Here is a 71,720-nt window from a genome sequence, read left to right as displayed (position 1 = left end):
CGTATGACCCCAAACCTAAGCCGAGTTTGTGTTTTCAGACTTCTGACCCCACAGTCCTGGCCCACACACGCTCCAGGCTGGGGACCCTGGAGCCACACATCAGGACTGTGCCTTCCCACTTCATGCGAGTTATGCCCATTCCTTGTCCACAATCGTACAAAATCGGAGAAAGCCATCCCAATAGTGTAGTCCGCTCGGGTAAAACAATGGTGGTCTGACACCAGCTGAGCATCTACCTCCACTCATACCATAGATGGATGTCCCCAAGGAAGAAGATTGAACCGGACAGACCCGTAGGGCCTAATCAGATCCATTGCTTTGGTTTCCAGGTATATCTCCTCAGAGATCTGGCTTCCAATATCAGCCTATGGGGGTTTCCTGAGGCACCAATCAGAACAAATCTCGTCTCCACACGGGAAACTTGTCCTTTGGAGTTGTCTCAAAACCTCCGATAGGAGAATACTTTAGGGGCCATGTGCCACCACCCCATTCCACGATCTCCCTGGACACAAACCCACGTTAGGACCCATCCGCAAAAAATTCCTTTTCAACTCAGCTCCCTTGGTTGCTCCCCCAGAGACAGCAGTTTGAACCTGTCTTGTCGCTAAAAGACAATTGGATTGCGAGGCGGACAGCCCGAGCATCCACCCTTAGAACCGTACTCTGGTGTCATTCCATATGGGCCATCCTGGTACCATCCAACAGGTCTCATGTCCTGTAGAAGGAATCCTTGCCTGTTTGCGCATCTCACAACTCCCAACGTGGGAAAACCTTGATGGCTTTGCAATGCCCAACCCCTTTATGTAGGGGAAATCATGGACAGGAACTCCAACATGAGCCAACGTCTGATCCTTGCCCTGACTTCAGATGCCCGAGATCTAGATTCAGCTCTGCAGAATCTCCTTGCCCTCGCCCTCAAACCTATGTCTAGCTTGTGTTTTCAGATTCCGTACTCACACCCCTGGCCACCAAACCCTCAAGTTTGACAATTGGGACCCACAATGCAGCACTCGGCCTGCCCTCCAGAATAAAAATGTTGCCCTATGGAGCTTCCCAGACACCCCAAATGAGGATAGACCTACACGACACTCTACTGTACCCAAATTATATAGTCTAACCTGGGCACTAATACACTGACACTCCCTGAGCCCGGACCTCCTGACCAACACCCAGACAGCTGACCGCACACAGAGTACATTGGACACGCCATGACCTTAGCTCATTATCTCTTCCCAACCTGTTTTTCAGGCTTCAAAACTTAGATCTGAACTCCAAACCCTGCCAAGGGGTGAACGTGATACGGAAAGCAGAACTTTTCCTCACCCATGGCATGAAACCTTGTGGTTGGTGTAAGGGTGGGGCAGACTGAGTGGAGTCATCCAATCAGTAGGCCGTATGTATATCCACTGGGAAGGTTGAAATTCAATTGGCCACCTGTGTAGGGGCGGGGCTCAACCACCCCCATAAAGGTTGCTCTGCCAGGCTGCCAACGGGGGCTCCTGCAGGAGGGCCGGGGGGCTCCTGCAGGAGGGCCGGGGGGCTCCTGCAGGAGGGCCGGGGGCTCCTGCAGGAGGGCCGGGGGGCTCCTGCAGGAGGGCCGGGGGCTGCTGCAGGAGAGCAGCGGCTGCTACAGGAGGGATGGAGTCGGCGGAGAGCGGTGAAGTCCGCGGAGAGCGGTGAAGTCGGCGGAGAGCGGTGGAAGTCCGCGGAAGGCGGTGAAGTCGGCGGAGAGCGATGAAGTGGAGCGGAGAGCGGTGGAAGTCGCAGAAGAGCAGGGGAGTCAACGGTGTATAGAAGAGCTGTAACAGCTCTTGTAAGAGCTATAACCGCGTTTGGCGGTCCAGCCTCCAGCCTCCGGCGACCCCGAGCGGCCGCCGGCAGCCTCCAACCTCGGCGGCGGCGCCGAGCCACCGCCTGCAGCGTGCAGCCTCCGGCGGGGCCCCGAGCGCCGCCGCCTGCAGCGTGCAGCCTCCGGCGGCGGCCCCGAGCGCCGCCGCCTGCAGCGTGCAGCCTCCGGCGGCGGCCCCGAGCGCCGCCGCCTGCAGCTTCCATCCTCCGGCGGCGGCCCCGGGCGCCGCCGCCTGCAGCCTCCGGCGGCCCCGAGCGGCCCCCGACATCCTCCAGCCTCGGCGGCGGCGCCGGGCCGCCGCCTGCAGCGTGCAGCCTCCGGCGGCGGCCCCGAGCGCCGCCGCCTGCAGCTTCCAGCCTCCGGCGGCGGCCCCGAGCGCCGCCGCCTGCAGCTTCCAGCCTCCGGCGGCGGCCCCGAGCGCCGCCGCCTGCAGCTTCCAGCCTCCGGCGGCGGCCCCGAGCGCCGCCGCGGCGGCCCCGAGCACCGCCGCCTGCAGCTTCCAGCCTCCGGCGGCGGCCCCGAGCCATCGCCTGCAGCCTGCAGCCTCCGGCGGCCCAGCAGTCCAGTCGTCTGCGGTCCAGTTGTCAGCGTTCCCTCGACGCCTGCGGTCCTGAGACATCTGCGGTCCAGTTGTCAGCGGTCCCTCGACGCCTGCGGTCCTGAGACATCTGCGGTCCAGTTGTCAGCGGTCCCTCGATGCCTGCGGTCCTGAGACATCTGCGGTCCAGTTGTCAGCGGTCCCTTGACGCCTGCGGTGCCAGCGGCCCTGCCCCGCACTCCAGGACCCTCAGCAGTGACACAGTGAGAAACGACCTAGATGTCAGCAACCTCATTGGGAGTAGGCTCGCCGGGGTCAAAGTTGTCATCTTTTATAAAAGAAAGCCCTGACCGGTCAGTGCGATTCATGATGCTTGGCGCGAAATAAAGCTTTCCTTGACCTTCGCTTTGCATCAGTCTCGTTCCTTTGATCACGGACCCTAACATTTGGGGGCTCGTCTGGGATCAAACGACGAGAACTGAGCCAGCATCAGAATTTTTAAGAAAAGGGGAGGTATTGGGTTCGGAGGTATTGGGTTTCGAGGTATTGGGTTTGGAGGTATTGGGTTTCGAGGTATTGGGTTTCGAGGTATTGGGTTTCGATGTATTGGGTTTGGAGGTATTGGGTTTCGAGGCATTGGGTTTCGAAGTATTGGGTTCCGAGGTATTGGGATCCTATCCGTCTGTCTGGTTGGAGCTCCAGGGTATAGCCCACCGGGGAGAAGCTGGACGCAGCCATGCTCCCCAGGGCTGGAGTGGATGCGGGGACGCCCCATCCCTCTGCTGATAGATCGACAGGGGGTTCTAGTCCCCCTGGGCGGTCGGGGGGTTCGAGTCCCCCTGCGCGGTCGGGGGTTCGAGTCCCCCTGGGCGGTCGGGGGGTTCGAGTCCCCCTGCGCCGTCGGGGGGGTTTGAGTCCCCCTGCGCCGTCGGGGGGGTTCGAGTCCCCCTGGGTGGTCGGGGGGTTCGAGTCCCCTGCCTTCCCTTTGACAGTTGAGGGGTTCAAGTCCCCTTAGACGGTTGGGGATAAAGATAGCCCCCACCAGTGGCAAGCTCTGGGTAAATTAAAAAGTGCATAGAAATTAATGCACTCCATAAATTTGGTCAGGAGGACAAAGGGAAAAATCCGATTAGGAAATCCATTGAGCTATACAAAAACAAAAACAACACACCAAAGCTTATGGAATGCCATTAAAACAGTACTTAAAGGGAAATTATAGCAGTAAGCACCTGTTTTAAAGGATGAAGTTAAACTTCTACCTCATACAATATACAAAATTTTAAAAGGATCAGAAACCTATATTGTACTCTATAAGGCAACTGATATATGCTATAATATCGATGACCCTTGAAAACAGTAGGCCAAATTAAAGAAGCCAGTGATAAAAGACTACATGTATGATCCTGTTTATATGTGAAATGTCCAGAAAACTCAGATCTATAGGAAAAGAAAGTAAATTAATAGTTACTTAAGATAGGTTGCCAAGAGATGGGAGTGACCAATGTTTGAATGGGGTTTCATTTAGGATGGTGAAAATGTCCAGAACTTGATTGGACACAATTCATACTTTTAAAGTATACATTACAATAAACCATTTAAAGGTTATAGGAACTCTAAAGGAACAACAAATAGAAAGGTAAATAACAAGATAATAGGAGAATATGAAAAAGCTCATGGAGCTCAGGAAAGGAAGTCCCCCCCCTCCAGCAGCAGGCTCTGGACGAGGGCCACTGGGGTTGTGGTTATTTGTTTGTTTTTGTTTTTTTTTTTGTTGTTGTTGTTGTCTATTGTGTTTTGTTATGGTTGAAGGAATGTGGCAAGCAGAGAGTAAGGGGACGCTAGCTTTCATCTCTCTGTTCCTCATAATAGATGTGGGGCTTCTCCCTCACTCATTTTGTGTGTTAAGGGCTATAACGAGCTACCTGGAGTTAGTCAAATGCTGGGTTAAGGTGTCCAATGCTGATGCTCAGGAGAGCCGGGCATGGAAAATAAGTGCCTAGTGGGCCACTTTTGGTAAGCAGAACTGGTACTGTGGGATGAACCAACCTCGAGACAGAGACTTTAAGGAATATTCCCAAGCAGCTGCCAAAACTTCTTTTGTTTCGGGGAATTCCTTGCCTTCTCTGGCCCGACGTGGACTGCCTGGCCCCTCCCCCTTGCTGGAATGGAAATCATGGCATCTGAAGTGGAATGGGCCCAGGTGGAACATGAGGTCTGTTGGCGAAGGGATGGCTGGGCTGATGGTTAACTGTCTGTTTCAAGGGTTTAATGAGTAATTGTTAAAGTGGCTTCCGAAGTCTTTGATAACCTGAAACTGAAGGGTTGCTTGAATGACAAATGGAATTAAATTTGTTGGACATCTAGATCCTAACCAAATGGGATGAAATGCTAGGGCGCTGTTTGCTGGAACTGGGTTTGTACTTTTGAAATCTGCTGGTGAACACATTCTGTGTTTAACTGATTGATAAATTTGCCATCTAAAGAATTCTGTTGTAACCACTCACCGTTGGTTTATATTTAGTCTTAAGTAGAGGTTAAGGTATTTCTAAGAGTACAAAATTCTGTTAAGTGTAATTAAGACTGATGGAAATGAGAAAAGCAACTCTGTATGTAAAAAGTAGGAGATATGTAAAAGAGATATAAACAGCCCTAAGGCCACTGTCAGAGCTAAATCCATTCGTAAAAGAATGGAAGGGGAGACTGATCACCTCCCATTAGCCAGGGATACCAAAAGGGGAGGATGTCCAACCTGTTTGAATCTGGAAAATGCCTGACTGTGTCTCTATGGCTCCACCGCTTCCACTATGGAGTCTGAATGGACTGCACCCTAAATCTTGCAGGGCTTCATATGGCATAACGGTCATCTACTCCGTGGAGTAGCCCAGTCCAGGGTTTATACAGACAGACCTTAAATAAGACGCTCCTAAGTTCCCACGAGGGACACGAGCAGGACAGCATCCAGGGACAGCCCTGCTCCAATGGCAGAGCAGATCACAGCTGTTCTCTCTGGGCTCCTCCACCCAGAATCTGGGAGATGGAACAGGGGAAATTCTGTGCAATGAATTTGGACTCTGCTTAGCACCTCTGTGTTGGCTCTCAGCCCTAGAAAAACGAGAGCCTGAGGGTCCACTTTGAGTCTAGGAAGCCATCTTCCAAGAGGAAGAAAACTCTCTGAAACTCTGTGAGCTGCTCGTCCCTCTTCTCTGATGTCTGGACTCGATGGGTCACACAAGGGCCTATGGGAGGAGCTCGGGAGTCAAGACTTCAAATCTTGGCCATCGGAGGCTGCCAGGGACCTGACCCGATTGATACACGTGCAGCTGCTGGCACGTTTCTGAATATGCTGGCTCTCTGTAGCCTCTGCATCTTTGAACAACATGTCCATCTGTCTGAAACATCATTCTGTTTCAAGCACTTAGAAACACTCCACTACCTCCTCCTTTGTACAGAATGGGTATGACCACAAGGCATCAGTAGCCCAAGAAGGCCGGGGGCCAATGTAACTATGAACAAGAGAGATATGGTAGCTAACCAAGCCTGGACAAATTAAGGTAACAGTAGGGTATGAGAAAGTTCAGCTTCCTCCAGCAAGGGGAGGACGGTTCCATGTTATATAGGGTGTCACGTACACTCATCTGAGAATATCGGGTAAGAACCTTATGATTGTCTACGGCCATACCACCCTGAACGCGCCCGATCTCGTCTGATCTCGGAAGCTAAGCAGGGTCGGGCCTGGTTAGTACTTGGATGGAAGACTGCCAGGGAATACCGGTTGCTTTTGCTTTGATCTCCAAGAGGGAATTTCTTGGGACGGTGGGCTACTGCAGGCTGTGGATGCTACCTTCACGGAGATGGCACAACCTCTCTACGAACTGGCTAAGGGAGGACTCACTATGGTAGAGTGTGGACAGCTGAGGCAGAAGGAGCATTTCGGGAATTACAAAGAGCCTTACTGTGTGCCCCAGCATTGGTCATCCCAGATGTTACCAAGCCCTTCCACTTGTATGTGAAGGCAGGGCTGACTAAAGAAGTTTTGACTCAGACTCTAGGGTATGGTGAAGGCCAGTGGTCTATCTTAGCAAGAAACTAGATCCAGTAGCAGCTGGGTTCCCCCTTTGCTTCTGCATAATTGCTGCCATGGCCCTCCTAGTCAAGGATGCATGCAAATTGACTCTGGGTCAAAATCTCATATTGACCACCACCCACGTTATCAAGGGCCTTCTCCGGACTCCACCAGACCGATGGATGACGAACGCCCGGGTAACGGGGTATCAGGCCCTTCTCCTCAATGAACCAAAAGTGGCCTTCCGACCCCCAGCAGTGCTAAATCCAGCCACACTGCTGCCAGAAGAGCTAGCTGACCACACGACTGTGGGGAGGTCTTAACCCAAGTCACAGGAATAAGGCCGGATCTCAGAGACACTCCCCTCCCGGATGCGGAAATGACTCTGTTCACAGAAGGGAGTAGTTACATGGTCAGTGGAAAAGAGGTATGCGGGGGCTGCAATGGTTTCTCCTGGGCAGAGACTCTGGATGTCAGCCCTGCCACATAGGATCTCGGTGGAAAAGCAAAGCTGATTGCATTCACCAAGGCACTACAGTTGGCCGAGGCCACAGGCACTAACTGGAAACTACAGTGTGCCTACTGGCCCCAGAGCTCTGAGCAAGGAGAATGAACCAGACTCTCGAAAAGACCTTGACAAAGTTAATTCTGGAGGCTGGCGGTGGATAGAAAATCTCCTTCCTTTTACTCTCAGGGCACGATGTAATAAACAAGGTGACCCCATTTAAAATAATGTTTGGGAGCTCTGTCCTAGGTTACAGGAGGTTGCCCTAGCAGAAATGACTGATCAGTCTATACCCCAGTCACTGCAGGCATTACAGTCTGTCTTAAAAAGAAGGGATCCAAACTGCCTATACTGGAACAGAGACGGTGGAACCACATCCTTACCAACCCGGGGACTTGGTTTGGATACGTCGCTATCAAGTGGGGAATTTGGAGCCTCATTGGAAGGGACCATTTACTGTTATCCTAACCACCCCCACAGCAGTAAAAGTGGAAGGCATCAGGGCCTGGGTTCATGCGGGTCATGTCAAACGAGCTGAGAGTAAGGATGCCCTCCAGAAATGGGAAATGCAGCCAAAAGACCCTGCTGACCATAGACTGAAACTAAGACTAAAGAAACTGTGAGTGTATTGTTGCTATACTAAAGAAAATTGGGGCGATAAAATGTTAGTCTTATATGTTCAATATAAGGTAGAACCATCTGAAAAGTCAAGGATTTGACTAATCTCCAAAGAAAAGGGGGGAATGTAAGGGTGGGGCAGACTGAGTGGAGTCATCCAATCAGTAGGCCGTATGTATATCCACTGGGAAGGTTGAAATTCAATTGGCCACCTGTGTAGGGGCGGGGCTCAACCACCCCCATAAAGGTTGCTCTGCCAGGCTGCCAACGGGGGCTCCTGCAGGAGGGCCGGGGGGCTCCTGCAGGAGGGCCGGGGGCTGCTGCAGGAGAGCAGCGGCTGCTACAGGAGGGATGGAGTCGGCGGAGAGCGGTGAAGTCCGCGGAGAGCGGTGAAGTCGGTGGAGAGCGATGAAGTGGAGCGGAGAGCGGTGGAAGTCGCAGAAGAGCAGGGGAGTCAACGGTGTATAGAAGAGCTGTAACAGCTCTTGTAAGAGCTATAACCGCGTTTGGCGGTCCAGCCTCCAGCCTCCGGCGACCCCGAGCGGCCGCCGGCAGCCTCCAACCTCGGCGGCGGCGCCGAGTCGCCGCCTGCAGCGTGCAGCCTCCGGCGGCGGCCCCGAGCGCCGCCGCCTGCAGCGTGCAGCCTCCGGCGGCGGCCCCGAGCGCCGCCGCGGCGGCCCCGAGCACCGCCGCCTGCAGCTTCCAGCCTCCGGCGGCGGCCCCGAGCCATCGCCTGCAGCCTGCAGCCTCCGGCGGCCCAGCAGTCCAGTCGTCTGCGGTCCAGTTGTCAGCGGTCCCTCGACGCCTGCGGTCCTGAGACATCTGCGGTCCAGTTGTCAGCGGTCCCTCGACGCCTGCGGTCCTGAGACATCTGCGGTCCAGTTGTCAGCGGTCCCTCGATGCCTGCGGTCCTGAGACATCTGCGGTCCAGTTGTCAGCGGTCCCTTGACGCCTGCGGTGCCAGCGGCCCTGCCCCGCACTCCAGGACCCTCAGCAGTGACACAGTGAGAAACGACCTAGATGTCAGCAACCTCATTGGGAGTAGGCTCGCCGGGGTCAAAGTTGTCATCTTTTATAAAAGAAAGCCCTGACCGGTCAGTGCGATTCATGATGCTTGGCGCGAAATAAAGCTTTGCTTGACCTTCGCTTTGCATCAGTCTCGTTCCTTTGATCACGGACCCTAACAGTTTGCATGTCCAACGTTCAGTGTAGGAGAAACCAGCGTTCACCATGAGGCCCCGCCCAAGCTTGAGTACAGCCAGGGTATAAACACACATTGTGACCCTCAGCATGAGTCCTGTTCTCTAGGAAATCCTCTCTGTGGCTGGACCATTAGACGTCATAATGGACTTGCTATGCCCCTAGGCCCGAATTATTAACCAGATTTCTGGTTGTCCATTCGCCCCTCCCCAGGTATCTGCTTTGGAATCCCTCTTTTGGTGGGACACCTGAGGTAACAAAACTGAAAGGACTCCTCCCATTCCACAGATTGACCCAAAACAATTGGGATCGGGTAAAATCCACAGAGAAGAAGAATCGTCCATGGCCCATGAGACCTCCCTGACTTTCCACGGCCATTGTTGACACAAAATTCAGAGACAAAAGCCTGAGCAAGCTCCTCACACTCGCCTTTTGTTCATATCCTGATAAGTTCTCCTCACAGTCTGTGTATCAGTTCTGCTTTACCTAGGATCTGAAACCTAAGCCGAGTTTGTGTTTTCAGAAAACTGTCCCCAAACCCTGGCCCACACACCTTACAGGCTCAGGCCATTGGACCCAAACCTGAGGACTGTATCTGCCCTCTCCAAGGGAATTCTGTCCATTCCATTGGCCAAACCCTACAAATAGGATAAACCTCCACGTCCCCGAGGCCATCCCAATAGTGTTGGCTGCCCAGAACAAACAGGGGCAATCTGAGCCCATCTGAGCACATACCTGTATTCAGACACGTAGACAGATGTCCTCAGAGGTAAATTAGAATGAACAGGACCCTAGGCCCAAATCCGATCCATTGCTTTGGTTTCCAGGCATCTCTACTCAGAGGCCTCGATCTGAATACCAGAATATGGCTGTTTCTTGAGGCACACATCAGAACGAATCTCATCTCCACATGGGCAACTTGCATGTTGCAGTTGTGTCAAAGCCTCTGGTTAGGAGAACCCTTCAAGGACCTGGTGCCACCGTCTCATTCCAAGGTCTCCATGGACACAAACCCACATTAGGACACATCCACAGGAGAGTCCATTTCAACTCAACCCCCTCGTTTGCTCCCCCAGAACCAGCAGATCTGACCTTTCTTGTCACTAGGAGACAAATGGAATGCAAGGCGGGTTGCTCAGGCATCCATCCTGAGCAGATCCCTGCTCCGGTGTCGTTTTGTATGGGACGTCCTGGATAGATCCAACAGGTCTCAATTTTTGCAGAAGAAGGAATTTTTGCAGTTCGGAGTATCTCACAACTCCCATCGTGGGTAAACCTCGATTTCTTTGAGATGCTGTCTCCTTCATGAAGGGCCCATAATGGACCGAAACTCCAACCTGAGCCTAGGTCTGAACCTCGCCCTGACTTCAGATGCAGGAAATCCTGATTCAGTTCTGCAGAGGGTGCCTGTCGTGCCTTAGCCCCAAAACCTATGCCTAACATGTGTTCTTAGACTTCCGTCCTCACACTCCTCGCCCACAACGCATGCAGTTTGGGAATTCCGGAGCCACAATGCAGCACTCTGCCTGCTCTCCAGAAGCAAAACGTTGCCCTTGGGGCTACCCAGAAACGCCAAATGAGGATCAACCTGCACGGCACTCGAATGTACCCCATTTATACAATCTACCCTGGTCACTAAAGCGCTGTCTAAACAGCTGGAGCATGAACATCCTGACCAACACCCAGACAGCTGGCTCCACACTGAGCACAATGGACCCGACATGGCCTTATGTCGTCATCTTTTCCCAACCTCGTTTTTCGGTCTTCACAACCTAGACCTTATCTCCAATCACTGTCCAGGGGTGAATCACATGCAGAAATCAGAACTACTAATTCCCCATGGCAAGAATACATGTGCTTGGCATGTTGTCCAACGTTCTGTGTAGGAGAAACCAGCATGCACTATGAGTCCCTACCCATGCTTGAGTGCCACGAGGCATAAACACGCATTGTGGCCCTCAGCGTGAGTTTTATCCTCAGGGAAGGCTTCTCAGTGGCTGGACCATTAGAAGGCATATTGGGCTTGCCATGCCCCTAGGCCCCAATTATTAACCAGATTTCTGGTTGTCCAGTCGCCCCTCCCTAGGACTCTGTTCTGGAATCCCTCTTTTGGTGGGACACCTGAGGTAACAAAACTGAAAGGACTCCTCCCATCCCACAGATTGACCCAAAACAATTGGGATCAGGCCAAATCCACAGAGAAGAAGACTCGTCCATGGCTTATGAGGCCTCCCTGACATTCCACAGCCATCGTTGACCCAAAATCCAGAGACAAAAGCCTGAGCAAGCGCCTCACCCTTGCCCTTTCTTCATATTCTGAAGAGTTCTCAAGGTCTGTAGATCGGGCCTGCCATACCTATGTCCCCAACCTAAGCTGAGTTTGTGTTTCCAGACATCTGTCCCCATAGTGTTGACCAACACACCCTCCAGGCTGGGGCCCCTGGAGCCACACATCAGGTCTGTGCCTGCCCACTCCACGGCACTTCTGCCCCTTCCATTGTCCATAATCCTACAAATTAGGAGAAACCTCCAAATTACCCGAGGCCATCCCAATAGTGTAGGTCACCCAGAAAAACAGGGGCAGTCTGACACCAGCTGAGCAACTACCTCCAATCATACCATAGACAAATGTCACCAGAGAAGAAGATGGAACCGCACAGGCCCCTAGGCCCTAATCGGATCCATTGCTGTGGTTTCCAGGTATCTCTCCTCAGAGGCCTGGTTTCCAATAAAGGCGTATGGGGCTTTCCTGAGGCATCAATTAGAACAAATATTGTCTCCACATGGGAAACTTGCACTTTGGAGCTGTCTGAAAATCTCTGGTTAGGAGAATCTTTCACGGCTCCGGTGCCAAAGCGCCATTCCAAGGTCTCCAAGGATACAAATCCATATTAGGACCCATCCGCAGGAGATTCCATTTCAACTCAACCCCCTTGGTTGCTCCCCCAGAGACAGCAGATCAAACCTGTCTTGTCACTAGGAGACAATTGGAATGCGAGGCAGGCTGCCCAGGCAACCAGCCTTAGAACCCTTCTGGCATCATTCTGTATGGGACGTCCTAGAGCCATCCAACAGGTCTCAAATGTCCTGCAGAAGGAATCTTTGCATGTTGGCGCATCTCACAACACCCAACATGGGAAAACCTCAATGGCTTTGTGATGCTCACCCAACCCTTTGTGAAGGGGAAATCATGGACAGGAACTCAAACCTTAGCCAACGTCTGATCCTCGCTCTGACTTCAGATGCATGAGATTTCTATTCAGCTCTGCAGAGTTTGCCTGCCTTGCTCTCGCCCTGAAACCTAAATCTAGCTTGTGTTCTCAGACTTTCATCCTCACACTCCAGGCCCCCAAGCCCTCAAGTTTGGCAATACCGGACCTACAATGTAGCACTCTGCCTGTCCTCAAGAAGAAAGATGTTGCCCTATGGAGCTTCCCAGACCCTCCAAATGAGGATAGACCTACACAGCACTCTACTATAACCAAATTACATATAGTGTAGCCTAGGCACTAATACACTGTCTGATATAGCCTAAGCCCGCACCTCCTGACCAACACGCAGACAGCTGACTGCACACTGAGCAGATCGGACCCGCCATGTCCTTAGCTCGTCATCTCTTCCCAAACTAGTTTTTCAGGCTTCAGAACTTAGACCTTAACTCCAAACTCTGCCAAGGGGTGAACGTGATGCAGAAATCAGAACTCCTCCTTACCCATGGCAAGAAACCATGTGGTTGGCATGTTGTCCAACGTTCTGTGTAGGAGAAACCAGCATTCACCATGAGGGCCCGCCCATGCTTGAGTGCAACCAGGGCATAAACACGGATTGTGACCCTCAGCATGAGTCCTGTCCTCTAGTAAGTCCTCTCAGTGACTGAACCATTAGACATCATAATGGGCTTGCCATGACCCAGGACCCAATTTTTAACCAGATTTCTGGTTGTCCTGTCACCCCTCCAAGGGCTCTGCTCTGGAATCCCTCTCGTGGTGGGACACATGAGGTAAAAAAACAAAACTGACTTCTCCCATTCCACAGAATGACCCCAAACCCTTGGGATCCCACCAAATCCCCAGAGAGGAAGACTCGTCCATGGCCCATGAGGCCTCCCCGACATTCCATGGCCATGTTGTCAAAAAACCCAGAGACAAAAGCCTGAGCAAGCGTCTCACCCTTACCCTTTCTTCGTATCCCGAAGAGTTCTCCTCATGGTATGCAGATCGGGCCTGCCATACCTATGTCCTCAACCTAAGCTGAGTTTGTGTTTTCAGACATCTGTCCCCATAGTCCCGGCCCACACACACTCCAGACTGGGGCTTCTGGAGCCACACATCAGGTCTGTGCATGCCCACTACATGGGAATTCTGCCCATTCCATTGTCCAGAATCATACAAATTAGGAGAAACTTCCAGAGTCAACGAGGCTATCCCAATAGTGTAGGCCACCCGGAAAAACAGGAGTGGTCTGACACCAGCAGAGCAACTACCTCCACTCATACCATAGAAAGATGTTGCCAGAGAAGAAGATTGAACGGGACAGGCCCCTAGGCCCTAATCAGAACCATTGCTGTGGTTCCCAGGCATCTCTCCTCAGAGGCCTGGTTTCCAATACCAGCATATGGGGGTGTCCTGAGGCACCAATTAGAACAAATCTTGTCTCCTCATGGGAAACTTGCTCTTAGTTGCTGTCCTAAAAACCCCGATTAGGAGAATCATTCAGGGCCCCGGTGCCACCACCCCATTCCAAGTTCTCCATGGAAACAAACCCACATTAGGACTCATCTGGAGGAGATTCAATTTCAACTCAGCCCCCTTAGTTGCTCTCCCAGAGTCAGCAGATCGAACCTGTCTTGTGACGAGGAGAAAATTGGAATATGAGGCAGGCTGTCCAGGCATCCATCCTTAGAACCCTGCTCTGGCGTCGTTCTGTATGGGACATCCTGGAGCCATCCAACAGGTCTCAAGTGTCCTGAAGAATGAATCCTTGAGTTTTGGAGCATCTCACAACTCCCAACGTGGGTAAAACTCGATGGCTTTGTGATGCCCCCCCACTCTTTATGAAGGGAAAATCATGGACAGGAGCTTCAACCCGAGCGATCGTCTGATCCTTCCCCTGAATTCAGATGCATGAGATCTCAATTCAACTCTGCAGAGTGTGCCTGCTGTTCCCTCGCCAGAAACCTAAGCCTAGCTTATGTTCTCAGACTTCCGTCCTCACACTCCTGATCCACACGCCCTCCAGTTTGGCAATTCCAGAACTACAATGCAGTACTCTGCCTGCCCTCCAGAAGAAAAACATTGCCCTCTGGGACTACCCAGAAACCCCAAATGAGGACCAACCTGCACGCCACTTGATTGTACCCCAAATATACAGGCTGCCTTGGGCACTAATGCCCTTTCTGACACAGCCTGAGCCTGGACCTCCCGACCCACACCCAGCCAGCTGGCCGCACACTGAGCACATTGGACCCGCCATGGACTTAGGTTGTCATCTCTTCCCAACCTCGGTTTTCAGGTTCAGAACCTAGACCTTATCTCCAATCACTGCCCAGGGTTGAACATGATGCAGACATCGGAACTCCTTCCCCATGGCAAGAAACCTTTGTGGTTGGCATGTTGTCCAACGTTCAGTGTAACTGAAACCGGTGTGGCCCATGAGGCCCTGCCCATCCTTGAGGGCCGTGTTGGTCACAAACACGCATTGTGACCCTCCGCTTGAGCCCAGTCCTCAAGTAAAGCCTCTTAGTGGCTGGACCAAGAAATGGCATTTTGGGCTTGCCATCCCTGTAGGCCCCAATATTTAACCAGAGGTCAGGTGGTCCAGTTGCCCCTCACCAGGGCTCTGCTCTGGAATCTTTTGGTGGGACACCTGAGGTAACAACACAGAAAGGACTCCTCCCATCCCACAGATTGACACAAAACTCTTGGGAATGGGCCAAATTCACAGAGAAGTAGACTCGGTCATGGACCATGAGGCCTCCCTGATATTCCACGGCCATCGCTGACACAAAATCGAGAGACAAAAGGCTGAACCAGCCCCTCACACTCGCCATTTGTTCATATCCCGAAGAGTTCTACTCACAGCCTGTAGATCGGGCCTGCCATACCTACATCCCCAAACCTAAGCTGAGTTTGTGTTTTCAGACTTCTATAACCACAGCCATGGCCCACACACCCTCCACACTTGGGCCCTTGGAGCCACATCTCAAAACTGTGCCTTCCCTTTCCAAAGGAATTCTGCCCATTCCATTGGCCACAACCTTGCAAATTAAGAGAAACCTCCAAAGTCAACCAGGCGGTCCCAATAGTGTAGGTCTCCCCGGACAAACAGGGTGATCTGACAACAGCTGAGCAACTATCTCCACACAGATCTGTAGACAGATGTACACATGGAAGGAGATTGAACCAGATAGGCCCCTAGGGTCATCCCACTACTGTAAACCGCCCTGGACAAACAGGGACATTCTGACACAAGCTGAGCAACTACACCCATGCAGATACGCAGACAGATGTCAGCAGAGACAGAGGATTGAACCAGACATGACCCTTGCTTTGGTTTCCAGGTGTCACTCCTCAGAGGCCGGGGTTCGAAGAACAGCAAATGGGGCTTTCCTTTGGCACCAAACAAAACATCTCTCATCACCACATGGGGTGCATTCTTATTGAAGCTGTATCAAACCCTTCAGGTAGGCGAATTCTGTAGGGCCCCTGAAACACCAGCACATTCCAAGGTCTCCAAGGAAATAAACTCACATTATGACCCATCCTCAGGAGAGACCATTTCAACTCAGCCCCCTGTGCAGCTTGCCCCAGAGCCAGCAGATCAAAATGTCTTATCACAAATAGCCAATGGGAATTTGAGGTGTGCTGTACAGGCATCAATCCTTTGAACAATGCTCTCCAGTCTTTCCGTATGGGACGTCCTTTTAGCCATCCAAAAGGACTTGACTGTCCTGCAGAAGGAAACCTTGTGGTTTGGAGCAACTCACAAACTCAGTGTGGGAAAACCACCTTGGCCTCTTGAAGCCCCCACTTCATGAAGGGGCCATCACGGACAATCTCCAGCATCATCCAAAGTCTGATCATCACCCTGAATCCAGATGCAGGAGATCCCAATTCAGCCTCTGCATAATGGGCCTGCCGTGCTCTTGGCTCCAAACCTCACCCTAGCTTGTGTTTTCAGACTTCTGTCCTCATACTCCTGGCCCAAAAACCCTCCCTACTGGGAATTCTGGGGCCACAGAGAAGCACTAATGCTCTGTAATACATAGCCTGAGACCAGACCTTCCAACAGACACTGAGACAGCTGGCTGCACACCCAGCACACTGGACCCGCCATTGCCTTAGGCCACCATCCCTTCCCGACCTGGGTTTTCAGTCATCAGAACCTAGACCTTATCTCCAATCCCAATACAGGGGGAACCTGATGCACTAGTCAGAACTTCTTCTTCCCCATGGCAATAAACCTTGCTGTTGGCAGTGAGTCAAACCTTCAGTGTAGGAGAAAACTGCATGGCCCACAAGGCCACGCACATTCTTAAGGGCCACCTTGGGCACAAACACACATTGTGACCCTCAGCCTGAGTACCTTATTCAAGTAAAGCCTCTCAGTGACTGGACCAAGAGCCCGCATATGGGGCTTGCCATGCTCATAGGCACCCAGGCCTAACTAGATGGCGGGTATTCCAGTTGTCAGTACCCACTGCTCTGTTCTAGAATCCCTCTACTGGGGGGACATCTGTGGCAGAAAACAGTACTCTTCCCTTCCCACAGAATGACCCCAAACACTTGGGAGTTTGGCCAATCCCTAGAGAGAGAGACTCTTCCTCGTCCCATGAGGCAACGCCTACATTAAATGACCATTGTGGACACAACACCCAGAGACAAATGCCTGAGCGACCGCCTCTCACTCGCCCTCCTTTCATATCCAGAGGAGCTCCCCTCACGAACTGGAGATCAGGCCTGCCATAAACTTGGCCCCAAATCTGAGCCAAGTTTGTGTTTTCGGGCATCTGTCCCCACAGCCCTGGCAAACACAGCCTCTCCAGGCTGGGTCCTCTGGAGCCATAACACAGGACTGTGCCTGCTCTCTCCTAGGAAACTGTGCTCATTCCATTGGCCACAACCCTACAGAATAGGAGAAACCTCATGGCCCTCGAGGACATCCCACTACTGTCAGCCACCCTGGACACACAGTGGCATTCTGAATCAAGCTGAGCAACTACCTCCACGAAGGCATGCAGACAGATGTCCACAGAGACAGAAGGTTGATCCGGACAGGCCCCTAGGCCCTAATCTGAGCTCTTGCTTTGGTTTCCAGGTGTCACTTCTCAGAGGCTTTGGTTCTAAGAAAAGGATATGGGGCTTACCTGAGGCACCAAACAGAACACCTCTCGTCTCCACATGGGAAACTTCCTTGTTGGAGCTGTGTCAAACCCTTCAGGTTGGAGAATCCTGCAGAGTCCCTGAGCCACCGCCACATTCCAAGGTCTCCAAGGCCACCAACCCACATTATGACCCATCCTCAGGAGAGTCCGTTTCAACTCACTCCTCTGGGTAGCTCACCCAAGAGCCCACAGATTGAGCCTGCCTTGTCCTGACTAAACAGTGGGAATGTGAGGTTGTATTCCCAGGCATCCATGCTTAGACCCCTGCTCTCGAGTCTTTCCGTATGGGGTATCCTGGAACCATCCAATAGGATTAAACTCTCTTGCAGAAGGAAACCTTGAGGTTTGGAGTAGTTCACAAATCCCATCGTAGGGAAACATCCCTGGCCTCATGAAGTCACCACCCCCTTCAGGAAGAGGCCATCATGGACAAAAACTCTAGCCTGAGTCAACGTCTCATACTTGACATAACCTTAATGCAGGAGATCTCAATTCAGCCTCTGCAGAGTGGGCCTGCTGTGTCCTTGGTCCCAAACCTCATGCTAGCTTGTGTTTTCAGAATTCCTTCCACAAACTCCTGGCAAACAAGCCCTCCAGACTAGGAATTCTGGAACCACAACCCAGCCCAGAGCCTGCCCACCAGAGGAAAAACGTTGCCTTATGGGGCTCTCTAGAAACCCCAAATGAGGATCAACGTGCTTGGGCCTCGACCCCACACCAATTGGAGAGGCTGCTCTGGGCACTAATGCTCTGTCTGACACAGCCTGAAGCCAGACGTCCAGACAGACAAGAAGACAGCCGGCCACACACCCAGCACATCAGACACGTCATGGCCTTATGCCTTAATCTCTTCCAAACCTGGGTTTTCAGACATCTGAACCTAGACATTATATCAATTCCCCATACAGTTGCGTATCCAAAGCACAAATCAGAACTCTTCCTTCCCCATGGTTGTAAAGCTTGCTGTTGCCATGGAGTCACACCTTCAGGGTAGGAGAAACCTTCATTGCCCCTGATGCCATGTGCAAACTTGAGTGCCGCCTTGGGCACCAACTCACATTGTGATGATCAGCATGAGCCCCTGTCGAAGAAAGTCCTGTCAGGGCCTGGACCAAGAGCCCACATATGGGGCTTGCCAAGCCCATATGCACCCAATCCTCACTAGTGTTCGAGTTTTCCATTCGCCTGTACCTGGGGCTCTTTTCTGAAATCCCTTTCTTGGAGAGACACCTGAGCCAGACAACAGGTCTCCACCCTTCCCACAAAATGACCCAAACTCTTGGGAGCTGGGACAAAACCCCAGAGAGGGATACTCGTCCATAGTCCCTGAGGCCACCCCTACAATCCACGGCTATCCTGGACACAGCATCCAGAGACAAAATCCTGAAGGAACGCCTCCCACTCGCCCTTCTTTCATAAGCTGAGGAGCTCCCTCTCAGTCTGTAGATCCAGACTACCATGCCCTCAGCACCACTCCTAAGCCGAGTTTGTGTTTTCAGACTTCTGTGCCCACAGCCTGGACCTACACAACCTCCAGGATAGCGCCTCTGGAGCCACACCGAAAGATTGTGCCTGTCCTCCCCAAGGAAATTGTGTCCAATGCATTGACCACAAAGCTACAGGTTAGGGAAAACCTCCAAGGCCCCTGAGGATATCCCGATAGTATAGGCCACCCTGGACTAAGAGGGGCACTCTGACACCAGCTGAGCAACTATCTCCACTTAGACACTCAGACAGTGTCCCCAGAGACAGAATATTGAAATGGACAGGCCCCTAGGCTCTAGTGTGAAACGTAGCTTTGGTTTCCAGGTGTCCATCCTCAGAGGACTGGTTTCGAAGACAAGAATATAGGGCTTTTCTGAGGCACCAAACTGAATCTCTCTCGTCTCCACATGGGGAGCTTTTTTTTTTTTTTTCCAATTTATTTATTTTCAGAAAAACAGTATTCATTATTTTTTCACCACACCCAGTGCTCCATGCAAGCTGTGCCCTCTATAATACCCACCACCTGGTACCCCAACCTCCCACCCCCCGCCACTTCAAACCCCTCAGATTGTTTTTCAGAGTCTATAGTCTCTCATGGTTCATCTCCCCTTCCTATTTACCCAAAAGCACATACCCTCCCCAATGTCCATAAACCTACCCCCCTTCTCCCAACCCCCCTCCTCCCAGCAACCCACAGTTTGTTTCGTGAGATTAAGAGTCACTTATGGTTTGTCTCCCTCCCTATCCCATCTTGTTTCATGGATTCTTCTCCTACCCACTTAAGCCCCCATGTTGCATCACCACTCCCTCATATCAGGGAGATCATATGGTAGTTGTCTTTCTCCTCTTGATTTATTTCGCTAAGCATGATACGCTCTAGTTCCATCCATGTTGTCGCAAATGGCAAGATTTCGTTTCTTTTGATGGCTGCATAGTATTCCATTGTGTATATATACCACATCTTCTTGATCCATTCATCTATTGATGGACATCTAGGTTCTTTCCATAGTTTGGCTATTGTGGACATTGCTGCTATAAACATTCCGGTGCACGTGCCCCTTTGGATCACTACGTTTGTATCTTTAGGGTAAATTCCCAGTAGTGCAATTGCTGGGTCATAGGGCAGTTCTATTTTCAACATTTTGAGGAACCTCCATGCTGTTTTCCAGAGTGGTTGCACCAGCTTGCATTCCCACCAACAGTGTAGGAGGGTTCCCCTTTCTCCGCATCCTCGCCAGCATCTGTCATTTCCTGACTTGTTGATTTTAGCCATTCTGACTGGTGTGAGGTGATATCTCATTGTGGTTTTGATTTGTATTTCCCTGATGCCGAGTGATATGGAGCACTTTTTCATGTGTCTGTTGGCCATCTGGATGTCTTCTTTGCAGAAACGTCTGTTCATGTCCTCTGCCCATTTCTTGATTGGATTATTTGTTCTTTGGGTGTTGAGTTTGTTAAGTTCTTTATAGATTTTGGACACTAGTCCTTTATCTGATATGTCGTTTGCAAATATCTTCTCCCATTCTGTCAGTTATCTTTTGGTTTTGTTAACTGTTTCCTTTGCTGTGCAAAAGCTTTTGATTTTGATGAAATCCCAAAAGTTCATTTTTGCCCTTGCTTCCCTTGCCTTTGGCGATGTTCCTAGGAAGATGTTGCTGCGGCTGAGGTCGAAGAGGTTGCTGCCTGTGTTCTCCTCAAGAATTTTGATGGATTCCTTTCTCACATTGACGTCCTTAATCCATTTTGAATCTATTTTTGTGTGTGGTGTAAGGAAATGGTCCAATTTCATTTTTCTGCACGTGGCTGTCCAATTTTCCCAACACCATTTATTGAAGAGGCTGTCTTTTTTCCATTGGACATTCTTTGCTGCTTTGTCGAAGATTAGTTGACCATAGAGTTGAGGGTCTATTTCTGGGCTCTCTATTCTGTTCCATTGGTCTATGTGTCTGTTTTTGTGCCAGTACCATGCTGTCTTGATGATGACAGCTTTGTAATAAAGCTTGAAGTCCGGAATTGTGATGCCACCAACTTTGGCTTTGTTTTTCAATATCCCTTTGGCTATTCGAGGTCTTTTCTGGTTCCATATAAATTTTAAAATTATTTGTTCCATTTCTTTGAAAAAGATGGATGGTACTTTGATAGGAATTGCATTAAATGTGTAGATTGCTTTAGGTAGCATAGACATTTTCACAATATTTATTCTTCCAATTCAGGAGCATGGAACATTTTTCCATTTCTTTGTGTCTTCCTCAATTTCCTTCATGAGTAATTTATAGTTTTCTGAGTATAGATTACTAGCCTCTTTGGTTAGGTTTATTCCTAGGAATCTTATCGTTTGGGGTGCAATTGTAAATGGGATTGACTCCTTAATTTCTCTTTCTTCTGTCTTGTTGTTGGTGTAGAGAAATGCAACTGATTTCTGTGCATTGATCTTATATCCTGACACTTTACTGAATTCCTGTATAAGTTCTAGCAGTTTTGGAGTGGAGTCTTTTGGGTTTTCCACATAGAGTATCATATCATCTGCGAAGAGTGATAATTTGACTTCCTCTTTGCCGATTTGGATGCCTTTAATTTCCTTTTGTTGTCTGATTGCTGAGGCTAGGACTTCTAGTACTATGTTGAATAGCAGTGGTGATAATGGACATCCCTGCCGTGTTCCTGACCTTAGTGGAAAAGCTTTCAGTTTTTCTCCATTGAGAATGATATTTGCAGTGGGTTTTTCATAGATGGCTTTGATGATATTTAGGTATGTGCCCTCTATCCCTACACTTTGAAGAGTTTTGATCAGGAAGGGATGCTGTACTTTGTCAAATGCTTTTTCAGCATCTATTGAGAGTATCATATGGTTCTTGTTCTTTCTTTTATTGATGTGTTGTATCACATTGACTGATTTGCGGATGTTGAACCAACCTTGCAGCCCTGGGATAAATCCCACTTGGTCGTGGTGAATAATCCTTTTAATGTACTGTTGAATCCTATTGGCTAGTATTTTGGTGAGAATTTTTGCATCTGTGTTCATCAAGGATATTGGTCTATAGCTCTCTTTTTTGATGGGATCCTTGTCTGGTTTTGGGATCAAGGTGATGCTGGCCTCATAAAATGAGTTTGGGAGTTTTCCTTCTATTTCTATTTTTTGGAACAGTTTCAGGAGAATAGGAATTAGTTCTTCTTTAAATGTTTGGTAGAATTCCCCCGGGAAGCCATCTGGCCTTGGGCTTTTGTTTGTTTGGAGATTTTTAATGACTGTTTCAATCTCCTTACTGGTTATGGGTCTGTTCAGGCTTTCTATTTCTTTCTGGTTCAATTTTGGTAGTTTATATGTTTCTAGGAATGCATCCATTTCTTCCAGATTGTCAAATTTGTTGGCGTAGAGTTGCTCATAGTATGTTCTTATAATAGTTTGTATTTCTTTGGTGTTAGTTGTGATCTCTCCTCTTTCATTCATGATTTTATTTATTTGGGTCCTTTCTCTTTTCTTTTTGATAAGTCTGGCCAGGGGTTTATCAATTTTATTAATTCTTTCAAAGAACCAGCTCCTAGTTTCGTTGATTTGTTCTATTGTTTTTTTGGTTTCTATTTCATTGATTTCTGCTCTGATCTTTATGATTTCTCTTCTCCTGCTGGGCTTAGGGTTTCTTTCTTGTTCTTTCTCCAGCTCCTTTAGGTGTAGGGTTAGGTTGTGTACCTGAGACCTTTCTTGTTTCTTGAGAAAAGCTTGTACCGCTATATATTTTCCTCTCAGGACTGCCTTTGTTATGTCCCATAGATTTTGAACCATTGTATTTTCATTATCATTTGTTTCCATGATTTTTTTCAATTCTTCTTTAATTTCCCGGTTGACCCATTCATTCTTTAGAAGGATGCTGTTTAGTCTCCATGTATTTGTGTTCTTTCCAAACTTCCTCTTGTGGTTGAGTTCTAGCTTCAGAGCATTGTGGTCTGAAAATATGCAGGGAATGATCCCAATCTTTTGATACCGGTTGAGTCCTGATTTAGGACCGAGGATGTGATCTATTCTGCAGAATGTTCCATGTGCACTAGAGAAGAATGTGTATTCTGTTGCTTTGGGATGAAATGTTCTGAATATATCTGTGATGTCCATCTCATCCAGTGTATCATTTAAGGCCTTTATTTCCCTGTTGATCTTTTGCTTGGATGATCTGTCCATTTCAGTGAGGGCAGTGTTAAAGTCCCCTACTATTATTGTATTATTGTTGATGTGTTTCTTTGATTTTGTTATTAATTGGTTTATATAGTTTGCTGCGCCCACGTTGGGGGCATAGATATTTAAAATTGTTAGATCTTCTTGTTGGACAGACCCTTTGAGTATGATATAGTGTCCTTCCTCATCTCTTATTATAGTCTTTGGCTTAAAATCTAATTGATCTGATATAAGGATTGCCACTCCTGCTTTCTTCTGATGTCCATTAGCATGGTAAATTCTTTTCCACCCCCTCACTTTAAGTCTGGAGGTGTCTTCAGGTTTAAAATTAGTTTCTTGGAGGCAATATATAAATGGGTTTTGTTTTTTTATCCATTCTGATACCCTGTGTCTTTTGATTGGGGCATTTAGCCCATTAACATTCAGGGTAACTATTGAGAGATATGATTTTAGTGCCATTGTATTGCCTGTAAGGTGACTGTTGCTGTATATTGTCTCTGTTCCTTTCTGATCTACCACTTGTAGGCTCTCTCTTTGCTTAGAGGACCCCTTTCAGTATTTCCTGTAGAGCTGGTTTGGTGTTTGCAAATTCTTTCAGTTTTTGTTTGTCCTGGAAGCTTTTAATCTCTCCTTCTATTTTCAATGATAGCCTAGCTGGATATAGTATTCTTGGCTGCATGTTTTTCTCGTTTAGTCTCTAAAAATGTCATGCCAGCTCTTTCTGGCCTGCCAGGTCTCTGTGGATAAGTCAGCTGCCAATCTAATACTTTTACCATTGTATGTTACAGACTTCTTTTCCCGGGCTGCTTTCAGGATTTTTTCTTTGTCACTAAGGCTTGTAAATTTTACTATTAGGTGACGGGGTGTGGGCCTATTCTTATTGATTTTGAGGGGCGTTCTCTGAACCTCCTGAATTTTGATACTCGTTCCCTTTGCCATATTGGGGAAATTCTCCCCAATAATTCTCTCCAGTATACCTTCTGCTCCCCTCTCTCTTTCTTCTTCTTCTGAAATCCCAATTATTCTAATGTTGTTTCGTCTTATGGTGTCACTTATCTCTCGAATTCTCCCCTCATGGTCCAGTAGCTGTTTGTCCCTCTTTTGCTCAGCTTCTTTATTCTCTGTCATTTGGTCTTCTATATCGCTAATTCTTTCTTCTGCCTCATTTATCCTAGCAGTGAGAGCCTCCATTTTTGATTGAACTTCATTAATAGCTTTTTTGATTTCAACTTGGTTAGATTTTAGTTCTTTTATTTCTCCAGAAAGGGCTTTTATATCTCTGGAGACGGTTTCTCTAATATCTTCCATGCCTTTTTCAAGCCCGGCTATAACCTTGAGAATTGTCATTTTGAACTCTAGATCTGACATAATACCAATGTCTGTATTGATTAGGTCCCTAGCCTTCGGTACTGCCTCTTGTTCTTTTTTTTGTTGTGAATTTTTCCGCCTTGTTATTTTGTCCAGCTAAGAGTATATGAAGGAGCAAGTAAAATACTAAAAGGGTGGCTACAGTCCCAGGAAAATATGCTTTAACCAAATCAGAAGAGATCCCAAATCGTGAGGGGGGATTTCTCCCCGCTCACGATTGGGTGAGGGATCTCCTCTGATTGGGATCTCCTTTGATTGGGATCTCCCAATCTCTTCTGTTTGGGATCTCCCAATCTCTTCTGATTGGGATCTCTTCTGATTTGGGGATAAAAAGAGGTTCAAAAAGAAAGAAAGAAAAAAAGAATTAAAAAAAAAGATTGAATTAAAAATTCAATCAAGAATTTAAAAAAGAATTAAGAAAAATAAAGATTGAAGAGATTAGGATCTCTTCTGATTTGGGGATAAAAAGAGGTTCAAAAAGAAAGAAAGAAAAAAAAGAATTAAAAAAAAGAAAATGAATAAAGAAAAGTATAAAAAAGAAAAATATATATATATATTAGATAATCTGGTTAAAAAACGTTAAAAAAAGAAAAGGATAAAAGTTATAAAAAATTTTAGCAGGGAGACAAACCATAAGTGACTCTTAATCTCACGAAACAAACTGTGGGTTGCTGGGGGGAGGGGGGTTGGGAGAAGGGGGGTAGGGTTATGGACATTGGGGAGGGTATGTGCTTTTGGGTAAATTGGAAGGGGAGATGAACCATGAGAGACTATGGACTCTGAAAAACAGTCTGAGGGGTTTGAAGTGGCGGGGGGGTGGGAGGTTGGGGTACCAGGTGGTGGGTATTATAGAGGGCACAACTTGCATGGAGCACTGGGTGTGGTGAAAAAATAATGAATACTGTTTTTCTGAAAATAAATAAATTGGAAAAAAAATTTAGCAGAAGAAGAGAAAAAAATTGAAAAAGAAAAAAATTAAATTAACTGCAAGACTAAAAAGTCACAGGCAGAAAGCCATGAGTTCCGTGGTTTGTTTTCTCCTCTGGAATTCTGCTGCTCTCTCCTTGGTATTGATACTGCACTCCTTGGTAGGTGAACTTGGTCTTGCCTCGATTTCTTGTTGATCTTCTGGGGGAGGGGCCTGGTGTAGTGATTCTCAAGTGTCTTTGCCCCAGGCAGAATTATACCGCCCTTACCAGGGGCCGGGCTGAGTGATCTGCTCGGCTTTGCTTTCAGGAGCTTTTGTTTCCTGAGCACTTTCCGTAGAGTTCCAGAGGACGGGAATACAAATGGTGGCCTCCTGGTCTCTGGCCCGGAGGAGCCGAGAGCCCAGGGCCCATGGGGAGCTTTCTTATTGGAGCTGTATCAAACCCTTCGTGTAGGCGAATTCCACAGGGACCCTGAACCACTAGCACATTCCAAGGTCTCCATGGACACACACCCACATTATGACGCATCCTCAGGAGAGTCCATTTCAACTCAGCCTCCTGGTAGCTTGCCCCAGAACCAGCAGATCAAACATGTCTTGTCGCTTATGGCTAATGGGAATGCGAGGCATGCTGTACAGGAATCCATCCTTCAAACCCTGCTCTCCAGTCCTTCCCTATGGGATGTCCTGGAGCCATCCAACAGGACTCGACTGTCCCGCAGAAGGAAAACTTGTGGTTTGGGGCAACCTCCAAACTCAGCATGGGAAAACTTCTTTGGCCTCATGAGGACCCCGCTTCATGAAGGTGCCATCATGGACACAAACTGCAGCCTCAGCCAACATCTGATACTCACCCTGACTTCAGATGCAGGATATTTTAATTCAGCCTCTGCAGAGTGGGCCTGCCGTGCCTTTGGCTCCAAACCTCACCGTAGCTTGTGTTTTCAGACTTCTTTCCTCACACTCCTGGCCCACAAGCCCTCCAGATTGGGAATTCTGGGCCACAACGAAGCACTCTGCCTGCCCCCCAAAGAAAAACATTGTCTATGGCATTGTTCAGAAACCCCAAATGAAAATCAACCTGCTTGGCCCTCGGCAACACCCCTATTGCATAGGCTACCCTAAGCACTAATGCTCTGTCTTACATAGCCTGAGCCCAGACCTTCCGACAGACACCGAGACAGTTGGCTCCACACCCAGCACATCAGACCCGCCATGGTTCAGGCCATTTATCCCTTCCCATTGAACTGTGTTTCTTCCTGGAGGTAAGTTCTGAGGCTGTGTCAGACTGTTCATTTTTTTGGAGTGGCTAAGAAATTGGGGTGGGCATAGGGGCCTTGCAGGTTTCTCCTAATCTTGTGGGTTTGGGAAACTGAGATGGGCTGAGATTCCTCGGGAGAGAAGGCCCAGTGATGTGGTGTGGTCTTGGAGGCCCCATCCTGGAGGGCATATGGGTCAGGATTTTGGGGCCAAAATCTTCAGACACAAACTCAGGTAAGAGGTAGTTTCGAGGTGATGGCAGACCCGATCTGCAAACCCTGAGGGCAGCTCCTCTGGATTTGAAATTAGGGAGGCTGGGGGTCAGGAGCACAGGCTTTTCTGTCTGATTTGTTTGTCTAAGATGGCCACGAAATGGAGGGGTGGCCTCATGGGTCCATGTGAGATTCTACCTCTCTGGGAATTCTGCTTGGCACCCAAGAGTTTGGTGTCTTTCTGGGGGATGGGGGAAGCACGGTTTTCCCTGTCAGGGGTCCCATCCAAACTGGCATTCCAGAGATGGGACCTGGGTTCAGGAGCCTGGATCACCCCAACAAGGCTTAGGATTTGGGCCTAGAGGCATGACAGGCCCGCTCTATGTTTTCCTGGTACAGCTCCCGAGTGGGCTTGGTGGAAATGGGTCTCAGGCTGAGGGTCACAATGCCTGTTTGTGCCCAGATGCCCATGCTGAGTGGTTGTGGCCTCAAGGGCCATGCACTTGGCTCCCACTCTGAGGGTTGGACAGCCATCTCAACATTCAGTTTTCCTGCCATGGGGAAGGAGGTGTACTTTTTTATGCTTCAGGGTCCCCCTTGGGCAGGAATTTGAGCTAAGTTCAGGGACAGGTACCTGAATACCCAGGTTGCTTAGAGATGCTTAAGTTGTTCAAAAATGTTTAATCTTTCCTTTAAAAAAATATCAGTTGAGCTGTGCTTTCTTTCAGGTAGATGTTCCACAAAAGTCTCTCAATGTTGGTATCATTTTCAGAAGTTGTGAGTTTGTGTAATTACCCATTGAGTCTTTTTTGAAATAGCTGATTTGGGCCTGTGATGGGGGGCTTATCACTGAGCCACTACTGAAATACCAACTACAGGTTTTTCTTGAATTTTGACTTCTTTATATGTTTTTGTTTTTCCAGCTCAGCTTTTTGAGAGGAGAAAAAATTCTCATCCTGAGGCAGATAACTGCTGATTGGTGGTGGGGCGAGCATGCGGGCTACTGTGGGTACATACTTGCAAACCACCTCGGGAAGCACCTGGAGGATTGTTACCCTGAGGACACGTGGCAGGACGAGGAGTACTTCAACAGCTATGGAACGCTGGTACGACTGGGGCCATGGAGGTGGCGGTTTCCTGCCTCAGCTTCGAGTTAGCTTCAGCTGGGCTGCTCCTCTTCGTGGCTTAGCGCAGGGTTCGCAGACATTTTCTTTGGCTCAGCAGGGCGTGTGGCTCCTCAGCTCTGCCATCGTGGTGCGTGAGTGGCCATAAGACCATGAGGAAATGAGCAAACCCTAACCCTAACCAATTAAAAAATGTGAAAGCCATTCTTAGCTGGAAGACCCTACAAAAGCAGGTGGTGTGCTGGAGTGGCCCATGGTGGTTTAGAGATGTTATCTGAGCAATGAGATGATGGACTTTCCGCAACATTTAAAATATAGTAGCACATTTTATTTTAAAAATAAAATACAAAAATGTTACACAAGCCAACAATAATACCTCTAAATAACTAGCTTACTAGTTTTTTGGAGTTTTTTGCCACTTAGGACAAAGACCCATATCTGTATGGTCCAGGCAGCCCCTGTTTACATCTTAAAGCTAGACAAAAACTGATGCATGCAGAATAAACATCACAGACAGGATGTTGGGTGAAAGAAGCAAGACATGAAAGAATAACTTTCGATTCAGTTATGTAAAGTTAAAAAGCAGTGTTGGAAGATGTTTATGAAGGGGAGCGACCAGGGAGCTGGTTTTCTGGGAGTCAGGATGGTGGTTCCTGTTGCCAGGGTGTCTGGTGGTGGCAGCTGTAAAAATAACGGCCATACCAGCAAAGTGGGTTTCTTTGGGAGGAGCGGAGGAACCGCAGGGCAGGACAAGCACCCGGTGGGGAACTGCAGGCCGGTCTGGAGAACCAAGGCCAGAAGGCTTTTCATAAGGAAGGGGGAGTGGGCAGGGCTGTGTGGAAGGAGCGCCCTCTGGAGGGCGGCGGCGGCTTTTCATTGGCCGAGTGCGGCAGTTTCTCATTGGTTGGACTGTTGATAGGCCAGGAGAAGATCTTCCACCTCGGGAGTAGTAAAGCTGCTACCTTTCAGAGTCCGCCCCGGTGGAAGTGTAGTGGGTAGCGCTGAGTTGGCCCAGCCCTTGCGACATCCCTCTCCGCCCTCGGTGAGATTCGCTTTCCTGGCTGCAGGGCCGGGCTGGGAAGGTGTGGGGTACCAGCAGCCTTCTGCTGTCGTTGCATGAGTGTTCACTGTGTAACTCACAAGCTGCAGGGCCCTTTCTCATGTAGGTTTTTGGTAGGTGTGTCCCATTTCATGGTTCAACGTGTTACAGTAAAGGAAAACCCCTTGATGTATGTATACGATTAGAGCTTTCAGACTTTTTTTTCTGAAAGATTTTATTTATTTACTGATTTGCCAGGAAGAGAGAGAGAGCGCACAAGCAGGGAAAGCAGCGGACAGAGGAAGAAGCATACTCCTACGGGGCAGGGAGCCAGATGTGGGACTCGATCCTAGGATGCTGGGATCATGATCTGAGCTGAAGGCAGACGCCTAACTGAGCCCTCAGGCATCCGTAGAGCTTTCAGACTATCAACAGTGTCTTATTGATTTTAAAAGGACCCTATTGGTGGTTTGCTTGTTTAACAGCTTTGCCCCATGACAAGCATTGCTCTAATGGGTTTTCTCTTATAGAAATCTTGCTAAACTTCTGCTAGAATTTCTCTTGGGTAAATTTGTAGGGAGTATGTGTTTTTTCACTTTGGCGGGTTTTGTCAGTTTCCCCTCCAGAAAGATTGGCAACTGTATACCACCAGTGTACATGAATCCTTGTTTCCCAACCACATGTTGCTAAAGTAAATGCAGATCTCTCCTCTTAAAGGTGAAACATGGTATTTCATGATTTTGATTTCCATTTTTAAAGTCATTGTGGTCATCTTTTATATTTTGTTGGCCTTTTCTATTTCTTCTTTTCTTTTGGTAAACTTTCAAATAATTTGCTCATTTTTCTTTTTCTTTTTGTCAACTTATATGCACACCTTAGCCACCTAGTTCTGACTTTCTGTCAAGGTGGACTACTCAGGTGGGATGACTGAGTCCTGACTGTGTCCCCTCGGACCCTCAGTCTTTTGTTTCTAAGCACTGAGTGTCCTTGTGAGGAGCCACAGTGGGCTCGTGAAGGCCCTGTTCAGACTTTCCATCTGTGCTGACGAGGTCTAGGTAGCTTCAGTGTCTGCCTCGCAGCCACACTTTGTGTACACTGGGTATTCTGCAGCTCGAGACCTGAGAAGTGGGTCGTGGAGGCCAGTGTTGTGGGTGCAGCCTTTCTGGGCTCTGACTTCCACCCATGGCTTCATGAACCATTTGGAGAACCCTTTCTCTTTTTCTCTGGGGATTGGTGTGATTCCCATGGGGTGTTATGTTATCTTGGATTTCATATGTTTTCCTCCCTCTGGACATGGCTGGAGAACTTGAGCTCACCCCTGTGGGGTCATCAGTTCCCTCCAGAGCTGTAGTTTTATGAGGGGCCAGTGCGCCTCCTCTGGCATCTCTCTTGGTGGATACCTGGCCAAGTGGTAACTGGTGGGGAATTTGGTGGTTCCTCCTCTCTCCAGTGGGAACAGTGGTCAGGAGGGCAGTATCTGCTCCACTTCCTGAGTGGTCTACCCGCCTGTGTGTTCACCTGACTCTTGGGGAGGTACAGGGTGAAGCCATAGGTAGCATCACACTGAACTGGAAGGATTCCAGAAAATTGCATTTCATTTCTTCACTGTTGTGTTTTTATATGCCAGCATATTTAGGTCTTCGGGTTTTGTGGTTTTTTTTTTTTTTTTCTTTGTTGCTCGTATTTTTAGGCATGGTGTGGTGGGCTCAAGGGGATTATTAGCTCAGACTCTGATCTTCCTTTTTAAACCAGAGCTCAGCAGTGTTCATATTACAGGCACTGATTCCTAATGTGTATTTCCTCTAGAAACTTCACTTGGAAATGTTGGCAGACCAGCCACAGACAACTGAATACCACAGTGTTATCCTGCAAAATAAAGAATCCCTGAAAGATAAAGTGATTCTTGACATCGGCTGTGGAACTGGGATAATCAGCCTCTTTTGTGCCCACTATGTGAAGCCTAAAGCTGTGAGTAAGAAACAGCTCTCCTTCAGCAGCTTCGAGCTGAGTCTGGGGACGTGCTATTCACATGCAAAGGCATCATGTTGGTGAAATGGGCAATATGTGTTCTTGTGGGCTGAGCCTGTCGGCGGTCATGACCTCGGCCTGCTGAGTCACCAGCAGCACCAAGTAGAGTAGGACAGAGCAGAGAATATTGGAGTTGCGTGCAGTCGGATGTTTTTTGTAACCTGCTTATCAGCTAGAGGAACATGAGTCTGTGTGCTGGGGCAGGGCCGCTTGTGTAGGTCACTGTCCATGTGTTATCCCTGCACCAAGCAAGGACCGCCTGGCAGGGACAGGACAGACCACTCTCCATGATGCTTGCTGGGGTCCTTTCTCCTCTTCCCTGCAAAGCATGTGTGAGGCTCCAGAGCTGAAGCCTCTGAAATGCCCCTGACACAGGTGGGTGAAATTCTAGTTTATACAGGAAACTGCAGGACAGTGATCACTGGAGTTCAGATGCTATCAGAACCAAGACGTAACACTCAGGACCTTCCAGTGACAACCTGGGCTTGAAGCTGTCTCAGCCACTGGTACCCTTAAAGTCCGATCATTCTCAGGCCAGTGTGGGAAACTCTGGGGTATGTGGCTGTGTGTATGGGAGCTGAGCCACTGGGTCTGACCCACAGGGCCTGTGTGACGGGTACACGGTGTGCATGCAGACTCTTCTGTCCACCGGCAGTCCCCATCTGTTTTAGGCAGAAGGTGGAGTTAAGAAGGGAGGTAGCTCCCTTGTCAGAGCTCAGCCATTGGAGGTCTGTCCCTGCTATCCAGCACACTCCTTTCCTTCTGTCACTGTTTTCTTTGAGGCTGCCTTTGGCATGGCTGGAGCCTTGGGCCCAGGGAGAGTGAATGCCAGGCTGCTTTGTGGGTGGGACTCTTGCTGATGGCCCTTCTGTGACATGCAGGTATACACGGTGGAGGCCAGTGAGATGGCTCAGCACACAGGGCAGCTGGTCACGCAGAATGGCTTGGCCGACATCATCACTGTGTTCCAGCAGAAGGTGGAGGATGTGGTGCTGCCGGAGAAGGTGGACGTGCTGGTGTCCGAGTGGATGGGGACCTGCCTGCTGGTAAGGGGCACCGGGCCATGTGGGATGGCCGTGGATGGGCACTGGGCCACGCAGGATGGCTGTGGTGGGCACTGGGCCACGTGGGATGGCCATGGATTGTGCCAGGGAAGTTCAGATTCCAGAGAGGGGTGTGGACTGTGTCTGGAGGGGCTGTTGTGAGAAGAACATCTTGCGGAGAGCCGTGGCTCTCGTGCTGAATGAAGCCACCTGGTGCTTCCTGGGTGCTGTCTTCTGTTTTGTGCCAGATGGCCATGAGCCACGACACCCTGCCATCCATGATGTGGACGGGCCTTGAAGGCATTATGCTAAGTGAAGTAAGTCAGACAGAGACACTAGTATGGTCTCATTTATACGTGGAATCTAAAACCAGCAACACAAACCTCACCCACCAGACTCCTAGAAAAAGAGATCAAATTTGTGGTTAGTGGAGGGAGGGAGGCTGAGGGGAGAAAGAATCGGAGGCCGTGGTTGAAAGGTACAGACTTTCAGTTACCATGCAGGTGAGCACCAGGGATGTCACAAACAGCGTGGCAACCCCAGAGACACTGCTGTGCAGTGCATGCGACAGTCTTACCAGAGAACCGTCAACCCTCGAACAACGTGGGTTTGAACCGTGTGGGCTCTCTTATACATGGGATTTTTTTTTTTTTATAAATATAGGACAGTGCTTTAGGATTTTAACATTTTCTTTTCTCTAGCTTACTTTGTCAGAATGCAGTACACAATACAAATAACGTAAACTGTCTGTTGACTATTTATGTTACTGTTAAGGCTTCAGGTCAGTGTACCCTATTAGGAATCTAGTTTTTGGGGAGTCAAAGGTTCTGTGTGGATTTTTTTTTCCAATTTATTTATTTTCAGAAAAAGTATTCATTATTTTTTCACCACACACAGTGCTCCATGCAAGCCGTGCCCTCTATAATACTCACCACCTGGTACCCCAACCTCCCACCCCCCCGCCACTTCAAACCCCACAGACTGTTTTTCAGAGTCCATAGTCTCTCATGGTTCACCTCCCCTTCCAACTTACCCAAATTCCCTACTCCTCTCTAACGCCCCTTGTCCTCCAAGCTATTTGTTATGCTCCACAAATAAGTGAAACCATATGATAATTGACTCTCTCTGCTTGACTTATTTCACTCAGCATAATCTCTTCCACTCCCGTCCATGTTGCTACAAAAGTTGGATATTCATCCTTTCTGATGGAGGCATAATACTCCATAGTGTATATGGACCACATCTTCCTTATCCATTCATCCGTTGAAGGGAATCTTGGTTCTTTCCATAGTTTGGCGACTGTGGCCATTGCTGCTATAAACATTGGGGTACAGATGGCCCTTCTTTTCACGACATCTGTATCTTTGGGGTAAATACCCAGGGGTGCAATTGCAGAGTCATAGGGAAGCTCTATTTTTAATTTCTTGAGGAATCTCCACACTGTTCTCCAAAGAGGCTGCACCAACTTGCATTCCCACCAACAGTGTAAGAGGGTTCCCCTTTCTCCACATCCTCTCCAACACATGTTGTTTCCTGTTTTGTTAATTTTGGCCATTCTATCTGGTGTAAGGTGATATCTCAATGTGGTTTTAATTTGAATCTACTGAGGGCTAATGATGATGAGCATTTTTTCATGTGTCTGATAGCCATTTGTATGTCTTGATTGGAGAAGTGTCTGTTCATATCTTCTGCCCATTTTTTGATGTGTTTGCCTGTTTCGTGTGTGTTGAGTTTGAGGAGTTCATTATAGATCCTGGATATCAACCTTTTTTCTGTACTGTCATTTGCAAATATCTTCTCCCATTCTGTGGGTTGCCTCTTTGTTTTTTTTGACTGTTTCCTTTGCTGTGCAGAAGCTTTTGATTTTGATGAAGTCCCAGAAGTTTATTTTCGCTTTTGTTTCCTTTGCCTTTGGAGACGTATCTTGAAAGAAGTTGCTGTGGCTGATATCAAAGAGATTACTGCCTATGTTCTCCTCTAAGATTCTGATGGATTCCTGTCTCACATTGAGGTCTTTTATCCATTTTGAGTTGATCTTTGTGTACGGTGTAAGAGAATGGTCGAGTTTCATTCTTCTACATATAGCTGTCCAGTTTTCCCAGCACCATTTATTGAAGTGACTGTCTTTTTTCCACTGTATATTTTTTCCTGTTTTGTCAAAGATTAATTGACCATAGAGTTGTTGGTCCATATCAGGGCTCTCTACTCTGTTCCACTGGTCTATGTGTCTGTTTTTATGCCAGTACCATGCTGTCTTGGTGATCACAGCTTTGTAATAAAGCTTGAAATCAGGTAAGGTGATGCCGCCAGCTTTATTTTTGTTTTTCAACATTTCCTTAGCGATTCGGGGTCTCTTCTGATTCCATACAAATTTTAGGATTATTTGCTCCAGCTCTTTGAAGAATGCTGGTGGAATTTTGATCGGAATGTCATTAAAAGTATAGATTGCTCTAGGCAGTATAGACATTTTAACAATGTTTATTCTTCCGATCCAAGAGCATGGAATGGTCTTCCATCTTTTTGTGTCTTCTTCAATTTCTTTCATGAGTGTTCTATAGTTCCTCAAGTACAGATCCTTTACCTCTTTAGTTAGGTTTATTCCAAGGCATCTTATGGTTCTTGGTGCTATAGTAAATGGAATCGATTCTCTAATTTCCCTTTCTATATTTTCATTGTTAGTGTATAAGAAAGCCACTGATTTCTGCACATTGACTTTGTATCCTGCCACGTTGCTGAATTGCTGTATGAGTTCTAGTAGTTTGGGAGTGGAGTCTTTTGGGTTTTCCATATAAAGAATCATGTCATCTGCGAAGAGAGAGAGTTTGACTTCTTCATTAACAATTTGGATACCTTTTATTTCTCTCTGTTGTCTGATTTCTGTTGGTAGGACTTCTAATACTATGTTGAACAAGAGTGGTGAAAGTGGGCATCCTTGTCTTGTTCCTGATCTCAATGGGAAGGCTGCAAGCTCTTTCCCATTGAGGATGATATTTGCTGTGGGTCTTTCATAGATAGATTTGATGATGTTCAGGAATGTTCCCTCTATCCCTATACTTTGGAGAGTTTTAATCAGGCACGGATGTTGGATTTTGTCAAATGCTTTTTCTGCATCAATTGAGAGGACCATGTGGTTCTACTCTCTTCTCATATTAATTTGTTGTATCACATTGATTGATTTGCAAATGTTGAACCATCCTTGTAGCCCAGGGATGAATCCCACCTGATCATGGTGTATAATCTTTTTAATGTGCTGTTGGATCCTGTAGGCTAATATCTTTTTGAGAATCTTAGCGTCCATATTCATCAGTGATATTGGTCTGAAATTCTCCTTTTTGGTAGGGTCCTTGCCTGGTTTGGGGATCAGGGTAATGCTGGCTTCATAGAAAGAGTCTGGAAGTTTTCCTTCTGCTTCAATTTTTTGAAACAGCTTCAGGAGAATAGGTGTTATTTCTTCTTTGAAGGTTTGGTAGAATTCCCCAGGGAATCCGTCAGGTCCTGGGCTCTTGTTTTTTGGGAGGTTTTTGATCACTGATTCAATCTCGTTATTAGATATCGGTCTATTCAGGTTGTCGATTGCTTCCTGGTTCAATTTTGGTAGTTTATATTTTTCCAGGAATGCATCCATTTCATCTAGGTTGCTAAGCTTATTGGCATATAACTGTTCGTAATAACTTCTGATGATTGTTTCTACTTCCTTGGTGTTAGTTGTGATCTCTCCCTTTTCATTCATAATTTTATGAATTTGGGATTTCTCTCTTTTCTTTCGGATTAGTGTAGCCAGTGGCTTATCGATCTTATTGATTCTTTCAAAAAACCAGCTTCTAGTTTCATTGATACGTTCTACTGTATCTCTGGGTTCTCCCTCATTGATCTCAGCTCTGATCTTGATGATTTCCCTTCTTATATGTGGAGTTGGTTCGATTTGTTGTTGATCCTCCAGTTCTTTAAGGTATAGAGACAGCTGGTGTGTTCTGGATTTTTCAATTTTTTTGAGCAAGGCTTGGATGGCTATATATTTTCCCCTTAGGACCGCCTTTGCTGTATCCCATAGGTTTTGGACCGAAGTGTCTTCATTCTCATTGGTTTCCATGAATTGTTTCAGTTCTTCTTTGATCTCCTGGTTGATCCAAGCATTCTTAAGCAAGGTGGTCTTTAGCTTCCAGGTGTTTGAGTTCCTTCGGAACTTTTCCTTGTGATTGAGCTCCAGTTTCAAAGCATTGGTGATCTGAGAATATGCAGGGAATCATCTCAGTCTTTTGGTATCGGTTGAGTCCTGATTTGTGACCCAGTATGTGGTCTATTCTGGAGAAGGTTCCGTGTGCACTTGAGAAGAATGAGTATTCTGCTGTTTTAGGGTGGAATGTTCTGTATATATCTATGAGGTCCATCTGGTCCAATGTGTCATTCAATGCTCTTGTTTCTTTATTGATTTTCTGCTTCAATGATCTCTCTAATTCTGAAAGAGGCGTGTTAAGATCTCCTACGATTAGTGTATTCATATCAATATGACTCTTTATCTTGATTAACAGTTTTCTCAAGTAATTGGCTGCTCCCATATTGGGAGCATAGATATTTACAATTGTTAGATCATCTTGGTGGATAGTCCCTTTAAGGATTATGTAGTGTCCTTCTGTATCTCTGACTACAGTCTTTAGTTTGAAGTCTAATTTATCTGATATGAGAATCACTACCCCAGCCTTCTTTTGAGTCCCATTGGCATGAAAGATGTTTCTCCACCCCTTCACTTTCAGTCTGCGTGTATCTTTAGGTTCAAAATGGGTCTCTTGTAGACAGCATATGGATGGGTCCTGTCGTTTTATCCAATCTGCAACCCTGTGCCGTTTTATGGGTGCATTTAGGCCATTCACATTGAGAGTGATTATTGATAGATACGTTTTTATTGACATCGAGTTACCTTTGAAGTCTTTCTTTCTGTAGACTGTCTATATATTTCTGTTCAATGCTATTCTTGGGATTTTTCCTCTTTTATAGAACCCCCCTTAGTATTTCCTGAAGTATCGGCTTGGTGGTTGCATAGTCTTTTAAGCCTTGCCGGTCTTGGAAACTCTTTATCTCTCCATCCATTTTGAATGTCAGTCTTGCTGGATAAAGTATTCTTGGCTGCATGTTCTTCTCATTTAGTGCCCTGAATATATCTTGCCAGCCTCTTCTGGCTTGCCAGGTCTCTGTGGACAGGTCTGACGTTATTCTGATGGGCTTCCCTCTGTAAGTAAGGAGCCTCTTTGCCCTGGCGGCTTTCAAGAGATTATACCTACAATTATAATTTCTCAATTTGACTATCAGGTGTCGTGATGTTTTTTTGGAGTGTATAATCTTGGGTGGAGACCGTTCCACCTCTAGTACATGAACGCTGGTTTCATTCGCGAGATTCTGAAAATTTTCATGAAGGACTTGTTCCACGATATCTTCTAGACTTCTTTCTTTCTCCTCCCCTTCAGGAATTCCAACAATTCTGACGTTGGAACGCTTCATGGCATCATTTATTTCCCTGATTCTGCTTTCGTGGGATCTAAGCTGTTCGTTCCAGGCTTCCTCCTGATCCTTTCTTTCTATCTGTTTGTCTTCCAGATCACTAATTCTATCTTCTGTCTCAGTTACCCTAGCTTTGAGAGAGTTTAGATTAGATTCGAACTCATTGAGAGCATTGTGGACCTCCTCACTGGTAGCTTTAAGCTCCGCCCTAACATTGTGAACATCCTGTCTGGTCGCTTTCAGTTCGGCCCTAATCAATTCTGTTTGGTCATCCATGGCTTTCTCCAACCTAGCTATTGCCTGGATAATTGTTAGCCTCAATTCTCTTTCTGACATATTGTCTATGTTGATAGCCGTTAGCTCTGTTGCAGAAGGTCCATCCTCTGTATTTTTCTTCTGTTGGGCATTCCTCCTCCTAGTCAATTTGGTGGGAGAGGACTGAACATATGTAGCTGGATGTATCAACTCTGGTGCAGTCAAGGTGCACCCTGGAACACTTTTGAGCAATTAGGATTCCCCACCCAAACGAGAGACAAAAGAAAAGAAAAAGAAAAAGAAAAAAAAAGGAAAAGAAGAAAAAGAAAAAGAAAAAGAAAAAAAAAAGAAAAGAGAGAGAGAGAGAGACAGGAAAGAAAAGGAACATGAAAGATAAGGTTCAGCCCAGATGGGCCCCATGGTAAGATTTATGCAGTAGACAAACAAAAAGAGATAGAAAGACTGATACAATTATATGGCAAGAGAAAGAAGAAAAGAAAAAAAATATATATATATATGCAAATAAAGAAAGAACCTCGTCAAAAAGAACCACAAGTGTAAAATTTATATGCTATCAGGACAAACTCAAAAAACACAGAAACACTGGTGGAAGAAGATAGGAGAGTTCTTATAAATTCTCAGTGTGTGCAAGGAAGGTTGTTTTGATTCTTCCTGGATGTATCTTGATATCTTTGTTAAAGGACTCAACTTTCCTAAGATAAAGGGGATTAAAAATTGGTTTACCTATAGGGGTAGTATTGATTGGGGAAAGGGGATTACTTTGAAGTTAACTCTATATGAATATTAGAGGATAAAAATAAAAAGGAATATACTAGACTAAACTAAACTAAAATTTTAAAAAAAGGAATTCAAAAAATAAAAATGCAAAAGAAAAACATAGGTGTATGTATCAAAAAGTTCAGGTTAGAAAGGTATTATGGAATTTGATGTACTGTGCAGCTCGCTGTGGTGGTAAATAGGTTAAAAAAATTACCTATGTGTAAAATATATATATATATATATATATATATATATATATATATATATATATATACCAGGATAGTGGAAACGAGTGAATAATACAAGTTTTCCTATGAAGTAGTGGTGGTTCTCTTGTAGTCCTTTTTTTAATTTTTCTTTCTTGGTTTGTTTTCTGGGGGAGGGGCCTGCCACGTGTGTTGTCAGTCAATGATGTTTCCTGAGTTGAGTCCCCCTGCTCCCCTCAAGGGGGTGGGCTCTGGGGAAACTGGTTTTTTTCAGGCTTTTGTTCTCTGGCGGTTTTTTTTTTTTTTTTTGCTTGTTCACTTTTTTTCCTCTCACCTTGACCGCCTTTGATGGTTTTTGTAGTATTAAAAGAAATCAAACTGCACCCTGATCTCCGTCTCAGATAGAATCCTCAGTCTGTGTGCAGAAGCTGAATAAATTCCCCCTTGGCCGCTGGCAGAGCAGATTCCAAGTTAAAGACCCTGGGGGCGCAGGATCTTTTGCTCGTCCCCAAAGCCAAGGCAGTGGCGACTGTCTGGGAGCTCCTGACCGCCAGAGAGGTTCCAAGCAGCGATCGCACACTGAGATTTTGCCGCCGGCCTGGGCTGGGAGTGCCCGGCTTGCGCGCACCTCTTTTCAGAGGTGGCTGTGGGTCGGCCGCGCGTTTGGGGCACTGAGAACGGGGCGCTGGTCCGTAAGCCGCAGGCTGGGCTTTTGCGCGCCTCTGTCTGGGGAAGCGTTTCACCCGCGCGGCTTAGACTTTGAAACAATGGCGCAGGTCAAGAAGCGCCCCCGGGCCTTAGTAACCCAGGAGAGCTGGAGGGACGTGCGCGCGCATCTCAAGCTTTGTGGTAGGGCTAGAGTGCGTTCTGCAGACTGGCGCAGCTCCCATCCCCTCACAGGAGCCGGAACCCACACGCTCTGGGGCACGCTGGCGGCTTAGGGACCAGAAGCCGGTTTCTCCGCCGCACTCTCTCTGCCTCTGCGCTGGGGAGGCCATCTGGGACCGGGGACTTAAGCCCCTGTCCCTAGCCGCCCCGATTCCCACAATTTCCCCCCATGATCCTTTGCTCTTTTGGAGTGCTTTCAACCAGTCTCCAAGTTAATGCTGGTCCCCAGACGCAGAGCACTCTCGCTCGTATTGGGGTATTACTTTCCCACCGGTCGCCTATGGTGGCTCCCTCCCCCTTTTGTTTATCTTCTGATATCAGTCCGCCGTTCCCATTCCGCTTTACCTGCTCACTGGCGTCTTCTGCCCCTGTAGAGATCCAGACGTGTATAATTCTGATCTCAGGCTGATTCCATGGGTGATTGGAGTTCTTTGGTAGGTAATCAGCTCACTTTGGGGTACCAGCTGAAAAGACGCCTCTTCCTAGTACCCCGCCATCTTGTCCCCCTCTGTGTGGATTTTTGACTGTGTGGGGTCAGTGTGTTAATCCCTGCTTGTCCCAAGGTCAGCCATAGATCTAATGGTTGTTTTTTTTTTTTAACTTTTTTTAAGATTTTATTTATCTATTTGACAGAGATCATAAGAAGGCAGAGATGCAGGCAGAGAGAGAGAGAGGAGGAAGCAGGCTCCCCCCTGAGCAGAGAGCCTGATGCAGGGCTCGATCCCAGGAGATCTAAGGGTTTTTATCACAAGGTGAAGTTTTTCTATCTTTTCAATGTGTCAGTAGGAGGTGATAGATAACCCTATTGTAATCGTTTAACAATGTATGTAAACCAAATCACCAGGCTGTTCACCTTCAACTTGTAATAATCTTAGAGAAAAGCCATAGGTTGATGGAATTTAAAAAAAAGGACAAAAAAGCATGTACAACATGTATCCAGTTTTGTTTTTAAAAATCATACATACTGGCGCCCTCGGTTAAGTGTCTGCCTCGGTTTGGGCTCGTGTTGTGATCTCAGGGTTCCGAGACCAAGCCCTGCACTGGCCTCCCTGTCGAGCATGGAGTCTGCCCGAGACTCTCTCCCCCTCTGCCCCTGTTCCCTGTGCATTCAGTCTCTCTGTCTCCCCAATGCATAAATTAAGAAGAAAATCATATGTAGCAATGACTTTGCTTCAGTTCCCGGTAGGATGGAGTAAAGCACACCCCACCCTGTCTGTCCCACGTAATGTAGCTTTCGATCAAAGACAGGGCTCAGGTAGACGCTGTTGGAGGACTTTGAAAGGCATATAGGAACAGGAAGGTTGGGAAGGAAGACTAGGTTTGAAGTACACTGAGCTGGTCTTGAGTTCATTGTTATTCTTCCTCTGGCTCTCTCCCCCCAGACACAGCCTCAGAATTTTAGATGAAAACATCCATTCTTCTGAAAACTGAAACCTTCCATACTAACCCACAATGAAGTAGATAACCTGAATAATGCAGTAGCTAGTAAAGATATTGAACTTACAGTTAAAAACCTTCTGAAGAGAAATCTGTAGGCCTAAATTATTTCACTGGTGAAATGTATGAACACATTCTAGGAAAGAATAACACCAGATCTGAACAGTGTCTTTCAGAAAATGGAAGAGGACAGACTTCCCAGCTCACTTGGTGAGACCTGCATAACCTGAATACCAAACCCTAACCAAAAACCCAACCCAGTAACTCCTATTCATAAATGCAGAAGTTCTCAGGAGTACTAGCAAGTGTAACCCTGCAGTACACAAAAGGAATAACGTTCTAATAGAGAAGAAGTTATATTTGGAATTGAAGGCTGGTTCAGTATTTAAAGATGAATCTGTGTGGGATGCCTGGGTAGTGGCTCAGTCTTTGGGCATCTGGCTTCAACTCGAGTCATGATCGTAAGGTCCCGGGATGGGGCTCCCTGCCCAGCGGGAGGCCTGCTTCTCTCTCTCCCACTCTGCTGCTTGTGTCCCCTCTCTCACTGTCTCTCAATCTCTGTCATATTTTAAAAAATCTGTGTAATCTATATTAACACATGAACAGTTTACAAGATAAAACATGACTCTATCAGTTAATGCACAAAAGGTTTGGCGACATTCAAAATATTTTTAAAATTTCTACTGAGATTTCTTCTTTGATCCTGTATTTGTTTTTTTTTTTTTTGAAATACTTTTTCATTTCTCCACTGTTGTTTGATTATCCAGCTATCTTTCTGTTCTTTATTTCTGGTTTAACTCTGTTAAAACTGTGGTCTGAGAGCAGACATTGTATGATTTCTTTTCTTTTACATTTGTGAAGATGTGTTTTATGGCCCAGAACGTGTGTCTCTTGGAGAGCACTCCGTGGGTGCCAGGGAAGGACAGAAGATGTCTCTTGGAGAGCACTCCATGGGTGCCTGGGAAGGAGAGAGCGTGTCTCTCTTGCTGAGTGCTCTGTGGGAGCCTGAGAAGAACAGAATGTGTCTTCCAGAGAGTGCTCTGTGGGGGACGGGAAGGAGGTTTATTCTGCCCTGGATGAGGCGGTTTGTAGATGTGCAGCACATCCCGGGGTAGATGGTGGTGGTGAGTTCACTGTGTCCTTGCAGACTTTCTGCCTGTTGGATCTCTTCTTCTCTGGGACAGGGTCGCCAGCTTCTTCTCTCTCCTTGCAGCTCTCTGTGTTTTCCCCTCACACATGGTACTATGTTGTTAGGGTGTATAAGGTCTTGTTGGAGAATTGACCCCTTTGTCATTATATTATGCCTCTTTTTATCTCTGATAACTTCCTTCCTCTGAAGTCTGCTCTGTCTGAAATTAACAAGTTACTCCTGCTTTTTTTGGATCAGTGTTAGCATCATATGTCTGTCTCTGTCCATTTACTTTTAATTTCTATGTATCAGTATACCTATTTGTTCATTTTATTATTAACTTTAAAAAATATTTCAGTAATCTGTACACCCTATGTGGGGCTCGAACTCATAACCCTGAGATCTAGAGTTGCACACCCTTCTGTCTGAGCTGGGCGGGTGCCCCGTCAGTGTATTTGGAGTTTCTTAGAGACAGGACCTAGTTGAGTCTTAGATTTTTTTTAATTTTTAATTTTTTATTGTTTTATAAACATATGAATTTTTATCCCCTCCCCATTGCAAGGTTTACACACTTCACAGCACTCACCATAGCACATACCCTCCCAATGTCCTCAGTCTTTGTTTTTGAACCATTCTGATAATCTGCCTTTTAATTGGTATATTTAGACCATGGGCATTCAAAGTGATTGTTAATATAGTCGATTAATTTATACACCATATTGTTACTGTGTTCTATTGGTTGTTCTTTGTTCCTGTTTTTTTCTTACACTCTTTTTTCTTTTTATGTTTTTTTAAGCAAATAAATAAAGGATATAATGAGCTTAAATTAAGGGTGAGTAAATTTAATCCCCAGAAGCGTGTTTGTTTAGAACCCGATGTGAACATGCCTTGATAATGTAAGCAAGATTCGTATTTTCATAAAATGATATTATATTCACTTTTTAGACCATTTCCAGCTTTTAAAAAATATTTCTCAGTTGTAATCTCTCTTGAAGCTCACTTTTTTAAAATTTTTAATTTTTAAAATTTCTTTTCAGTATACCAGAATTCACTGTTTATGCACCACACTCAGTGCTCCATGCAGTACGTGCCCTCCTTAATCCCCACCACCAGCCTCACCCAAGCCCACACCCACCTCCCCTCCAAAACCCTCAGATTGTTTCTCAGAGTCTACAGTCTCTCATGGTTCGTCTCCCCCTCCAATTTCACTCAACTCCCTTCTCTCCATCTCCCCATGTCCTCTGTGTTATTCCTTATGCTCCACAGTAAGTGAAACCATATGATAATTGACTCTCTCTGCCTGATTGATTTCACTCAGCATAATCTCTTCCAGTCCTGTCCATGTTGCTACAGAAGTTGGGTATTCATCCTTTCTGATGGAGGCATAATACTCCATAGTGTATATGGACCACATTTTCCTTATCCATTCATCGGTTTAAGGGCATCTTGGTTCTTTCCACAGTGTGGTGACCATGGCCATTGCTACTATGAACATTGGGGCACAGTTGGCCCTTCTTTTTGCTACATCTGTATCTTTGGGGTAAATATCCAGTAGTGCAATTGCAGGGTCACAGGGAAGCTCTATTTTTAATTTCTTAAGGAAACTCCACACTGTTTTCCAAAGCGGCTGCACCAACTTGCATTCCAACCAACAGTGTAAGAGGGTTCCCCTTTCTCCACATCCTCTCCAACACACACTGTTTCCTCTCTTGCTAATTTTGGCCATTCTAACTGGTGCAAGGTGGTATCTCAGTGTGGTTTTGATTTAAATCCCCCTGATGGCTAATGATGATGAACATTTCTTCATGTGTCTGTTAGCCATTTGTAGGCCTTCATTGGAGAAGTGTCTGTTCATGTCTTCTGCCCATTTTTTGACATGATTATCTGTTTTGTGTGTTTTGAGTTTGAGGAGTTCTTTATAGATCCTGGATATCAGACTTCTGTCTATACCGTCATTTGCAAATATCTTCTCCCATTCTGTGGGTTGCCTCTTTGTTTTGTTGACTATTTCCTTTGCTGTGCAGAAGATTTTAATCTTGATGAAGTCCCCAAAATTAATTTTCACTTTTGCTTCCTTTCCCTTTGGAGACATGTCTTGAAGGAATTGGCCATGGCTGATGAGAAGAGGTTACTGCCTATGTTCTCCTCTAGGATTCTGATGGATTCCTGCCTCACGTTGTGGTATTTTATCAATTTCAAGTTTATCTTTGTGTAGGGTGTAAGAGAATGGTCGAGTTTCATTCTTCTACACATAGCTGTCCAATTTTCCCAGCACCATTTACTGAAGAGGCTGTCTTTTTTACACTGGATATTTTTTCCTGCTTTGTCAAAGATTACTTGAGCAGGGAGTTGAGGGTCCATATCTGGGCTCTCTACTCTGTTCCACTGGTCTATGTGTCTGTTTTTGTGACAGTCCCATGCTGTCTTGGTGATCACAGCTTTGTAATAAAGCTTGAAATCAGGTAGTGTGATGCCGCCAGTTTTGTTTTTCTTTTTCAACATTCCCTTAGCAATTCAGGGTCTCTTCTGGTTCCATACAAATTTTAGGATTACCTGCTCCAGCTCTTTGAAAAATACCAGTGAAATTTTGATCGGAATGGCATTAAAAGTATAGATTGCTCTAGGGAGCATAGACATTTTAAAAACGTTTATTCTTCTGATTCATGAGCATGGAATGGTCTTCCATCTTTTTGTGTCTTCTTCAATTTCTTTCACGTGTGTTCTGTAGTTTCTCGAATACAGATTCTTTACCTCTTTGGTTAGGTTTATTTCCAGGTATCTTATGGTTCTTGGTGCTATAGTAAATGGAATCAATTCTTTAATTTCCCTTTGAAGCTCACTTCTTTTTCTGTAATCTGTTTATCTGTTGTCTATCTTCTCTTGCACTGAGGTATAATTAGGAAGTCGTGAAATAGCAAAGTGTGCAGTTTGATGACTCGGTATTTGTGTACATTACCGACAGCTTCCCCATTGCCCCACTACCCCATTGAGTTAACACATCTGTTACCTCCCCATGATGATGTTGTCATCTGTAGTCACCAGGGTATATAATAGATACTCAGACCTCACTAATTTTATAATTGATAGTTTTTTGCCAGTGTCTCCATATTTTCCTCACCCCTGAGCTCCTTGTAAGCACTTTTTTACTTTCTGTTTCTATGGGTTCAGTTAAAAAATTTATTTTTAGAATTTCATGTGTAAGTGATAGGATGCAGTGTCGGTCTGTCTCTGTGTGGCTCACTTCAATAGCTGAAGACCCTCTAACATCATCCGTGTTCCTACAGATGGCAGGCATTCCTCCATCCCAGGGCTGAGGGGTTCCCCGCCGTATTTGTCCATGTCTAGAGTGTGTGTCACGTGGTCTCAGGTATGTATCTCCCACTTTTTCTTTGATCTATTCATCTGTCAGTGAATCCCCAGACTGTTGTCCTGTCTTGCTTATTGTGAACACAGGAGCACAGACACCTCTCTGAGATAGTAGTTTTGATTCCTCTGGATATAACCCGGAAGTGGAATTGCTGGGTCTTATGGTGTTTCTAGTTTTGATTTCCTGAGGTTCCTCCACACCGGTTCCCACAGTGGCTGTGCCAGTTTACGTTCCCACCAGTGGTGCGAGAGCCTCCCCTCTTCTGCATATTCTTGCCAGCATCTGCTATATGTTGTATTATTTTAAAGATTTATTTATTTATTTTAGAACAAGGGAGAGAGAGCACAGGGGGGAGAGGCAGAGGGAGAGAGAGAGATGCAGACTCCCCGCTGAGCACGGAGCCTGACACGGGACTCAAGCCCACGACCCTGACATCATAACCTGAACCGAAACCAGGAGTCAGATGCTCAGCCGACTGCACACCCGGTCGTTCCACATGTTGTCTTTTTGATAATTGACCTACGGGGTATGATGTCACACCTCAATGTGGCTTTGATTTGCATTTCCAGATGCTCAGTGACACTGAGCACCTTTTCATATGTCCGTTGCCCTTTGTATGACTTTGGAAAACAAGTCCCTTTGTCTAATTAAAATAGTGTTGTTGTTGTTGTTGTTATTTTCTGTTGGGTTGTATGAGTTCTTTGTATGTTTTGGGTTTTCACCCCTTATTGGGTGAAATTTTATCTTTTTGTTGTTGATGATTTCCTTTGCTGTGCAGAAGCTTTTCAGTTTGATGTAGCCCCACTTGTTTATTTTTGCTTTTGTTGTCTTTGCTTTTAGTGTCTAATCCAAAAAACGACTGGCATGGTCAGTGTCAGAGAGCTTATTCCCTGTGTTTGCTTCTAAGAATTTTTTGGTTTTAAATTTTATAATCAAGTCTCTAATCCATTTGGAGTCGATTTTCGTGTGTGTTGTAAGACAGTGGTCCTGTTCACTCTTGGGCGTGTAGCAACCCAGTTTTCCCAGCACCATCTTGAAAACTTTCTACTCTCCACATTTTCTGTTCTCGTCTTCTTTGTTGAAAATTAATTGATCACATATGCATGGGGTAATTTTGGACTCTCTGTTCTGTTCTGTTGACTTATGCGTCTGTTTTTATAGCAGTACCGTATTGTTTTGATTCCGACAGCTTTATAATACAGTTTGAACCCAGGAAATGTGATGTCTCCAGCTTCAGTCTTCTTTCTCAAGATTGCTGTGTTCAGTTGGAGTCTTTGGACCACTTTTCCTATTTCTGTGAGAAATGCCATTAGGATTTTGATAGAGATTGAATTGAATCTGTAGATTGAGGAGTGTAGAAAGGTAAACAATTCTGATTCTTCCTGTCCATGAGCAGGGGATGTCTTTTTGTTTGTTTGTGTCTTCTTTAATTTCTTTCTTCATTGTCTTTTTTACTCCTCTTGGTTAAATTTATTTTGAGGTATTTTCAATTATTATTATTATTATTTTAAAAGATTTTATTTATTCATTTGACAGAGAGAGATCACAAATGGGCAGAGAAACAGGCAGAGAGAGAGAGGGAAGCAGGCCCCCCGCTGAGCAGAAAGCACGATGCTCGGTACTCAGAGCCCGATCCCAGGACCCTGGGATCATGACTTGAGCCGAAGGCAGAGGCTTTAACCTATTGAGCCACCAAGGCACCCCAAGGTATTTTATTTTTTTGATGGAACTGTAAATGAGATTAGTTTCTTAATTTCTCTTTCTCATAGTTTATTGTAGTGTATTGAAGCGTAACTTATTTTTGCATATTAATGTCATATTCTGCAGTTTTATTGAATTTGTTATTCGAATGGTTTTTTTGGTGGAGTCTTTAGGATTTTTATATATATAATATGTCATCTGCAAATAGAGACAGTTTTACTTCTTTCCTTCTGCTTTGGATGCTTATTAAATTTCTTTTTCTTGCCTGATTGCAAGACTTTCAGGACTATGTTGAATGAAAATGATGAGAGAGGACATGCCTGACTTTCATGTGATCTTACAGGAAAGATTTCTGCTTTTCACCTTCGAGTATGGTGCTAGCTCTGGGCTTGACATATGTGGCTTTTATTATGTTGTGGGATATTCTCCTAGTTTGTAGATTTTTGGATTTTGATCATGGAATATAGTTGGATTTTATTAAGTGCTTTTTCTGCACGTATTGAAATGACTATATACCTTTCTACACTCCTCAACAGTAGCTTTTGCAGTAGCCTCCTGATGTGAAATACTTAGAAAGGCAACAAGACATGTACAAGTTTTATAGGCCAAAAACTATAAGGTGCTGATGAAAGAGGTCACAGAAAACCCAAATAAATGGAGAGATACAGTGTTCATGGACTGGAAGACAAATTGGTAATAATGTTCATACACTGGTCTGTAGACAGAGCACAGTTCCAGTCAGGGTCGGAGCAGGGTTGTTTGGTGTGTGTAGATGAGCTCATTGTAAACTTTATTTGGAAAGTACAGAAACTAGAATAGTTGGTGCAATTTTTTAATTTTAATTTTTAATTTTTTTAATAAACATATAATGTATTTTTATCCCCAGGGGTACAGGTCTGTGACTCACCAGGTTTACACATTTCACAGCACTCATCATGGCACATACCCTTCCCACTGTCCATATCCCCACCACAATCTCCTGTCCCCACTCCCCCCAGCAACCCTCAGTCTGTTTCTTGAGATTGAGTCTTTTATGGTTTGTCTCCCTCCCAGTCCCATCTTCTTTCATTTTTTTTCTTTTTCTACCCCCTAAACCCCCCATGTTGCATCTCCACTTCCCCCTATCACGGAGATCATATGATACTTGTCTTTCTCCTATTGACTTATTTTGCTAAGCATAATACCCTCTAGTTCCATTCACATCATTGCAAATGGCCAGATTTCATTTCTTTTGATGGCTGCATAGTATTCCATTTTATATACCACATCTTCTTTATCCATTCATCTGTTGATGGAAATCTAGGTTCTTTCCATAGTTTGGCTATCGTGGACATTGCTGCTATAAACATTCGGGTGCATGTGCCCTTTGGAGCACCACGTTTGTATCTTTAGTGTAAATACCCAATAGTGCAATTGCTGGGTCATAGGGTAGCTCTGTTTTCATCTTTTTGAGGAACTTCCATGCTGTTTTCCAGAGTGGCTGCACCAGCTTGCATTCCCACCAACAATGCAGGAAGCTCCCCTTTCTCCGCATCCTCACCAGCATCTGTCATTTCCTGACTTGTTAATTTTAGCCATTCTGACTGGTGTGAGGTGATATCTCATTGTGTTTTTGATTTGTATTTCTCTGATGCCGAGTGATGTGAGCACTTTTTCATGTGTCTGTTGGCTGGGTGCATGTCTTCTTTGCAGAAATGTCTGTTCATGTCCTCTGCCCATTTCTTGATTGGATTATTTGTTATTTGAGTTTGCTAAGCTCTTTATGGATTTTGGATACTAGCCCCTTTATTTCACATGTCATCTGCTAATATCTTCTCCCATTCTGTCAGTTGTCTTTTGGTTTTGTTAAAATTGTATTTATTGGAGATAGAGTGAATGAGCCCAAGCAGGGGGAGGGGCAGGCTGAGGGAGTTGCAGGAGGAGGGAGAGAGGGAGAAGCAGGCGATGGGGGACTTGATCCCAGGACCCTGAGATCATGACCTAAGCCGAAGGCAGATGCTCAACCCATTGAGCCCCCCCAGCCACACCAGTAGATACAATTTTTAAAAGAAGAATAAAATTTGAAGAATTACATGCCTGACTTTAAAACTTAGTATAAAGCTGTGTGGTAAAAACAGTGTGGTACTGGTGACGGACAGACACATGGGTCGATGGCTAAAGTAGAGACATTGATCCCTAAAAACATGGCTAACTAATCTTTTAACAGGGGAGCAAGATCATTTTAATGGAGAAAAGATAGTCTTTTCATTGGAAGATATTGGCACAGTTAGTTGGCCATCCACATGTGAAAAAGAAAAGAAAAGAGAAAAAGAACTTCATTTTTAAGCCCCATACGTTCTTCCAAAAAATTCAAAATTGATTCTATATCTAATAGCATAGACTGTAAAACTATAAAACCTTAAAAAGAAATCTTGGGAGAAAATTTTCATGGGTTAAGCAAAGAGTTTTTGGTTGATTCTTAAATATAATCCATTAAAGGTAAAGTGCATATGCATATTTATCAGAATTAAGAATGTCTGCTATGTAAAAGAAAATGAAAAAAACATTGTAATAGTGGGAGAAAGTATTTGCAAATCACATATTTAATATGTGTCCTGAATATACAAACAGTTCTCAAAATTCAGCAGGAAGAAAGTAAACAACCTAAGTGAAAAATGTGCAAAAGACTTGAACAGAGAGTTTGCCAGAGTATACAGATGGCTGAGAAGGGAGCATGTGAAAAGACAGGAAGCAGAGCAGTCACCAGGGGGACACAGACTGAGGCTGTATGCAGTGCCACCACACGCCTGCCAGGATGGCTGCAGTTTCCGTGATTCCGAGAGCTGTAGACTGCCGAGGCTCCCGGCACTGACACAGCTGCTCTGGGGCCATTGGGCAGTGTCCTCTGGAGGGACCAGTGAACTTGCTGTGTGACCCAGTGATTCGAGTTCTGGGTACTGACATGGAAATGCCAGCTGTGCCCACACACAAACCTGTGCATGCTTACACTGCTCCAGTTAAAATTGCCAAAAAGCTGGAAAAAAACCAAATGTCTGCCAGCAGGTGACTGGACGTGCATCTGGGATACATCTGCACCAGGGCTACTGCTGAGCGATAAAGGATGAGGGGCTGGTACTCGGATGCCAGGGACAGACTCCAGAGAGCTGGGTGGCATCAGTAAGGGTAACGGAATCAGTGTGATACTGTAACAAGGAAAAACATAGAACAGGATGGAAAGCACAGGACAGAACCTATTAGTGTAGAAAAAATTTGTTATTATGAGGGAAAGAAGCCAGTCTCAGAAGTATGTACTGTGTGATTCCATTTGTGTGACATTCTCCAAAAGAGCTGTGGGGAGGCCGTGGAGTGGTTTCCAGAGGTTGGGGGTGGTGGGAGGAGGGTTTTGGGCTCATGCAGCTCTTCTGTGTCCTATATACACAGATCCATACAAGGGTTAAAATTGGTAGACTGACTGATTTACCACAGATAGTTTAATAAAATAGAATTTAAAATTATCTGTGTATCATTTTCACCTGCGTGCATGTCTGTGTACGTGAAGAAAAGTCCTTGGGAAAAAGTACCAAGCGAGCAGTAGTTCCTTTGGTGCTGGGTTTACTCATGACTTTTGTTTAGGTTTGTGCTTTTCTGACTTTTCTAAAGTTTTCCATACTGAACATCCACTACTTCTTTTTTTTTATTTTTTTAAAGATTTTATTTATTTATTTGACAGAGAGAGATCACAAGAAGGCAGAGAGGCAGGCAGAGAGAGAGAGGAGGAAGCAGGCTCCCTGCTGAGCAGAGAGCCCGATGTGGGACTAGATCCCAGGACCCTGAGATCATGACCTGAGTCCAACACAGTGGCTTAACCCACTGAGCCACCCAGGCGCCCCTGAATATCCACTACTTCTGAAATGAAAACCGCCTAAAATTATTTGAGAAAAACCCTTAGTGGCTTCCCTTCAGCTGCAGAACGAAGTGCCTCTAGCCTTCCTCGCATGCTCCCCACACACTTCTTGCACACTGGCAGCACACTCCTGGCAGAGTCCCCACTCGCTCCCCTACGCTTTCTGCATGCTCCCCGCACACTCCTTGCACACTGGCAGCACACTCCTGGCACAGTTCCCACTCGCTCCCCGCATGATCCCTGCATGCTCTTCACACCCCCTGGTTCTGACACAAAGGTTGGCTTCCTGCCACTGCTGTCTCAGGCTGAGGCATTGCTTCCACCTGTGCGGGGAGCTCTGAGGGTGTCAGGAGCTGTTAGGCTGCTCTTTCGAATTAAGTACCATGTGAACCTCCATGATGCACCTGCTTTTAATGTGTCGTGTTTTTAGGAGGTGATTTCAGTGAACTTACAGGATTGTGAATATTCTGAGAATACCCCAGGCCAAGTTTACACTGTCTGACAGTGAAAATGCCGTGGCCCTTTGGGGCTATTAGAAATGGGGTAGTAGCTGGCATGGGGCAGCGGGGGACAGGGTGGGTGAAGCTGTCTCCCGATCGGCAGCCACCTGACTGTAGACTCAGTTTTAAGGGAGTTGGTGGGACTCTGGCCGAGGCCGTGGTAAGGGTCAGCCCTACCGCTGCTCTGGTTACAGGTCGGCCCCCCAGAATACTGGTCACAGACGCGGCCTCTGCCGCCATGTCCCCTGTGTGTCTCCCTCCTGTGCAGTTTGAGTTCATGATCGAATCGATCCTGTATGCCTGGGACATGTGGCTGAAGGAGGACGGGGTCATCTGGCCAACCACAGCTGCACTGCACTTAGTGCCCTGCAGCACCGACCGGGACTACCACAGCAAGGTGCTCTTCCAGGACAACACCTACGAGTTCAACCACAGTGCCCTCAAGTGACTGCAGTGGGCCATGTGCCGGCGTGTTCTGCTGCGCGGGCTGGGGAGACCCCGAGTGCAGAGCCCACCATGGCACTGAAGGGGCTTCACGCCAGGCCAGAGAACTTGGCAGGCCGACCCTCGAGCCTTTACGCTGGTATCAGATGTGACGGGAGTTAGCAAGGCTCAAATATAGTGGGAAAATGTGGTCATGGTTACAGATGAGGCCTTTATCGATACATGGTCTGATAACACACAAATATGTGCTCCTACTAAGAGCTGTTCAGTTTTAAAGGATCAGAAATTGTTATCTGTGAAGTCATCCTTGGCAGTTTGCAGAGGAAGCGACGTCCCACAGCGTTCACTTTCCTCGCTTTAGACACAGACGCACTTGCACCGCTGTACTTGGTTGTAATCTAAAATGATTGGCTGATGAGGCCTTCATGTTCCCACTGTTGCTGCTCGTAAGAAGATGATGACGGAAGCTGGTGTGCCTTGTTGTCTGGGGGTGCCAGTGTCAGCCCTGGGAAGTAGGGTCCCCAAGGCTCAGTACTGCAGGATGTCTCACATATGCCATGAGGGCCCGGTGACCATGGACGTCTGCTGAGTGCAGAAGAAGGGAGGCTCTGGGCCCTTTTGGCCTTTATTAAGCAACTCAGAAAAAGAGATGATAATGCCAAGGGAAGACGCCTTCCCCAGTTAATATGTTGGACCACTGCACTCTCAACCCAAACCCCAAAGAGGATGGGGAGGAGAGGTCCCAGGCAGAGCCGACCCATCATTCATCTAGGGTCAGGTGTGAGGTCTAAGCTGGGGGCCCAGTGATGAAGACAAGACAGAGTGGTCATGAGACAGGAAAGGACAGAGCAGCGGCACAGGACGGGCCCGCACAGTGTGTGTGGGAGACCTGGGGCATGAGGGGCACAGGCGGCAGATTGTTCTGGGCCTCGGATGAGCCCCTTGAAACTTCTTTCCTTCTCTCATACGGTGCACTGAAAATTAATTTCACATGGATTTAAGAGTTTTGTGTTAAAGCATCTGCATCAACTCTCAGAATTGATGGGGGCCCATGTGTCAGGTATTCGATGGAAAGAAAGTGAACAGAAAAAAGGAAAGCGCTGCTGGACTTCAGTCTGTACAAATGGACAGCCTCCGCGTGTCAGCAGCTGAACACAGTTTAAAAGGCAGCCGTGGCTTGGAGGGAGGTGCCAGCTGGCAGACCCTAGAGTCAGTTAGGAAAAGCTGAGTGTCCAGTGAAATTATAGCCCAATCATAGGAATAAGCAAGTCACAAAAGCTAAATAAAGTCACCAATAAATATTTGAAAGAAATCCCAGCATCATTAGTGATTGAAATGCAAATTAAAGCCATTTTTGCCAACCGGATGGACAAAGATCACATTAAAATGGCAGTTGGTGCTGTCTGAGCTGTAGGTGACATGGGGGAGACTCGCCTGTGTGCCCAGAGCTGTGAGTGTGGGGGGCATCTGCCCCCTTCCCCGTTGGTCCTGCCACGGCGTTCTCCCGAACACACAGCACGGGGAACAGATGGTCCCGTAGAGTGTGGTGGATGGCTGTACACCCGTCTGAGGGATTATGAGATGGTGACACTGGGGGGACACAGACCACATACGCAGAATGGCTTCTGCTTGCATAAAAGCACACAAATAGAGCTCCAGGGGAGAAAATGACTGTAGCAGAGTGCCGAGGCAAGGGCATGGGAGACTCAAGGTTTTTCTCTGGGCTTTTCTGTATTTTCCAAATTCTTTATATATGCATAATTATTTTTATCAGAAAAATATTTTTAAAAACGTGGCCATATCATGGCATCATTAAAATGTTGACTTTTAATTGTTATTTTAGAAGTTAGTGCTGTGCTCAATTTTTGAACCATCTCCCATGGTACTTTGTGACTGGGCAAGCACCACGTTCCACAATGGGGTCAGGCGCAGTGACAAGGAGGGATAGTGCGGGGGCTCAGCCCCTGTGTGCAGGGACCCCTCCTGAGAGTTGGTCTGATGCTGGTCAGAGAGGGTCACCTAGAACAGGAGTGTCTCATTTACTGTGAATATCTTCCTGTCCTGTACTCGCCCTTCTTGTGCTGTGAGAGGACGTGTCCACGGGATGAGGTTGGGTCAGGTGAGGTAGCCGCACTGGGCTCCCACGCACTCTTTCCACGTGTCAGGAAGAGGGCGGTGGGATGGGTCTAGGCGCTGCCTGCGAGGGAACGTTTGGTTTCCAGGAGCTTAGGCCCTGCGCAGAGGGTGGAGGTGGGAGGCGCTCTCACTGTGGTCTCGCCAGGTGGCCTGTGGGGACCTCTAGCCCGTCTCAGTGTCCTTGTGCCGCAGGCTGTGGCTTGGAACTCCGGCGAATGCTGGAGAGACGCTGCGAGTGCTGTGGTCCTGCGTGCGTGCATGTGTCAGAGCCCGAGATGTCAGTCCACGCCTCTGATCAATGCCTTTGACTTTTTCCCTAGATCTTTAGCAATGAAGGAGTATTTTCAAAGCCCAAGTATAACTACATTTTGAAACCAGAAGACTATCTCTCAGAGCCGTGCACCATATTACAGCTGGACATGAGGACTGTGCAGATCATGGACCTGGAGGTGAGACCAGACGCGCACTTCCCTCTCATGTTGTCAGCGGCACACATGCACCGAGACTCCTCTGCGGATATCACGAGACTTGCTTTGATTTTCCCAGAGTCTTTGCTTCTTTATGTTTGATTTTGTATTTTATATTTTTAAGTTATTTTCTTTACCACTGGACTCTTCAACATCATCCATTCTTTTCAGATTTATGTTTAATATTTTCAGCATCTTTGGATTCTAATACATCATATCCAGTTTCTTCAAGGACTGAATTAAAATTGTTTTCACTACCGTTGATGACAGAATTCTTAATTCTTACTTTTGCTTCCCCCTGTTTCCACGAGGTGGTGCGTGTGAAGCCTAGAGGGACCTCATTTGATGGTGTGCGGGGAGGTGCAGGAGCAGCGAGCGAGTGTGGGGGTCCCGGGAAGCCCCTGCGGGGTTCCAATGGGCAGAACAACGTGGAGACTGACCTCTTGACTCTGCATGTAGTTTTGCAGAAAAGAGACCCAGCCTGGAACTTCATTTATGCAAAGAACTGAGAGGAAATTCGGTTCCACTCATGTCTGGGCAGATGAGGCCCAGATTGCTTGAAACCTTTTCTCATTATCTGCAGCATTTGGATTTATGATGTCAATTTTAGTAGTTTCAGGAGGAGGAAATTTTACGTGGTGTTGGAGGTGTTCAGCTAAACCAGCAAGTCCTGTTCGTCGTTACTGAACTAGACAGTTCTGAAGGCAGTGCAGGGAAGTGGGATCTGTGGGGCAGGCCCGGGTGGACAATTGCTAGTTCTTGCTCAGGGGGACCCTCGTGGCCCAGTCCTGTGCTTACAGAACCCGTGTCCCCTTCTTACCATCCGCTTGAACAGACGATGAAAGGTGAGCTGCACTTCGAGATCAGGAAAGCAGGCACGCTGCATGGGTTCATGGCCTGGTTCAGTGTGCGGTTCCAGAGTCTGGAGGAGGATGAGCTCCAGCTGGTGCTGCGCACAGGCCCCTTCCACCCGTGAGTGTGCGTCTCCCACGGGGACCCCACCAGAAGCCCCGGGAGGAGATGATGCGGCTGGCCTGCCTTCAGGTGGTCAGCCCTCTGGCCAAGACCCAGTGGTCCTGGGACACGGAGCAGGGTGTGCAGGCCCTGGGTGGGCAAGTCCGGGCCGGGCCCCACCCGTCCCCACACTGGGCTCCCCTGGGCTGCCCTCTGACCCCTGTGTGACTAGGAGGAGCAGACTTGGTCTTGGCCTTGGAAGTTGCTTTAGTGTCCTGTGGTCTCATAGAGCTCTAGGGGCTTTCTACTCCGACTGTCCGGGAGAATGTCAGTGCTTCTTGAGACAAATTTCTTAAAAAGAGATTTTATTTATTTACTTATCAGAGAAAGCACAAGCAGGGGGAGCGACAGCCAGAGGGAGGAAGCAGGCTCCTCGCTGGGCCAGGGAGCCTGATGTGGGACTCGATCCCAGGACCGTGGGACCATGACCTGAGCCGAAGGCAGAGGCTTCGCATACTGAGCCCCCCCAGGTGCCCCTTGAGACAACTTTTCATGCTGTAACATGATGCCGCTCACTTGCTTGACATACTGGGAAGCTTCAGTGGTCGACAGCAGCCCCCGTGGGGATGCTGCCTCCCTCTGGCGCCTTTGTTGTCCTGTTCGGTAACTAGTCTGGACAAGGGAGGATTGCAGCAACACCCGTTTAGATGCCGGCTATGGCAGTGGGCCCAGGAGGACCCCAGATGCCCTTCTGGAAAGTAGGGGCAGAGGTGAGGGGCTGTGCGCCCTGAGTGTCTTGTGGAGGAGGTAGGGCTGGTACTCTGGCCAGCTTTCCATCCAGGTCCCATGAGCACAGATGTGCATGAGGGTAGGACCATGGCAGACACAAAGGGGATGGTCGTGTGCTCAGGTGGTCTTCCCCCGGTGCGTCCACACACAGGTGGTGTAGGCTTGCAGGGTGCAGACATGGGACGGGCACTCTGTGAGGGCAGAGAGAGACCCTCCCAGTGGTTGAGGCAGGAGGGAGGGTGGGCCGGTGAGCGGGACCGTGGGCTGCATGCCAGGTGTGGGGCAGTGGCGGCAGTGGGTGGTTGGGCCAAGTTGTCAGAGCCGGTAAGACCTGAGGAGCTCGGGAGTGTGACTGTGTCTCCCTGATGTTACGGCTGTCCCGCTCACCTTCCACTGGGCTTGCACGGGAATGAGGACTTGTTGGGCTACAGAAACGGGGACTCTAGCACTGGTGGCTCAGCGACCGAGCAGGGGACTTTGGGGAGGTGTGGGGAGTGAGGGGCCTGGGCCTGGCCATGTGTGCTCTGAACCACCAGTGCCAGATGCCCTCCCCTGCCCAGAATCTGTGACATGTTCAGGAGCGGCTGCCACCCTGGGTCGTAACTCAGTCCCTGTCCCCACAGAGGCCATCCGGGTTGTCAGGCTGGGGTGCGTCTGTCCTGCAGTGAAGCCTAGAGGGTCTGGTTCCAGCATGGTGACTCCTGCCCCATGCCTTGCAGAACTACCCACTGGAAGCAGGTGCTCTTCATGATGGATGAGTCTGTCTCTGTCCCGGGGGACGTGGTCACAGGCTCAGTTGTGTTGCGGAGAAACCCGGTGCAGAGGAGGCTCATGTCCATGGTGCTGAACTGGTCTGTCACTTCCATGCAAGACCCCACATCACAGAAAGTGAGATACTTAGCTGTAAAGTCAGGGGCAGGGGCGCGGTCCTGGGAGACGCGTCTGGGGTGATCACGGTGGCCAGCCCTTGACCAGCGATGACACGGCCTTTCCCACTGCATTATTTTTCTGATCCTCCTGAGGGGAGGCTGGGGGTGGATGCGGGGCCAGTGGCATGTGGCGTAGGTGTGTGCTGTGGGTCACCTGACCACAGTGGTGGTTTGAGGGTGCTGGCGCCATTCTGCCCACCATGAGGCTGTGGCCAGCTGGGGCCTGGGGCTTGGTGTCTCACAGGAGCTGCTGCGCAGGGGACACTCATGGGTTAGTGTAGAGCAAAAAAGAAAATCAGATGGTTTGTCTGTATGTTTTAATACATCTTTTGTACTTTGTTTATGCTAATTTCATGTTGAAAGTTTTAACGTGTCTTCAGGAAAATTTCTGCACCTGAATGTCGTTCTTTTGTACGACATTCAGTTATTAGGAAATACTGCATGTTAATCATCCTGCAGTGATTGCTGATTTGATGGCTTTGTTTGTGTTGTCTCTGCCAGGGCGGAGAGAAGATCTTTCCCATCTGGAGATGACAGCAGATGCTCTGTGGGGAGCGGGGAGCTGACACTGCAGGAAGGAGCCCTGGGACAGGAGCCCCCCGTGATCGCCGCCTGGTGGGCGACAGCACCCACATCTGCGGGCTTGGTCCCATTGTCAGAGTCACCTGCCGACGCGCCAGGTTCGGCGGGAAGTGGTGCTGTCTCACCACCGTCATTGCCTGTGTCCATCCTCTAGAAGTAGCTGTGTTTGCAGGTGTCCACCAGTGTTGTCCACAGTGCTGGCTTGTGGGTGAGTTGGTGGCAGTGTCCCTAGCTAGGTCTAGTTCTAAACTCATAGGACACACATGCATCACCCTTGTCGTCCTGTGAAAGTGACTATTCATGCATCGTGTGTCGTGTTGTCTTTGCTGCCCTAGCCCCCACCCTCGCCATGCAGGAGGTGGGGCTGTCCCAGGCCGTGCGGGCCCCGGAGCTGGCCATGCATGCAACGGGACTCTGCATGGGTAGTACAGTCGTAGAGATGTCTTCCAGGTCTGTTCTGTGTCAGCACATTGCACATGCCCAATAAATATTTTTTAAATAAATGATGTTGGCGTGTAACCCATTGCTGTGTGCATGCTCTGTTTACAAGCATGGGGTCATGCTATATGCATTGCTTTGGAACCTTTCTCCTCTGATAGAAACTTCCGTGCCTGGAAGGGATAGGTCCAAAGTTTTTTGTATTGTTTGGATTTTTAGTTAACTTTTTATTGCAATACAAGATATACAGCCCCAACTGTGTAAGTCATGAGCCTGAAGATGGGCAAAATTTCAGAGCAGACATCCGTGTACCAAGCGCTCAGGCTGAGACACTTCAGTTTGCCGGGAGCCCCCAAGGGCCCCTTCCTCCTGGTGCATCCCAAGGGTAGGTAATGCCTGACTTCTGACACCACAGATCACTTTTGCCTGGTTTTGAACATTGTGGAGTGGAGTCACAAGTTCTGTATGGGCGGTTTGTGTCCTCCCAAAGCTCCTAGGTCGAAAGCGACCTCCCAAGATGATGCTAGGAGAAGGCGGGGCTTTGAGGAGGTGGTTAGGCCATGAAGGGGAGCCTCCTGTGAGGGGACTCGTGCCTTTGGTGTATGGAGTCCAGAGGGCGTCCTGCCCCTGCCCCTGCCCCCACGGGAGGACCCAGCAGAGGGTGGCCATCTGGGAACCAGGAGATGGTCTCTCCAGACACCAGATGCACTGGAGCCTTGACGCTGGGTGTCCAGCCTGCAGACCGTGAGGAGGAAGCTGCTGCTGTTCAGCCACCCGGTCACGGCAGGACAGTGTGACAGCCACGCAGGCCCAGTGTCCTTTGTGTCTGCCCCCTCCAGCTCTCAATACATGTAGGACATGCGCCCACAGGTTGCGTGTCGCATCCCAGCTGGTGTTCCACAACTCACGTCTTCCTCCCCCATGGGGGGATGGCTGGGCTGTTTCCCGTGTCTGGTTGCCGCGATGCGCACCCATATGTGTGTGCATGCCCGAAGTTCAGCTTCACTAGGGACAGCCAGATCATGCTTCAGATGTCCCTTCTCATGGCCGTGAGAGGCCCATCACTGCACACCCTTGGCCCCCACTGTTGTCTGCGGTTTGCCTCTCGCCCGTCCTGGTGCCAGATGGTAGTTGTGGGCAGTTGTCTGTGTCTCACCAGGTCTGCAGGGCTCTTGAGGGCCTCCCACAAGGAGTCCTCCACAGGCTGGTTCTGTGACTGTTGACTCTGGCTTGTCCTTTCCTCGCTTTAAAGTATTTCGATAAACAGAAGTTCTTAAGTTTTATTTTGTCCAATTTAACATTGTTTTCCTTTATGGGAATACTTGCCATGTCCTGTTTAAGGAATCTTCTCCTCTCCCAAGATGTGTGAGATGATCTGTTGTCTCGTGTATGCACATATTATTTTATCCTTGGTGTGTAGATCAGCCTCCACCCGGCCTTGGTCTCTGCCATCGACGTGAGGGAGGGGTTGAGGTTAACGTCCCCCAGGAGGTGGGCGCTTCAGTCGTGGATTTCCACCTTGTTTCCTTTCCTGATGCACCAACACCCTGTTGTCCTCCAGAAATGCTTGAGTTGCAGCTACGTATCTTGATGTGTTTTTAGTTATCTCCCAGTTTCGTATAATCCCTAATTCTCATTCTGATTTCTTCTTCTCTTGTACCATGGGCTACTTAGAGATTGTGGCTTACTTTCAAAAGATGGGATTTTCTAGTTATTTTTTCTTACGGGTCTCTCGCTGAATGTCACTGTGGTCTGAGAACAGCCAAGGCGATTTTGCTGTCTTGGAACTGGTCGACTCGCCTGTGTCTGCTGTGTTCACGACTACTTATGTGCATCTCCAGTTGGACACAGAGTTCACAACACATCTGTGAGATCAGGTCTGTCAGATGTCTTGCTCACACAGTTGGCTCTTGACTCATTCTTTTGTCTGCTTGTCCTGTCAGCAGGACTTAGAGTCTCTGAGTCTGCTTGGGCGGCCGTAACCAAGTACCGTCGGCGGGGCCAAAACAGCAGCTGAGCTCTAGAGGCTGGGAGGGATGGAGAGTTCGGTTCCAGATGGCTGCCTTCTTCATGTGTCCTCCCATGACAGGGCGATGGAGCACGGGCTCTTCAGTGTCTGTATTTTCCTGAAAGAGGACCACACATCAGCAACCTCATTTATCTTCACTGCATCTGTGAAGCCCTTGTCTACAGCCACACTGGGTGTCAGGGCTTGGCTGTGTACTGAATGTTGGTGTCCCTCCAAAATTTGTATGTTGAAATCTGATCCACCCACTGTGATGGTGTAAGGAGGTGGAGGTCACTGGGAAGTGATTAGGTCACACCTGGGATGAGTGCCCTCATGGAATAGAGCCCAGGAAGCTCCCTTGTTCCTTCCTGCAAGTAAGCACGGGGCGAGAAGGCTGTGTGGGAACCAGGAAGCAGGCTCTCACCAGACACTGCATGTGCTGGCCTCCCAGGCTCCGGACTGAGACATGAGCCTCTCTTACAAGCCCCAAGTCTATGATTGTCTTAAGAGTGCTTGGAGTGGACAGTTCTCAACCTCTGGAATTTGGAGGACACATTTCAGACCACAACATCCTGCTTCCTTGTCCAAAATTCATGTCCTTCTTGAATGCAAAATACATTCATTCCATCCCAGCAGTCCCAAAGTCTTAACTCCTTCCAGCACCTACTTCAAAGTCTACACCAGATCCCTGGACGGAATTCCTGTCCTGCAGTGAGCTTCTAAACGCTGCTGGGCCCAGCACCCTGCAGACACTGCTCCAGAAGAGAACTTGGAAGAACAGAAAGGTAGAAGCCCAGCAAACAAAATCCACCATCTCTCCTGGACCGTGAATGCTCTGTGGTCAGATGCCCAAGCAGAGGTGGGCGAGGCGGGCATGGTGCCTGACGCTTCCTGGCTGGCGTGGCTGCGCAAGGTCCGTCCCACGTTCTCCCAACTTTTAACCTTTGCTCTGCGGCTTCAGTCTTCAGGGGTTTTATCGTCTTTTCTCTGTGTATTTTTCTTAAGCAGCGCGGAGTTCGCGAGCTTCTTGAGTCTGTGGAAGGGCAGCATTCCTCAGTCTTAGTGCAGTCTGGGGGTTTTGTTTTCCATGCTTCTTCCCTGCTTTCTCTCTTCTCTGCATTCAGTTCCAGTTGCACATTTGCCAGCAGATTATTGCCATGCTTCACAGCACTCACGGTCTTCTTGTTTTGGTTCTTCTGGATGCCCGTGCTTCCGTCTCAGGCTGTCCTGTCTGTGCCCGGTCCTGGGCTCTGGGGTGCTTTCTTGTCCAAAGCCATGGGGAGCATGGGGGATAGAGCCCCTGCTTGCTTTCAGCACTTGGGAGATGCCCAGCAGATGATGCCGATGAGCTCCCCGCCTGGAGGACAGGAGGAAGGGGAGGCAGCCCAGAGCCAGCAGGATAGAACTGTCCTCAGACACTGCCCAGGCTGGCTTAGAGTGGGTGTCTGGAGCTGCTGAGCTGTGTGTTGTCTCGGGTCTCCATGGTCGCGTGCCAAGGAAGCCAAGCAAACCCTCAGCAGACATGCAGCTGGGATGGCTGGAAACCTCAGAAAACCCAGTGGGGGATGGGCGACCCACAGGAGACACAGGCTATGCCTGGGAAATGGGGCAGGCTCAGGGGAGTCACTTTGTAGGCTTGGCCAGAACATGTCTGCAGAGTGTGGCAGTCTCCGGGGGGTGGATGCTGAGGCTCCAGCTCCGTGAGGACGTGCGGGAGGTGTGGGTCATGCTGGGGTCTGTGAAACCCCAAGAGACCACTGCCTCTGGGCATGGGAGATGAGTTTCTGTGGACTGCGAGGAGCACCATGCTTGGGGAGGAGTTCAGGGACGGGGAAGGCCCTAAGTAACAGGCAAGGCACCAGGGAGGGGTGCAGCTCTGTTTTCAGCAGGTTTACCAGAGTGCTGGCCATGGCAACATGGAATCAGGAGTCCCTCTCTCACCACCTGACTCTCCCCACACCCAGCATCTAAATGGAGAACAGTGGGTCCGAAGCACTGGGCAAACTTGGAAACAGTGTCTCTCTGGATGGTCCCATGACTCAAGGTTATCCATCTCACTGAAGATGCTAGAGCAGGGACAGTGCTCACCAGAACCCCTTGCTCCCAGGGGCACACAGTATGCAGGCTCTGTGCCAGGAAGGATCCCAGGCTGGATGCAAGGGGGCTTTGTAAGCCTGGATCTCCCTTCTCATCCTGGGGCTCTCCCTCTGTGGCACATCTGGAGTCCAGCCAGGGGCTCACTCTCTCTTCAGCACATCTGGAGTCCAGCCTGGGGCTCTCTCTCTCTCTAGCACATCTGCAGTCCAGAAGGGACTCCCTCTCTGCAGCCCATCTAGAGTCCAGGAAGGGGCTTTCTCTGTAGCACATCTGGAGTCCAGCCAGGACTCACTAATTCTGCAGCACATCTGGAATCCAGCCTAGACTCTATCTCTCTTTGCAGCACATCTGGATTCCAGCTTGGGGCTCACTTTCTCTGCAGCACATCTGGATTCCAGCTGTGGCTCACTCTCTGTAGCACATCTGCTGTCCAGAAGGGGCACCCTCTCGCTGCAGCACATCTGGAGTCCAGCTAGGACTTTCTCTCTCTGCAGCACATCAGGAATCCAGCCAGTGTCTCTCTGCAGCACATCTGGGAGTGATGAGGAAAACCTGTGGAGCTCTCCTCACAGGCCTTGGAAAGGTAGCTAAATGAAACACCCCTCCTTCTTTGGTTAAAAATGTTACTGCTTATCTAGATTTAAAATGACCTTTTTGTCTTCAGTGAGAACATGTGTAAATATTTATGAGCCTAAAAATGAGGATGGAACACATGTTTTGGTACAATAAGTTTTAATTAGACAATAATAGATGAAATATTTGATTTCTCAATATTTGATTTCTAAAAATGAAATAAAAAAAAGACTTAGAAGAGATACTCATGTTATACAAATTTGGATTTTCAAATGTGTCTAGAGTCATGGTAGCCCACACCAAACACGTTTCTGTGTCCTTCTGTCACAGTTAGGCTGGGACCCCTCAGTGGTGTCCAAAGGCTTAGAGCATGGTGGTCACCTTGTACACCTTTCCTCCCCGAAGCCCCTACCCTCAGCAGATGACTGTGTTTTCCATATCTACTGAGAAAATAAAGCAACTGTAAGAGGACTTCTGCACTCTGGGAGAAGAAAATCAACAAACTCGGAAGGTTGGGTGATGGTAGAGCTGTGAAGAGAATGTTCTGGATGCTTATATCAAGAGCAACATCTCCTGTTCCGTGGGTTGCCTCTTCGTTTTGTGGACTGTTTCCTTTGCTGTGCAGAAGTTTTTACCTTGATGAAGTCCCAAAAGTTCATTTTCACTTTTGTTTCCCTTCCCTTTAGGGACATATCTTGAAAGAAGTTGCTGTGGCTGATGTGAAGAGGTTACTGCCTCTGTTCTCCTCTAGGACTCTGATGTATTCCTGCCTCACAATGAGGTCTTTCATCCATTTTGAGCTTACCTTTGCATATGGTGTAAGCAAATGGTCGAGTTTATTCTTTTACATGTAGCTGACCAATTTTCCCAGCACCATTTATTGAAGAGACTGTTTTTTTTTTTTTCCCCACTGTATATTTTTTCCTGTTTTGTCGAAGATTAATTGACCATAGAGTTGAGGGTCCATATCTGGGCTCTCTACTCTGTTCCACTGGTCTATGTGTCTGTTTTTATGCCAGTCCCATGCTGTCTTGGTAATCACAGCTTTGTAGTAAAGCTTGAAATCAGGTAAAGTGATGCCCCCAGCTTTGTTGTTATTGTTTTTTCCGAACACTTTCTAGTAATTAAGAGTCTTTTCTAGTTCCAAAAAAATCTTAGGATTGTTTGTTCCAGCACTTTGAAAAATGCTGGTGGAATTTTAATCAGGATGGCATTGAAAGTGCAGATTGCTCTGGGCAGTATAGGCAATTTAACAATGTTTATTCTTCTGATCCATGAGCTTGAAATACTTTCTCATCTTTTTGTGCCTTCTTCAATTTCTTTCATGAGTGTTCTGTAGTTCCATGAGTACAGTTCCTTTACCTCTTTGATTAGGCAAATGACACTACAGACAAAGGGCTGATATCCATGATCTATAAAGAACTCCTCAAACTCAACACCCAAAAAACAGGTAATCATGTCAAAAAATGGGCAGAAGACATTTACAGACACTTCTCTAAGGAAGGCCTACAAATGGCTAACAGACACATGAAAAAATGTTCATCATCACTAGTTATCAGGGAGATTCAAATCAAAACCACATAGAGATAGAACTTATACTAGTTAGAATGGTCAAAATTAACATGGCAGGAAACAACATGTGTTGGAGAGGATGTGGAGAAAGGGGAACCCTCTTACATGGTTGGTGGGAATGCACGTTGGTGCAGCCAGTTTGGAGAACAGTGTGGAGATTCCTTAAGAAACTAAAAATAGAGCTTCTCTATGACCCTGCAGTTGCACTACTGGGTATTTGCCCCAAAGATACATATGCAGTGAAAAGAAGGACCATCTGTACCCCAGTGTTCATAGCAACAATGGCCACAGTTGCTAAACTGTGGAAAGAACCAAGATGCCCTTCAATGGATGAATGGATAAGGAAGATGTGGTCCATATATACTATGGAGTAGTATGCCTCCATCAGAAAGGATGAATACCCAACATTTGTAGCAACGTGGATGGGACTGGAAGAGAATATGCTGAGTGAATTAAATCAAGCAGAGAAAGTCAGTTATATGGTTTCATGTATTTGTGGAGCATAAGGAATAACATGGAGAACATCAGGAGAAGGAAAGGAAAAGCGAGTTGTGGGAAACTGGAGGAGGAGATAAACCATAAAATACTGGGGACTCTGAGAAGCAAACAGGGTTTTGGAGGGGACGGGTGAGCCTGGTGGTGGGTATTAAGGAGGACGTGGATTGCATAGAGCACTGAGTGTAGTGCATCAACAATGATTTCTGGAATACTGAAAAAAAATAAAATTAAGATGTTAAAAAAAAAAGGAAAAAAGGCAAATACTCAAAAGAGCAACAGAGGCTGTCAATCTGGGTGAAGTTCACAGAGGGTGTTAGAAGAGGTGTCTTTGGGTGCCTGGGTGGCTCAGTGGGTTAAGCCACTGTGTTGGGCTCAGGTCATAATCTCAGGGTCCTGGAATTGAGTCCCGCATCGGGCTCTCTGCTCAGCAGGGAGCCTGCTTCCTCCTCTCTCTCTCTATGCCTGCCTCTCTGCCTACTTGTGATCTCTCTCTGTCAAATAAATAAATAAAATCTTAAAAAAAAAAAGAAGAGGTGTTTTTGAGGATGTGGCCTGAGGAAAGAGGGCTCAGTGGGCAAAGGGTAGCAGTGCAAAGGCCCTGGGGTGGAGGCATCTGGCAGCCTCTGGGCACCCATCCTCCTGGTGCCTTTCCCACCTCAGCCCCTTGGAGTCTCCAGCTACAGACGAAAAGTTAAAAGCTCCAACCTTTGTTGGTCAGAGTGTGAATAGATTTCCAATGCTCTGAATCCCAGCCCTCTTCTGGAGTCCCTTCTGGCTCTGAAGCCAAGCAGACAAGCAGCTGGCCTTTGCTTGGGGCAGGGTTGTGTGTAGGATTACTTGTCTGCCCACTGGTCCTGGCCCCTGTCTCCCCAAGTCCTCTGCATCCTCAAGCTGACCGCTGTGAGCATCTGACCCTCGAGGCTGCAGAGCCATCTCAGTGCTGTGACAGGAGGAGCTCCTGCGAGACGCGTTTGGCCGGTTCTTTACAAACCTGTTCCATGCACATGCAGATGGCACCCCAGGGGTCTAGACCATGCGTGCGGGCTTCTTGCTCTGGAATTCAGCTGCCAACTGCGCTGGCAGCCTGTCACCCAGCGGAGAGCTGGCTAATGCGTGTGCAGCCGCATGAGTGCAGATGAGACCCCAGGCTGCAGGACCACCAGCCGGCAGGTGCTCTCTGCAGGGCCATGAAGGTTCTCGGCTCTGCCTTGCCTTGGGCCGACCCCAGCTGGAGGGGGTCTCAAGTCCTGTCTTGAGCCTGGGCTGCAGTCCTCTGAGGGTTTGCCTCATTCTGGCCGATCCGTGCACCACAGGTTCTCTGCATGTGGACAGTTCTGCTCAGCATGGGGCACGAGAGGCCCCATGTCTCACTGGGGTTTTCAGCTCTGTGGGGCTGAGTCTCCCACACTAGTCGCCCCCCCACCCCCAGCCAGCACCAGGGGCAGGAACTCCCTCCCCACTAAGCAGCTGAGGTGGGTCCAGGGACAGCATAGGCGTCACTGAGTGTGGAAGATGGTTGGTGCCAAAGCAGGGGGACCTGAGGACCAGACTCCAGGGGACCCAGAGCCTCTGTTCATCAGCAGAGGACAGGGACCATAGACAACCTCACTCAGGTACATCGTGTGGCTCTCTTGCCACCTGTTAGAGCCAGTGGGTTGTCTGCCCGTGGAAGTACCTGGTGCAGTTTTCCTTTAAGTAGGAGGCTGTTGGAGGTTCCTTCAATGTGTAGAGCCTGGAAGGAGACTTAGAGGTCACTCGCGTCAAGTCCAACTTTGTGTCACTCTCCCACTCTCAATTGTGCCTCAAATGCTGTTGGCCTTATTGCCTGAAATACCATGGCCCTCGGATGATCTTCGTGTCTCGGGGCTACTGCTGTGCTCCCTGGCCTAGAGGTCTCTGTGTCCATCAGCTCTGCCCAGTCTCTTTGGAGCAGTTTAAGTAGTAAGAGCAGATAAAATGGTGACCAACCCTCCCATGCAAACTCGGGCCCTTCTTTTCCTCCCACTGACCCTGCATGGACCTCCTTTTTCATGGGCTTTTTGGGGGGAGTGGAATTTGTGGCCTCCAGCCCAGTATCCCCACCTGAGTGGGGTCACCCTGGGCTGTGGCCAGCAGGGACTGGGACAGGGAGCCATGGCTGAGGGGCTCTAGCCCTGCGTGCCTCCAGGACAGGTGTGCACCCCTATCTGGTGGGCCCAGAGGGGCTTCCTCAGCTCTCCCATCGGGACCCTGCTTCTGGGTGCCCCTCAGTCAGGCTTCATCGGGCTGGGCCCCTGAGGGTTTATATTCCTCCCCCAAAGTGAGGTGAACCAGTGAACTCTGGCCTTCCTCCCCACCAAGGCTGACACTCGCGCCAGCAGCTGGTGAGAGGATAGGAGGGCTTCCAGGATCCTGGGATCCCTGCACTGTGACCCAAGCAAACACTGTGGTCTCTACAAAAAAAGGTCCTGTGGAAGGCTTATGAGGAAACATACAAGAAGCTGTGGGGCCACACAGGAGAGAGGAACAGGGCTGGTGTCCAGACACTCGAAGCTGAGGACCAGGGACTACTGGTGCCATCTCCACATGTCAGCCTGCAGTGGGAGAGGACAAGTGCAAAGCACCTTGCTGGTTGAAGCTGGCCCAGCCAGAGGAACTCAACAGCCCTTTCTGGGTGAGGCTCAGCACTTCCCCCATACCTGCACCCCGACAGGCACAGGCAGGTCCTCGGTGGAAACCCCCAGTGGGCATGGTATGGCTGATGCCCTGAGGAGGGCTTGTGTGCACCCTTTGCCTGGCTGCGTGGGAGGAGGAGACTCAAGGAAGCACCCCCCCAGGAGTGAGAAGGGGAAGGTGGGAGGACAGCTGTAGGGGAGGAAAGTCAGAGGGTGACCACAGGGCTCTTTCCTGGTGATGGCTGGGCTGGGCCAGGGTGGCTCTTGGGTTAGACACTACCTGCGCCTCTCCATAGCTCTCTCCTGGGAAGTTGAGATCATGACATCATCTTTGTGACAACCCAGCACGTAGAGAGAAGCCCGTCTGGGATGGACAACATGTTCTGGCGTCCAGCCTGTGACTGTGGTCACTCCACTTTCGCAGGAAGTGAGAACACGCAGAGTGGAGCCCCTACAATGGCCTGATAGTCCTTGCCTGGTCCGGAGCAAGGGGGGAAGGACCTCGGAGCTGAGCGGCTCATCTCCGGAACCCTCCCCTGCAGCTCGAGGCAGCCCGGAGGCCCGGGGACTACATGTCACTGGTATTCAACAGGCTTGTGTTCTGAGTTTGTATCGGCAAACCTTTAAGTTACATGATAAAGATAATTTAGGTTGACATAGTGAGATAGAAGTTATTTTTTTTTTCTTTAGAAATTGTCCATACATTATCTATGCAAGAAATATTGACCTGACACAAGACACATGTCCTCAGCTTGGCAACATGGTGAGAGGTAAGCAGGATACAGTCCACTTTACTGTGAAAACCAACAGGCCCTTCCACTCCTGCCAGAGGCTTGGGACGGTTGTCTTATTTTCAAGGGGACTTCATGTTCCCCGCCCACGTCACGAGGGTGTGCCAAGGGTCAGGTATATGGAAATGCATGGGAATCTGCAAGGCAAGGGATACACTCCATCCAGCCATCCATCTTTCCACTTGTCCACCCATCCCTCTGTCTTGCCCATGCATCCATCTGTCTATTCATCTGCCTTTGTCAAGCTTTCTTCGTTGGAGTCAGCTGCATTCACACTCGGGAACTCGGGTGCTCACAGAGCTGTGAGAACCTCACTAACCCTCTTCTACAGACTAATAAATGGGACTTGAGGAGGTTAAGAGGTTTTCCCAAGGTCACCAGGCTGCCAGGCAGGCACTGGATGGACCATTGTTGTGACAGGCACTGGCGTGACAAATGGTGATTTCGGGTGTGTGAAGGGAAGGCCCCTTGTGGGCTGGGAAGGGCTGGGGATGGGCTGCCTTCTTCATTGCTCTGCAGCCCTTGCTTTCTCCCTAATGCATGGATCTTGTTGGAGCTGTTCTACTCCACTGCACCTGGCCCAGAGGGCCGTGAGTAATGCGGGAGGAGCTGAGACCTCTGGGGAAAGCAAAGAGTTGGCTCTTGGGAAGACTGGCCACATAAGCTGAGGGTACTGTTAAGTGTGGCCTGGGCAATGAGTCCCATTTTAAAAACTCATTATGAAATGCCATTTCATAAACTCACTAGTGAAGTGAAAGTGTTTTCTGCCGAGCGAGGAGCTCCGCACGTATTCAGAGCAGTTGTGGTGATGCTGGTGATAATGATGACCATGGACATTTACATGTATTATGACTTATGCAGCATCTTGAAGGAGGTAAGACAGCCAAGTTTACAAAACAGAAATGGACTACATGTTCAAAAACACATAAAAGTAGAGTTTGAGTGAAGCCCTAACCGGAATAAGAGTGTTTGTTTTTTTAATGTGCTAGAACATAATTAATATTAAATGACTTCCAAAATAAATACTCCCTGGGAAAACACACTGGAGCCTTCAGCAGTCTACTCTCTTTTCCATCAAAGGACAATCACTCACCTCCAAAATTCATCAAAGTTCCGTCTGAACACAGAAGAGACAAAATGGAGACAAGCATAACCTCAATATTTTCCGCATTATTTCTTATTAATTTGATGTTTCATGTTGCCCTTTTCATATTTTGGGGAGCTATATTTGTTGAAATATTCTCCCTTAAAAAGTACTGTATTTTTCAGGATTCTCCCAAGAAGCAAAACCAATAGGATTTCTGTGCCTGTACCTCCATCATATCTCTATTTCTACACACACCTACATCTCCTGTACCTTTATTCTGACCATCAAGATCTGCATACGTGGATTGGTGTCCTCTTTCCCGCAGGCTGGAGTCCCAGGAGGTTCATGCCAGAGTTCGAGTCTGAAGGCCATATTCTCTCAGAAACCTTTCTTTCCCAGGAAGATCAGGCTCAACTCCACTAAGACCTTCATCACCCTAGAGAGTGTCACCTGCTTTACTCAAAGTCTAACGATTTAAATGTTAATCACATCTCACATGTGCCTTCACAGAAAGGCCTAACGAAGTTGGCACAAAATTCACCCTCACAAGTACCATTCTTTTTGTTTATTTTTAAAAATATTTAGTTATTTAAATATTCTTTTAGAAAATATATCCTGCCTCTAGTCAAACACTTAGAGCTAACTTCTGTGCAGGAAACGGATGGCGGAAGGGTGAATGGAACAGCAGTCCAGGGGCTTGGAGGCCCGGTCTGAACTCACCAATTGTGGAGGAACGGCTAAGCCACCAGACGTGGCAGGGACAGGATGGATCCGTCCACTCTCGCAGAGGGTGGGCTGGGAGAGAGTGCTGTGGTAAAAAAGAGGGTTAGCAGACACAGGAACAAAATACAGTGCGTACTCCATGTCTGAGTCCCGATGGGAATAAAACCAACCGTGAAAGAACATTTTTCTTTTTCAGACAGCATGTCAAATTTGGATTTGAAATAGCCACAGACTGATACAAAGAAACTGTGGTGAATTTTCATAGGTGTGAAAATGCCATCACGGACAAATAAGAAAACGTCTCTCTTTCTAAGATTTTATTTATTTATTTGAGAAAGCGAGAGCGAGGGAGAGAGAGAGAGCAGGGGGAGGGGCAGGGAGAGGGACAAGCATACTCTTCCCTGAGTGTGCAGCTCAACTTTGACCCCAAGACCCCGAGGTCAGGACCTGAGCTAAAATCAAGTCAGACACTGAACCAGCTGAGTCCCCCAGGAGCTCCAGAGAATGTCTTTTTTATTTGAGATGAGACTGACGGTTTTGCAGATGAAATGACATGATGTTTGGGGTTTTATTTGAAATTATTCCAGCAAAAAGAAAGATGAAGATTAGTGAAACAAATATGGCATTGCTGATAATTGCCAAAGTTGGGTGACGTGAATGAGAGGCCCACTGCTCTATTTCTGTGTATGTATAGACATTTTCACCAATAGAAGTATAAAATAAGTAAACTGGTTAAATATTAAAATTTTGCATGTTTACATATACATATAAATAGGTATTAATAGGTCTATTAAATTTTATATTTATCTTCCTTATAAAAATATTATGTAACAATTTGAATTTATGTTGGTAAAATTGTATTTGTTGGCATTCTTTTCAGCATCTTTCAATGCACCTTGTATCCAAGATAAAAGTCACATGTTTCCTAGTCTGTTACAGTAGTAAAACCCCGCTGTTTCTGCCTCATTCCCATCTCTGCACTAGGACATAAATCTCATTAGGGGAGATGTTTGTTCACTGATATGCCCTAGCACCTGTAAACTAATATTTGTTGAATGGATAACTATTTTTTCCAGAAAATACTCTAAATTGTGAATAATCATTTCGTAAATTTGAGCAATGTTTCCATTCAACATAGTCTGAAGAGGAGCCAATCCAACTTTCCAGTAATGAATGAACAAGTATAGTGTCAGCTCTTATCTTCTTTTCAGAGTTTCTTTTTATAATCTATACATTCTACAAACTTGGTAATATAGTACGGTCACTGGCAGATGACCAAAAAGATTCACATTGAGTTGTTCTAGGAGTGTATTTATGAATCTTAGCAGAACACATGTAAGAACATCTCACACTTTTCTCAAATGCAACCTGACACATTTGGTTGGAAGGGAAGTCAGTTTGCCCGACCAGGTGGGTTTACTCCTGGGTTATCCTAACAACACGTTTATCTATAAAATGGTGTGCTGTCAGGAAAGACAGGAAGTAGGTCCGAGTCTGCAAACTCCAAAGCAACATCAGATGAAAATTTGAT

The 71,720-nt window shown here is 47.6% G+C and overlaps 1 protein-coding gene and 1 pseudogene across 1 annotated transcript; both read left to right on the top strand.

Moving 5' to 3' along the window:
- Positions 1–6,052: 6,052 nt before the first annotated feature.
- LOC122903658 lies at positions 6,053–6,171 on the top strand (annotated as a pseudogene).
- A 24,372-nt stretch (positions 6,172–30,543) lies between these two features.
- On the top strand, positions 30,544–57,700 carry LOC122901884 (protein arginine N-methyltransferase 2-like). Its single transcript, XM_044240962.1, is given in 7 exon segments — positions 30,544–30,705; positions 31,647–31,811; positions 51,716–51,900; positions 54,356–54,476; positions 55,330–55,466; positions 56,957–57,125; positions 57,668–57,700. Coding segments are annotated over 7 exon segments (957 nt in total). The 5' UTR covers positions 30,544–30,558.
- Positions 57,701–71,720: the final 14,020 nt, after the last annotated feature.

The sequence above is a fragment of the Neovison vison genome, chromosome 3, assembly GCF_020171115.1.
Source record: "Neovison vison isolate M4711 chromosome 3, ASM_NN_V1, whole genome shotgun sequence".
NCBI lineage: Eukaryota > Metazoa > Chordata > Mammalia > Carnivora > Mustelidae > Neogale > Neogale vison.
The sequence above is the reverse complement of the archived record's forward strand: the minus strand, read 5'-3'. Positions and strand labels throughout refer to the sequence as shown.